Genomic DNA, 69079 nt, shown 5'->3' with positions numbered 1-69079 from the left:
CCCCATCAGCCTCCTGTGCTCCCTGCTCTCAGTTTTCCTCTCAAGCGTCCCTCCCCACGTTGGTACTTATCCTGTTTGTTTCAGCCAAATGCTTTCCATCTGCACGGTCAAAGGCCCACTTCGGATGGCTCGGAGGAGGTTCTCTTGGTTAACCTTGTCTGGTTCCAAGCCATCCAGTCCCCTGTGCCGCTCTGAAAGTAAACCTGTGGTTTATACTATTTGTGTTTGACTTGGTACTCAACTTTTGGATCACATGTCTGTTTGCTTTATATCTGTTCTGTCTCCACCATTGGGCTGGGAGCAACCTGAGGGTGGGGGCTGGGGCTCCTGCCAACCCCTTGGGACAAGAGCTACTCTCACCCTGCTGCTGGCATGTTTTGGGCACCGTCCATGGGTCAAGCACCAAGGTAGGTGCTAAGGATGCGCGGCAGACCCAGTCGCTGGCCTCGGTCAGCACTCTGCCTGATGCATCCGGATGGCCAACCGCTGTCTTGCTGGAGATGAGAAGGGGTTGGGGACTCAGCCCCCAGGGACGAGTCCCATCACTGTCTTCTGGACGTCAAGTTCACCCCACTCAGGCGGCTCCTGTGCAATGTCCCGGGCCTCCGCCAGGAACCAGGCGTCCAGTGTTACGGTTGGCTCTGCCCGCCTGCCCCACAGCCAGGGCCCAAAGGAGCTTTTATTCCAAATGAGGGCAGTCAGCTGAATTTCCAAATCAAAGGTTTTTCCACTTCAATTTTCCTTCTTCCCTCTTTTGCCCGAATAACATTCATTTTGCAGAAGAGAGATGGGGCTGTTCTTCTTCTAAGGGTTAAAGACTTTTTGAGGAATACTTGGGGGATGGGCAGGGCTCAGGCTAAGCCCCTCTCCCGTTGGAGGGAAGGGGTGGGGAGCAGCTGAGAGGCCCCGCCAGCTCCAGGGAGGCCGGGATGAGGTCAAACCAGGGGGCGGAGCCTTTTCCCCTCTGTACCCCAGACCCCGCACCTCTGCTTCCGTCTCTTCCCCTCCTTTAATCTCCTCCTCCTTCCCATTCTCTCTTCCCCTCTCTTCCTCTCCTCAGGCATCCATTCATGCATGCGTCCTCTCAGCAGGTAGTTCTAGCAGCTGCTAGGTGTCCCACACCATCCTGCAAGCTGCCAACTCAGAGATGAAAAGGCAGGGCTCAGGGCTCCTCCCGCCTAGGGCCTGCGGAGGCCGGGGCACGCAGGTGGCAGGCGGGGGCCAGCGGGGGACTGCCGGAGAGAGCCACCAGAGAGCCCCAGGTCCCTTCAGCGGCTCAGGCAGAGCATCTGAGTCGTGGGAAACTCTGGGATCAAGGAGACAAGACTCAGAGCCCCTCGAAGGGATGCGGGCCTGCCTGGCTCCCTGCTCCCTCCTTCCCAGCCCGCGGGGAGACTTCTGGGGGAGCGCACGGGTAATGCGAGCAGGCTGCCCCCTATCCAAATCCCAGGTCTACCACTTTCTATGTGATCATAACAAGCCACCGAATCTTTATTATTATTATTATTGGTTATTTATTTATAAAATGGACTTTATTCTTTTGAGCACTTTTAGGTTCATAGAAAATACAAAGAGTTCCACACATGCACCGCCTCCCCCATTCCCAGCACCCCCACCCGAGGGGCAGTTTTGTTGAGCCACGGAGCGTTCCCCGACAGGTCATTATCACCCAAGTCCATAGCTCACCTTCGGGTTTGCTCTTGATCTTGTGGGTTCTATGGGTTTTGATGGGTATGTAATGACGATCTGTACCTACCATCACGGTATCATACGGAATGACTTCACCACCCTAAAAACTCTCTATGCTCTGCTTTCATTTAATATTTTTACCCTCAGTTTTTCTTCTTTGAAAAGGGAGAGATAATAGTCTCACAGGTTGATAATGAGGACAAACAAAATAACATGAGTGCCTTGTTTAGGTGTACATTATTTATATGCACTATTTCCATGAGAAGCCCAGAGCCCTCAGCCAGTGGGCCTGGATCGTGGTGCCTGCTGTCGGAGGAGGGGGAGAGCCAGTGCGGAGGGGTGGACTTTCTCCAGAGCTGCAGGGCAGCAGGTGGCCTCACCTGGTTTGGGTGGTAGTCTACTTGGGGAGCAGTAGTGGGTGGGAGGAGGAGGCCCTTGGGGTTCCTAGGGGACCCTGCGCTTGTCCCTGCCCCTGAAGTAACCGGTCCGGCGTTCCCTGGGCAGTCCTCAGGCTGCTCTTGGCAGGGCTCGGAGAGCCTGCGTGAGTCACATCCACGTGGCTGATGTGGAGAGGGAGAGGGGAGGGCCGAACAGGAGGGTTCCTACCCAGGCTGGGCCACGCTGGCTTGGAGAAATCATTCCTGAAAGTCTGGCAGGAAGTGGGCTGCCGTGGGCTCCTAACCTGCCATGCAGGCAGACGAGTAAACAGTCTCCAATGAGAGTCCCAGATGCCCGGCTTATTCCAGAGATCCCGACGCTCACTCTGGTCTCCAGGGGGGGACCAGCCTGAGGGAGCCCTTTGCAAGCCGAAGCAGGACTGCTGATCTCTCTCGTCCCTCCAGCCTCCAGACAGGGATCTTGCCCAGGAGCCCTCAGGCTCTTCCTGCACCCAGACAGGCAGTGTCCACACAGGGAGAAGGAGAGCTGGCAGTAGAGACGGCACAAATGTATCACCTTGCACTCAGACAGAAAAGTAATTCTGAGGCTGTCTAGACAGAGCAAGTGAGCTGGGCCAGGGTGCTAGAGACATGGGTGGGCCATGCGGTAGGCGAGTGTGGTCACCCCCAGTATCCGCCTCTGTTGGGTCTGTCACCAGGCAGGCGCACAACTGGGTTTGGGTATGTGATGTGCTTGTTGTATATGTACTGAGAATTTATTGGCCTGTGGTGAGGATGGCAGGGAGGGAGAGGATGGAACGGAACACATCTGTGACCTGATTTTTTGTTTTCCTGTCTTTTGGTTAAGGGCCTTGGCTGTGCTTGGGGTTGGAGGAAGAAGTCAGGGAAATAGGGCAGGGCCAGGGGAAGGGAAGACGGGGCCTGGGAATGAATGCTACTTGGCTGGGCACAGAGACAGGGAACTGGTTTGATCCTGGGAAGGCCTCTGCTCCTCGTGGGGTGGGAGGTGGCTCAGTTTCCCTGTGTGAAAAGTCAGTGAGGAAGAAAAGTATGATCACATGAATATTTAGCAGCATCGCCGACGGATACAACATGCGACCACATCATACATGAAGGCAGGAGTATATGAACACACACCCCTTCAAGTAGTTGCAGACACAGCCATGCCGTCAACGGCGCAGTGAAAGCTCACCCTTTCTACTTGCACGTGCGCTGCCGCTGAAGCACACACACACTTGTTCACCAGTCACACTGACCCCAAAGAGCAGGGCAAATGTGCCTTGAACCATCATAACCCCTTGGACTTTGCAATCTAATGCCCATCTCAAGTTTTCTGCAGACTTCAAGAGGGCACTCCTGCTTTCGATGGATCATTCAGCCCAGGGCCCTCTGGCTATTCCTTGTGACTGTCCCTATTCCACACCACCTCTGTGCAGATGGAGATCAAGGCAGAAACACGAGGCTTCTGTGATGTGGCAAACTTGGGAAGATTTGAAGAAATGAATAGATTGACATTTTAGTATTGCAAACTGCTTAGTAAGCAATAGACATTTCTCTTCTTATTTTTAAAAATCCAGTGGTCATTTTCACAGCTCAGAATCCAGCCTCGCCATGTTATTCAGCACATCTCCTTCTCCCTCTTCTCCGTGGTCTTCTCAGGGGCCAAATCCCAGCTCCTCTTACTTTCTTACATGGAACAAGTCGGCTCTCTTCAAGATGTGTCCCCAGATTTGGCTCCTTCCCCCTTAGCATAGCCAAGAACTCACTGGAAACTCTGAAAATAGCCCCTGTGGCTTGCTGATTAAGCTCCTAAAACAGAGGCCATCTGCCTCCCCAATCTTCCCCTATCTGGGATAGTTTGTATTTTTCTAGTTAAAGATAATTATGCAAGTACACACTTAGACAGAAACACAGAACTCTTTATCCACTTCCTCAAATAGATTAACCAGAGAATGGATTCATCTGTGCCAGGCTCTGGCCAGTAAGCTAAATCTAAAATTGCTGCCTCTGCCCCAACCCTGCTTCCCACCCCGTACTTTTAAGGGTTCATGGGGCTCTTCTCACCATGGATTTATTAATTTAAAAAGTGAACATCATTGAGATGCCAAGCACTCTTCTTGGGGTGAATAAAACAAAGCCACAGAACTTAAGGAGCTCAAATTATAGATGGAATAGTGGGTAAGTAAACATGTAATCATGATATAATGAGATTAGGCCTGTGATAGGAAAGTGAAATATGTTACTGTAATTCAGAGGAAGGGTGATTTAACCAGTTTAGGGGTGGAGGTGCAAGGAAGGTGTGCAGGATGAGTGGACGTCATCACTTAAAGAAGAGGGTGTGTCCTTGGAGATCAAACCGAACCTCATTCATTCGTCCATTCATTCACTTACTCTTTTTTTAGTACTGTGCTAAGCGACGCACATCATGGACGGACTTTACTTGGTAATAGAAAAAGTAAGTTTTAACGAACATGTGAATGTTCTGGAAGGAGAAGCTGAGTCAGGTGAACCTGTCTACAGAGGTGATGTGTAGGCTGAGATCTAAAGGAAGAAGAGCTACATGGAAGAGACTGGGAACATGTTCGGGCAAAGGAAGGAACATGTTTAAGCCTGAAAGCGAGAAAAAGCTTGATGCTTATAAGAATCCCCAAGAAGTCTAGCATCCTTGATGCTAAGAAACCCAGAGGAGACTGGTATGAGATGGAGATGAGAATAGCCAGGGTTCAGACATATTATGAGAAACCCCCTAAACTCCCACACTTCCTCCAGATACAGTAAAAGTGCAGAGTTAGGGAAACTTTAAGAAAGCAGAGCCTGGAGTTCAACTCTATGAGTAGGATTCAGCCCTATGAGATTAAAGGGCTTTGGGGTGAAGGCTGATCTGACCAGCATGCAGCTGAGTCTGGTTGCCCAAGGGCATCTAGTCACCCCAGCTTGGGACATCTGGTCTGGTACAAGTGTAAGCCTGCAGAGCTGGAACCGTGAGTATACTGTAGCCAGTGCCACAGGAAGGCACGGGATTCTCCTCCCTTACAGACTTACCACTGTGGCGAGTGCAAGCGTGTGACTCCAAAAGGGTGTCACGCAGCATCAGGTAGGGGTGCGTCGGCCCAATGTGACCAGCCTGCACGTAAGGCACCATGTGACAGTCCGTGATGGCCAAAAGGAAAGGAACTGATGGTGGCCTGGCAGAGTCTCAAGTTCTCCTTCTCTTGGCATTTGAAAGCCAGATGGACTGTTTCAGACTGAGTGACCACTGTGGTCCTCAGGCCCCAGAGGGATGCAGATTGGAGCTCAAGCAGCTGTGAATAGTAAAAAGAGGCAGGTACTTACTTTTATTCCAAGCTGGTGATGTTGGTCATACAAGTTACACTAAGTTAAAGGATGGGAAGCCTTCAAAAGGATTTAGACAGGGAAATGTCCAGATCAGAATTATGTTTGTAAATAAGAGAATATCAACATAGTTTAAATCTGTAATGTTATTTATGGTTAACCAGCAGGAAATCCGGAAATGGGGCATGCTCAGGGTGGTTGGGCAGCTCAGTGATATCATTTAAGACCCAAGCTTTTTCTATCCTTCCACAACCCCGTCCTCCATGTGTGGGCTCTTTATTCTCTTGCTTGTGTCCTCATGGTTGCAAGATGGCTGCCTGAGCTCCAGACACAATAATATTATTCGAGGCAGGGAGGAGGGGGAAGGGACAGGGTTAGTCACCATTGATTCTTTCTCTCAGAGAAACAAAACACTCCCAGAAGCTGATCACAGGTTTCTCTTTACTTCTCGTTGGTCAGAACTGGATCACCTTGCTCCTCTGACCACAAACGAGGCTAGAACATTGAATATCCAGATTGCTCATTATGATTGAGTGCTTGGAGCCAGACACACTGCTGCCTGGAGCAAAGCTGGGGTTCTGACGGCCAGGTAAAAAGAGGAGTGACTGCTGGGTAGAGAATAAACAGTGATGGTCACAAAGGCGAGAGAAGATGGCTCCAGCTACGATGGTGGCATTGGCGATAGAGGGATCTAAGAGGTGGAAGTCACAGGCCTTGGTGATGGGATGTAGGGAATGAAGGAAGGGAAAGAAAACAGGATGATTTTCAGGCTTCTAGCTTGAGCAGCCAGTGGACTATGATGGTATCTACTAAGAGGATATGAAAAAGAAACACAGGTGTGGGAAGATGAAGGACCCACTTTTGGACATTCTGAGGGTAAGGTCTGCATGTATCCAAATATTAAAATCACGTATGCAGTGGAAATCTCTCTCTGGAGCTCAGAGAAAGGTTCTGAGAAAGGATAGGGATTTGAAAGTCATTGGAAGCCATGGGAGTGGATGAGTTTATTGGAGAGGGTGGGTTGCCCAGAAAGAAATACAACTTAAAAGAGGTTGAGGAGAAAAAAGAGAGCATTTTTAACTAACACAGCGGGAGATGCATGGGGAGGGGTTAGATTTGGCCACGAGGAGCAGAAACTGACTCCTGCGCTTTAACGCAGAGGGGTTTATTTTTCTCTGGTCACAAGAACTGCGGCGAGAGGCCAGTGCAGGTTTCAGGAATGTCTTCAAGGACCCAGGCCCCTTAGCTCTCCCAGGGCAGGCGCCCTGCACACGTGGCCTTTGAGGGCTGCAGACTGGCTGCTCTGCCTGCGAGCATCACGTCACAGACTCAGAGAGCGCGGAGAAAAGCTGGAGACACTTGCCAGACATGTGCCAGCTCTGCCTGCTCCTTTTTTGTTAAAAACGTTATATTCCATTAGCCAGAAGGGTGTCCCATCCTAGCCCCTGGCAACAAGGGGCCTGGAAAATCAGTCTTTTTAGGAAGGCAGGTTGATCTCCCTTCTCAAACAAAAGCCGTGTATTGTAAGAGAGGCAGAAGGGGAAATGGATAAAGGCTGGGCAGTGAGCAGTGCCTGCCAGAGCCCTACAGAATGCGCAGAATCTGCTTGGATGACGTGCAAAGGGCCTCCAGGCAAGGGACCAGCAGGAGCGAAGGCCTGGGGTGGGAAGGCGCCAGGAGTGTGGGGGGAATTGCAAAGGGTCCAGTTCAGCTGGAGCTTCCCATGTGCACAGCGGGAGGGGCAGGCGGAGGCAGTTTGTGTCGCCTGCGTCTGTGGAACTGGCCTCCTACCTGGACACACTCTGCAGAGCGAGTGGGTCAGGCATGGGGGGAGCAACGGTAGACAGGGAGCACATCTGGGAAAGTCACGTTCAGTTGCAACAGGCAGACAGCGATTGACGTGCAGAGACAAGCAAGTGATGACAAATCTCCTGACAGCCTGGCAGTGACAGCCATGGCAGAGGGCTGCTCAGCAGCACCCGTGGACACTCTCAGGCCAAAGCAGACCCCCAAGATGCCCTCTTTGCTCTGAATAAACCATTGAGGTAGATGCGTTCCCAGCCTCTTGCCTGAGGTCCATGAATTATTGTCCTTCTTCCTCCTACCTTCCTCCCAGGTCGCCCAGAGGTGACCTCACTAATCTGTGAGCTCCTTCCACCCAGTCCAACCTTTCAGGCTACAGTAAGAGCAGGACACCCGGTGGTGCTGGGGGCTGGCGTGGCAAATGCTGATTCCAGCTCTAGGGCATGGTTCGCCCATTCACTGGCCTCTTCCCAGCATCCACTGGTCCTGAGCCAGCATCTACACAGGTCGGGGGAGGACACAGCCTCCTTCGCCACGCCTGGGCCATAGGCTGCTGGCCTTCTGGACCAGGAGGCACTTCAGACTCTCGCCAGCCTCTTGTTACCAGCAAAGCTCTTTCTCCTTTGGCCTCTGAAGGGGCAGAGAGCAGGGGGCCAGCATCCCACTCAACACATGCCGCGTTCCCTCCGCCTCCCCTCCCCCAGGCAGAGTGCCCACCCTGTCGGCATGGGTGCTCTCCTGACCTCTGCATCCTTTGCATTACTGTTTTGAGGACCCTCTTCAGTTTGCTACGTTTTATGAAAAGCCAGAACCGAGGAAATGGGACAGGGTGAGGCAGGGGCATTATTTCAGGTGGGGGCCGTGAGGGTCTGCTACCACTTTTATCAGGTGTCTGGAGGAGTGCGATCCCTCTGATTCTGGGGGCTCTGGGCTACAGCACAGATGTCAGAACCCCCTCCAGAGAAATGCCGGAATGGAAGGACCAAGTAATGGACACATCACTAGCCTGCTCTCCCACCTGTTCCAGAAAGCCCTCTACAACATGCCTGCATGAGGTCGGGCAGAAAACTCCTTACAACTCACAGCTTCTCTGGTGCTCAGATCCACTGCTGGGCAGTCCTGCAGATCAAAAGGAAACAAACCCTCCTTGTGTTATAAATAACAAGCAGGACTGGCCACCTTCTCTCCCGCAGACACCCTACAATTGCTCTTCACCCCACAGAAGGCCTCACTGAAGGGCACTCTGCCCCCACACATTGGTCTGTCATCCCCATTTCATAGATGAGGACGCCGACAGCAGGAGAGCTGGAGTGCTGGCGCTTGGTCTAGAGGTGGGCCCCAACCCCTTGGCGCCACTGCTGTTTGGATTGGAACCCCACGTCTGTGTCCTCTCCCCTGCATTGGTCTGTTAGCATTTGGGGCTGGGGAGTCGTTACGGGGGCCGTGCTGAGCATTGTGGGATATGTGGCAGTGTCCCTGGCCTCTGCCCACTTGATGCCAGGAACACCCCTTCCTCCAGCTGTGACAACCCAAATCTTCCCCAGACGTGGCCAGAACGTTCTCTTGTGGTAGGCGGCATCACTCCTGGTTGTTTTGTCTGTACCCTATCACCCATTGTCTCTCTCCACTGAGCTCAGACAGTTCCCTTGCACCCACTAGCCCCCATTCTCCCCACTGGCGTCACAGCATCTGCTTGGTCTCTCCATCAGCCATCAGGCCAGATAATGACGAGGCCGCTCCTTGCCTCCAAGTCTCTTCTCCAGAGCAACCTTCAAAGTTCCTTCATCTTTTCCGATATGCCGTGGCTTCTGGGCCTCTCCTCATGCCAGCAGCTGTCAGCAGACCGGCACCAGTGTGAGAGTTGGGCTAGACGACATGAAGAACTTCCTCCCGCCCATCCCCTCCCTCACTCCTCTGTCGGGGGCAGCCAGGATCAGCTGTCACTTCCTCTGTGAAGCCCTCGATGCCTCCACCAGATGGGTGGCTGTTTGCCTCCTTTAGTACCCGTGACTCTCCTTTCCCGCCTTAAATCCTCAGCATTTGCCCACCCTGTCTCCCACGCCCGCTCTCCTCTCTTCCGCTTGCCCATCACCTCCCTGGCAGCATCAGCAGGAGCCTGCCACGTACGTAGCCTCTCGCTAAATCTGGCAGATGAGTGGATACACAATAGCAGCCAGGTTGGTAGGGGTGAAAATGCTTTCAAAAGACACGAAGCCTGACACAAATACAAAGGGTTTCTATTTTTTTTTCTCTCTGTCCTCTATCCCAGCCCTTCCCTCTATGGTCCTTTCTAAACCAGACCAGCAGATTGGCAGGGAAAATTAACCAAGGTTTATTTGAGAAATGGGGGACTTGGGGAAGAGGGTGCCCTCTAGAATGTTTTCTCATTCTCTAGCCGGGGTCGGTTGCTCCAGCGAGGGTTAATGTGTGGGCTGCCAGTCCCCTCTCTCCCTGCCCTCCTGGTGATTTGCAGGCCTCCTTGTTAGGGGAGTTCAAGTCTCCCTAGCACCTCCCACCTGGAAAAGTACCTCACAGCATGCATGGTGAACAAGGAGTGCATTCACAGGAGAGGGAGGCTGGGGGTGGGCGCTGGACCGAGGCACCCATCGGTTCTGGAATCTGGGTGAGTCTTCCAGTTGCACTAAAGGCATGTTGCTGTGCCTGGCCCAGAGGGCAGCCACACATGCCTGGCACCCCCCACATGTCCCTCCACTCCCCCTCTCCTGGAGCCTGAGAGGACCGTGGAATCAATGGGCCATTGCTCCACTGGGCTTCTAGGTTTCGCTCTCCTTGCAGGCCTTTGCCAAGTGGCAGGCTCACTTTCAAGTTCAGCGCCATCTGTGAACAGAGCCCGTAGGTGCTTGGAGGGCAGGAGAAGGAGAGGAACTCCCGAGGTGCACAGTCCTGCCCGGGGAGCTCTTGCCTGACAGGGGACCCATCTGCCCTCAGGAAGTCAGGGAGAGAGGCCCCACAGGATGAAGGCTCTCTAGTGCACGCAGTCACGCCCCGCCATCAAAGCCCCCACCTCCCCTCTGTGAGATCAGCTCCAAGGTGGGGACAGGGGCTTTGGAAAGGTTCAGAGGAGAGGTGAGAGGGAGGTGGAGCACAGATCCCCAGCCAGCATGGAGGAGGCTCTTCGGACCAGTCCAGGAACAGCAGGCGTGAGCAAGGCGGGGCTGTGGCTGACCCCAAGGCCCCTGTGCCCACCCCACTCTGTGGAAGCAGGAGAGGAACGTTGACTGTATGGAGCCAGCTGTTTCTATCCCTCAGGCCCACAGCCTTCTCTGGTCCAAGGTCAGGAATGTGACGGTGGTTTGGAAAGAGGAGTGACCATAAGGTGGTGGGCCTTTGGGGAGAGCGCTGAGCTAGGGCCTGAGCCTTAGGCCTGTGTCACTCACTGGCCAAGCCACCAAGTGACTTTGGACCAGTGCCTCTGGCCCTACATCTCAGAACTCAAAGCCAGTGCTTGACTTGGGAGACGGGGACCAGGACGGTCGGGCTGGATCGGCTTCCGGCCAAGGCAGACAGGCTGCAGCCTCAGCCCATCTCAGCCCCGGCCTGCCCAGCCTCCAGCCCCCAAAGTCAGGGTCGCTCTGCAACAGGCAAGAGGATGGCAAGAGCACCGGTTCTGGATGCCTCTGTAGCCACACAAATGGATTCAGCATGCACCACAGGACCTCCCCCCTCCCCAAGGCAGAGGAACCTGACAGGCCAGCTCCACAGGCTGCGACCAAGGAAATGAGATTTAACAGGGAGAAATGTCAGGCCCTGAGCTTAAGTTCAGAAACCCAAGTGTGTGAGCACAGAATGATGGAAGCAGGGCTTAGAAGCAGCATGTCTGGAAACGCTTGTAGGATTGTAGATGATAAACTTGGTGTGACTCAGCTGCTGGTGAAAACCAGCATTTGCTCTTTCAGTGTATGGATGGGAATGTTTACACTGTGCTCAGCAAATCTCACGCTCTCCTCAAAATAGCCTCTGGGGCGGGGACTGCTCTATAATCTCCCTTTGCAGAAAAGGAGATGGAGGCACAGGGAGATTTAAGCAATTTACCCGAGAACTCGTAGCTGCTAAGTGGTGAAGCAGGATTAGTCTGGATCCAGACCCTGAAAGCTCTGGATGGGAGCATGGGATTTTGGACAGTCACTCTCCGCTCTGTGCCAGAAAGAACCTGTTGTCAGGAGTCTTCTATTTTGTTTGAAGACCATTACTGCAGGTCTTCACTAGAGCAAAATGACAAAGAGCATGTTTAGTAATGTTGAAGAAAGGAATGTTTGGGATGTTACAATATCCATCTCCCCGAGGGCCCTGGGCAATGTGGGGATTAGCCTGGATGCCACGCTCACATCCTCTCCCCTAGACCCACCTTCACCGCCGCTGGAGTCACAACAAGCTTGACACCCCTAAACCCTGGAAGCTTCCCACCCATGCCCCGTCTGGGCCCAGCCTTCTGCCTCTGCAGTGCACCTCTACTTGAGCCAGTTCTCTCCACGCATGGTCATGTCTCCAGTCTAGGCACCCCTTGTGCACCGCAAGCCCCTCCTCGGGACTCCCGTCTTCCCTCGCCACCACCAAGCCGCCCCCCACCTGCAGCCAGCATGGGCTCCGCCAGCGAGATGCGGACTGGGCCGCTTAGAGCCCTTCCGTACTTGGTGCTACACGTGGGGTCTGACCCCAGCTCCTGCCCTGCCCTGACTCCCCCGCAGAAAAACCACACCGCTTTTCTTCCTTCTCTGCTCCATGTCACGCCCTTCTTGCCCTGAGTCCCTCACACACGCTGTTCCCTCTGCCCAGAGTGCTGTTCCCCACTCCCCAACTCCCGTATCGGCTCCTTCCCATCCTTCAGGTCTGGCTTCATGTAATTCTCCCCTCGAGGGGCTCGTGCACTCAAGCCCCCGAGGGGGTTGGCTCTGCTTATACTCGTACAGCATCCTAGTCTTTGCATCCTTGACAGCACACCACACAGCTTGAAATTACGTATCTGCAGTACGTTTACTGGACATGCCGGGGGCATGAGAAACTTTGTTGCTGTTCACGCAGCAAGCACAAGGCCACAGGGAGACTGTGGCGATTCAATAAATACTTGCTGAGCACATGAAGGGTCTGGAGAAGTGGTCTGGGGACCGTGACAGCTGTGCACGCCTGAGAGAAGGCCTGTATCTCAGAACTGTCACTGGCTTATTTAGCAAAAGCTAAGAGGACACTTGCTGGGTCCTGGGCACGGCTTTAAGCACTTTCTGACTGTCATCAAGCAATCCTCATGACAGTCCTGTGAGGTAGGTGCTGGTGTTACCGCTGTTTTACAGATAAAGAAAACAGACAGGGAGAGGCTAAAAAACGTGCCAAAGCTTTTGAAGCCATGAGGGGCAGAGACAGGTTTTGAACCAGAGTCCATGCTGTCAAGCACCTCAATATGAGGCCAGTGTATAGAAGCTTCCAGAAGTCTCCTCTCTATCAGCAGAAGACATGCTGTCCAAGGGGTGGTCCCAGATGCAGGGGCCCGACACCAGAGGCCTGGCCAGCTTGCTAGGAAGGAGTCAGGTGTGGGCACAGCTGATGTCTCTGGCCTCCGAGGCTGGCCTCACCCTATCCAGGGCAGCTGGGGGATAGAAGATTCATGGACAGGAAGGTGCTTCGGCGAAGCTGGAACGTGCTCCCTGGGTAGGAGGTCTTGCCGGTCCCCAGGCTGGCCAGGACTGGAATATCAACAAGGTCTTCAGGGCACACCGAAGGCAGGGGACACACCAGGCAGGGAAATGGTTCCTGCTAACTCAGCCCATTGCTTTCCTTCCTGCCCGGCCGCCTGCCCTCCTTCCTGACCTGCCCCCACTCTGGGAGGTGGGGGGAGAGTGAGGCAGAAGGAGGGGGAGGCAGCCAGCACAGAGGAGCCTGGCTGCCCTTAGCACGACCAAAAATCCCTCCTGATTTATGAGGTTTGGTCCCTGCTCATTGTTTTTGGATTAAACAGAACCCTCTGGCCCATTCTCAGTGCCTCGGCACAGGGTTTGTTTTCCAGGCGTGTTGCCTCGGCCTGCCCTGGAATTTCTGTGGCTAAGGGGGCAGTGCGGCCCAGGGTGGGTCTGGGGCAGGGGCAGCTATAGCACCCATCTGGTGGAATGGGCAGGGGTCCTGGGGGTCTCTGGCATTTCATCAGAGGAGCCGGGAGGGTGGCCTCAATCCCCGGTTCTCCCCAGCAGGTGCTGGGTGAGAGCTGTGGGCACAGCCTGCAGACCCATTTCAGTTGTACAGTTTCCGCTCTGTCCCGACTGCAGCGGGAGCTGCGGCGTGGTGGCAGAGAAAAGCTCCCAGCACAGGCAGGCGCCTGCAGAGATGCCTGGGCCTGGTGGGGCAGTGCAGCCTGGGCTGCGCTCAGGACACATTGGGAGCTGCCATCAAAGACAGAAGGTGGGGACGAGGAGGCTGGAGAGAGGGGCTGGAGGCAGCTCCTGAGACCTTCAGGAAGGAGACGGAAGATGAATCAGGGCACTGGAGAAAATAAACATGCAGAATAGAAAAAGGAAAAAGGATATGCAAGGAGCTGTTCATATCCTCCTGGAGGGCAAGAGAGGACGGCTTCATCTCTAAACTGCAGCCAGAAGTGTTGAGTTAGACCCCAGGAAGAGGGCCGTGCCCACCCTTATCTGATAGCATGGGTTACACCGCGAGGCACCCTCCTCAGAAGCTCAGGGGAGGATGGGGTGTTGGGGAGTGGGCCAAAGACCTCCCGTGGCCCTTCTACACACACTTTATGATTTCCTAAGGGCCAGGAAGGACAGAGAAGCAAGAAGAACAACCTTGAAGAGCCAGGAGTAAAGGGCAGGGCTGACATTCATGGGTGCCCTGGGTCAGGCACAGTGCCAGGGACTCTGCTGACATTATCTCGCTTAGGGCTCACGAGCTGATTTCTTTCACAAAGGGATAAATGGGCAGCTGATCACCGCCAAACAGCAATCATAGCAGAATCAGGATCTGAGCTCAGGTCTGACACAAATGCCCACGACCTTCCTGGGAAAGATAGCAGGAGGCCACGGGAGACAGCCTGGCACAGTGGAGAGGCTGCCTGAGGGCTGACCGTCGAGGGCCAAGATCACACATCTGGGTCTGACATGCAGAGCTGTCTTGTTGACCTTGGATAAATCATTTCCATATCTGAGTCCCAGTTTCCCATGTTACAAGGTGGGCCAGCTGCTCTCGTAGCCTTTCCACCTGCAAGCATGTCATGTTTAATGGGGAGCCTGCTTCCCATTCACTGCCTTAGCCTTCTCCTTCCCACCTCGGGGATTAGGTTCCATTCTGGGCATACCCTCTAGGTAGGCGTACCTCTGCCTGCTGCCAATTCAAGAGTTAGTGCGGAGACTGCAAGTTATCAGGACACCTTCTCTAAGTGGATGGGATTGCTTGATTAACCAAATAAAGAAACAGTTATTAAGCCTACCGTGTGCCTGGTGTGCCACTTAAATGGCATTACAAAGGACAGCAAGACTTGATCTCTCTAACCCCCAGGAACTTCCAGGCTAATGGGAAATCTGTATTAACAGAGGATGTTTGCCACGTGTGATCACGTTTAGAGATGTCTGTATAGAAAAGCTTTGTAAGCCACGACCACTCTAGCCAGCCTCTTCCACTCTGAGGCTAGAAGGCAAGATCCGTGAGAGCCGAGGTCAGGGGTGTTTGGGACCACACAGCCTCTGTTTTGACCCTTGGATGCTGGCCGCCTCTGACACTGGAGCCAACCCTGCTGAAATCCTCGTCAGTAAGTGTGATTAGTGTGAGCATGGGGCTAGCACGGACGGTGTGGCCACACTGAGAGGGCAGCCCCCCCACCGCCCGCCAACTGCAGGAGGGAGGACCCTGGGAGGAAGAGGCCCTCTGGCAGCCCCCTTCTGCCAGAGGGATGGGGATGTTTACAGGCCTGGAGGAGGGAGAGGAAGATGCTCGTTCCAATGATTGCAAATAAATACCTGGGTCAGCTGGAGAGCAGTGGACCAGGAAGGTGTGGGGAGAGACCGTACCAGAGGGTGGGCAAAGCCGGCTCCGAAGGGCCTTGCGGGTGATGTTAAGGGGCCTGAGCTTTTTCCTGAGAGCAGCAGAGAAGCTGTCCCTCCTGCCCTTCTGTGGACAGTCCCTCTTCTGCCCTCCTTTACAAGCCTCCCAGCTGCCTAGAATAAAGTCCCTCCTCCTTGGTGTAGTCAGCCTGTGCTCACCCTCTAAAGCACAATTCAGACACCCTTCCCTCCAGGCACCCTTCTTGAGCCACCTCGTTTCATTCACTGACTCACTCTGTCCCATTCAGATGTGCACTAAGCACCCCCAGAGGGCCAGGCACTGGGTGAGGGACTGAACAGGCAGGCGTGGCGCCTGCGCTCACACCGCCTGTGGGATGCAGTGGGCTGGAAGCCTCAGCGACAGCTCCTCTCTTGGTCTCCTTGGGGGCCCGAGCCAATGAGGCCATCAAGGACCCTTCTGTAAGCACACACCTCCCTCCGGGACAGACAGCTCCCCAGGGCCTTCTCATCTCTGTATTTTGGGGGTGGTTGGCATACTGCTGGGCCCTTGGGGGTGCTCAGCCCACATTTAGAGATGTCTGGCTTTTCAGCAATGTTAAACTAAGTGGGAAGTTCCCCTGGCTGACCCCCACCCTCTCCCTGTTCTCCCCAGTTCCAGCCCAGCTCCTCTGCAGAGAAGAGCAGCGGAAGCTCCCGCTGAACCTTTGGCCCCAGGATGCAGAAAGAGAACACAGACAGGAGGGGGTGGGAGCGGCGGAAACGCCCGGGCTGAATGCCTCCAGACAAGGAGGGCGGGGGGGTCTTGGTCCTCTGGGCTCTGGAATGTGACGAGGGCTGGCCAGGGCATCCTGGGACGGCTCCTCCCCAAGCCACTGGCTCCTCACCCTGGACAGAGCCACGCTGGCGGCCCCTCCTGGGCCTCGTGGTGCACTGGTGCCCCATGGTGGACAGAACACAGGTCCTCATCTCACTCCCTTGTGAGGGTGTGTGTCCCGCTGCGGAGAGGGCTCAGGAGCCTGGGTGCCACAGGGTGCTGTTCCCACCCCTGTGGGGCTGAGCCTTAACATGGCCTCTGCGCTTTTTCCACTGTGACCTCAGACCTGTCTCCTAGGCTCTCTGGGTGTTTGCCTGGCACACTCATTGTCAGGATGGGCTGACCCTGCCTGGCATCACCCTCCACCAAATCAGGCTGAGACTAACCCCTGCTGGTGGGCATGGCCCAGCACAACCTTGAAAACAGACACTGGCTCTTCTGAGGCTAGTGTGATACCCCCTGGGGCTTGGGCACCCTGTGTAGCCCCTCTGCCTTCAGGGTTTGGGGAGATGGGAGTGCCTGTGCCCGCACATCCAAGGTCTCTGCTGCCCTGCAGCTCCGCATGCCCAGAGACGGCCCTCTGCTCCTGTTGGGGGGGGCAGAGGGCAGAGACAGGAGGGATGGAGAAGCCGTGGAGGCTGGGGGTTCAGGGTGATGTGGAAGGTGTGGAGGACGGGGTTCTCCCAGGCTGAGACAGAGCCCTGGAATGCCATGGCAAGTGGGAGCATCCGCTTTTTAAATTTAAATTTTATTTTCCTCCCTAATAACAGGCTGTATGCAGCTGCAGGAAGGAGACGGGTGTTGACCTTGCAGAAGCCACTGAGTCCTGTCCCCCGGCTCCGCTCAGGGCTCTGTGCTGCCCCCTCGCCTCCCAGGGCCTCCTGATGGACATTGCCCTGGTCCCAGCAAGGAGGCTAAGCAGGGCTCGTGGGAGAAATGCTGCAGGGAGCCAGGCAGAGGCAGGGGGCGGCCACCACAGCTGGGAGATGCCAGGCGGGACAGGCAGAGATGAGGAGGGGAGCATGGGAAGGCCTAAGGGTAAGGAACGGTCAGACCGGCTGTGCGGAAAGGAGCAGGGCCTGGGTTTATGTGCCAGCGGGAAGGAAGAGCCGAGTGTGTCCTGAGCATGCCTGTGTGCTGGGCACTGGGTAAGGGGCATTTAGGTATTTATTTCACGTACTCTCCATGCCGCAAGCTTTTGACCTCTTTTACAGGAGGCTCGACTTCGGTAAGGAGTTTAAACAATTTGCTTGTGGTCCCATTGCTGAAGTGAAGAAGTGTGGATTTGAATCCGGGTCTACCCGATTCCCAGTGGGTTCCCAGCACTCTGTCGGCAGTTCACCTGAGGAAGGAGGCATGGCTAGATCAGAGAAGGCCAGAGGAGTGAACCCCAGAATTCTGGAAACTTAACTGAGCAGAACCGGCCAACCTGCCTCCTTTCCTTCCTCCCTACACACTCCCCACCAACATGACTTCCTGAGCAATTGCAACCTGTCAGACATGGTATTAGGTCTGATGTGAGTAAGAACCGGCCCTTGCCCTGGGGAAACTCACAATCCCTTGGGAAATTCTGGGAAACTGAGGCAGCTCTTTACACACACCCTATTTTTATCTCTTGTCTTTACTTCTGAGTTACTCGTAGGGACCAGCAAACTCCTGCCTCTCCCTCCAGCCCCAGCCCCCTGTGTTTTGAGAGTTAGCCTGTCCAGCTGCTGCCAGGGCCCTCCCCACTCCGGGCGCTGCCCCACAGGCTACAGCCAGCATGGTCAGGGACACCTCTGGTGTCCTGGGCAGCCCAGTGGGCCTGGGCAGCCCAGATTCTCCAGGTCATAAGTCATGCTGACTTCCAAGCCTGGAACAAATGAACACATCCTTGGCTTCCAGCGTCTTCCTTTCACAGCTCCTGCCCCAGCGTCTCCTATGCAGAGAATCACTCACCACACCCTATTCCTCTCCACTGTGAAAACACAGTGCACCGCCTGGCCACTCGCATAGCTGTTGCCATCAAATAAACTCAGTCTGGCAACCAAAAACTGTTCCAAAGTAGCTCAAGTTATTTGTACTCATGCCCAAATACTATAAAGAGAATGGGGCAGATCAGAACAATATTTCTCAGAAGCCTGTTTTTCCACTCCCATTTGTTTTTTGCAGATCAAATCTGATCCGGTAACTCTCCTTCCCCAAATTCCTACCTCCCAAACTTCTCTTAGCTCTAGGCCCCTTCTTCTTCTGTCCCTGTTCCTCCTGATTCTGCAGCACGAACCCCAAAATACAGTCTTGTAAGGCCTGCAAGCCCTCCCTGAAGCTGACCGGGTAGAGCCCCTCTTTCCTAGACAGAAGGGAGGGCAAAGGCTGACAGTTTTTGCCATCGCAGGGCTGTCACCATGGGTAGCCCTTCCGGATCATGCCGAGCCCCACCCGGGCAGAATGATTTCCCAGCAAAGTGACCATGCTAACCTAACTATTCTGGTTAGTCCTGATCTAAATATTTTGTCCCAATCCCAAACTGCAATGGGTGACAGTCCGTCGACTGTCCCAATTTTCAGTTGCGAAAATATGGTTACCATATCTCATATGCTTCCTCTTAGCAACCCTCGTATATCTTGATTCTGTTAGATTCATGTTATATTGCTATAGACTGAACATTTATGTCTCCCCCGCCCCAAATTCATATGTTGAAATCCTAATCCCAGTGTGATTATAATAGGATATGGGGCCTCTGGGAGGCCGTCATGAAGTTGGTGCCCTTATAAAAGCGACACCAGGGAACTGCCTGCCCCTTTAGCTATGTGAGGGCACAGGGCGAAGACAGCTGTCTGTGAGTCAGGAAATGGGGTTTACCCAGGCACCAAAACTGCCAGTGACTTGATGTTGGATTTCCCAGCTTCCAGAACCATAAGAAATAAATTTCTGTTGTTTATAAGCCACCCAGTCTCTCTGGTTTTCTGTTACAGCAGCGTGAATGGACTACATACACTGCTGTTGATCCATTCGTGTCACTCGGTCACCTAGAGACCGTCAGTCCCTTGAGGTCCCAGACTGTTTATTCTCTCTCTATGCTCAGCCTCATATTAGGTCTGTAGTAATTAGCTAATGCTGCATAACAAATTATCTCAGATATTAATGACTTATAAAAATAATAATCATTTATTATCTCTCATTTTTCCTAGGGATCAGGAATCTGGGAGTGGCTTGGCTGGGTAGTTCTGGCTCAGCTCTCATGAAATTATGGCCAAAACGTTAGGCAAGGCTGTGGCATCGGAGGCCAGATTCGGACCAGAGAATCCACTTGCAAGGCTGCCTGTTCACGTGGCTGGCAGGTGGGTGGTGGCAGTCGGGGGCAAGCCTTGGGTCCTCTTCAAGAGGACCTCTCCATGCGGCCCGTGCTTCCTCACAATGTGGTTGCTGGATTCCAAAGGCAAACATCTTGAGACAGAGAGAGCCAGGCAGAAGCGGAATCCTTTTTTATGACCTAAGCTTCAGAAGTCACGTGGTATCACCTCTGCTGTGCTGTAGGTCAGGACAACCCCAAGCCCCCTCTGACTCAGGGGGGAGGCATCGTAAACCCCACCTCTCAGCAAGAGGACTTCTGGCCACATTGTAAGAAGAGCTGCTGGGATGGGATAAATGTGTGCGTGTGGCCACCTTTGGAGAATAGAGTGCCACAACATCTCTGGCTCTTGGGAGCCTGTGGCCAGCACTCACGGGTGACCAAGTATTCTCTGACACCTGGAACTCAAACAGCCGTATCACTGAAGTCCTGAGATAAAGAGGAAAATAAATTCAGAGTCCTAATTCTTCACCATTCCCAATATCCACGCTGTTTGCACAGTCTTAGAGTGTCTTCCCTACCCTGAATATGGCCCCAACCAGATAACATGCCTTGACCAACAGGTTATGGTTTTAAGGCCCGAGTTTGGGGGTGGGCCATTTATGATACATTTTGAGGCAGTGAATAACTGACATAGCCCTCTCCTCATGCTGCCATGGAAGGATGTCACGCACTGGGAGCCTGTGTTCTAGTCGGGCTCAGTCCCTCTAATAGACAGAATAATGCCCCATGTCCGTGTCTTAATCCCCAGAACCTGTGAATATGTTACCCACCAAGGCAAAAGGGACCTTGCAGATGGGATTAAGTTAAGGATCTTGAGGTGGAAACAGTTTCCTGGATTATCCACGAGGGCCCAACCTCATTGCACAGGCCTTTATGAGGGGGAGGCAGGAAGGTCACAACCAGAGGGGAGGTGTGAGAGTGGGGCAGGGTGTCGGGTGCATGTTCCGCTGACGATGGAGGACGGGGCCACGGCCAGCGCATGCGGAAAGTCTCTAGAAGCTGCTAAAGGCAAGGAAACACGTTTTCCCCTGGAGCCTCCAGGAGAAACACAGTTCTGCTGAAACCTTGATTTTCACCTGTCAGACACATTTCAGACTTCAGACTTCCAGAATTAATTTTTTGTGTGAAGCCATTAAGTTTGTGCTAATTTGTTACAGCAGCAATAGGAAACTAAGGGAGTAACTAACAACTCTCTGACCTAGAAGCAATCAGGTACCACTGTGGGCCGCACTTATTCCTTCTGGCAAATGGGGATGTGGTAGATTAAAGACACCACGGATTTTCACTTCTCCCTTTGATCTGGGTTGACCTTAGTGGTTTGCTTGACCAATAGAATGTGGCACAAGCGATGTTCTGGAATATTCAAGGCTTGTAATAAGAAAGCTTGCAGCTTCCCTTCAGGTCTCTCAAAACACTTTTGGGGGCCCCAGCAGCCAGCCCCTCATTTAAACCAGGGCTGTCTCCTAGGCAGCCAGTTACCCTTTCTCAATCTTTCACCAAAATTTCTACCCACTACAGAGTTGCTGACCCCTCCCCTCTCAGTCCCTTCAACTCTTCAGAAGTCCCAAGACCAAAAGTTTGGACAGGTGCTCACAGACTGGACGAGAGAGTCCAGCTTCCCATCCGGGTAATGGCTGGGCTCTCCTCTCCTCCCTATCACGTGGTCCGCTGGTTTCTGGAGACAGGGCAGCCTCGGCAGCCTCCCTAGAGGCTGTCATCCCGGGCTCTGTCGTCCTCTGCATTTCCCTGGAAGCCAGTGGGCGAGGCCTGGAGTTCAGTGGGGTTGCACAGGGCAGGGAGTGAGGTTCAACAGAAGGCTTGGAACTGGAGATCCTGGAACTGGAGCTGTGCTGGGAGAAGAGAGAGGGGAACAAGCACCACCCCATTCCAGAGATCCCCTGCTTTTTGATAGTTTGTGATACACTATTGCACTTTAACAGAAGATCTGCATTAGTGCCTGTTTTCGCTAACTGAAAGAAATCTGAGGAGGACTTTCACTTTTACAAAGAAAGGCAAAGAGAAGAATAGTGGTCAGGGTCTGTTTGGCAGTGACCCCTCCTAGAGGATGTGCACCCCCAAAGCAGTGACAGTGGCCCCACCAAGCTCCTTCCCTGGAAACCCCTCTCAGCATCTCAGCACCAGGCCCCAGAGCTCCGAGCAGTGTCTGCGAGCATCTGTACTTTATCTCGATGTATTTTGTGCATCTGTTAACAAGGTGTGTCCTAAGGTCTCAGAAAGCCTGAGGGAGGTGATTTTTTGGGTCTGGGAATGCCCCCCAATCTTTCCATATAATTAATAGTAACTGCTTCACTTTATGCCATTTCAGCTCATGAGAGGTTTCAAGGGAATGCCCCGCTTTTAGATGGCGGGGGAAACCTGTATTTAAAGGAAGTTGCTGGTGATCCAAGCCTTCCCACTCATTCACTCCAGCTCCTTCTCCACAGGCTCTTTGCAGCCATGACCTCCATGTCTGTATTCGCCAGACAAAGGAACAGCATCAACATTTTCAGCAATGGAATTTTTAACCTTTCCCCAAAGTACCACCTATAGTTTAAAATAGATTTCTCACCTCCCTTCTTTTCATACACTGGTCAGCTTGTCTTCCAGCTATATATATATACACTTACGCATCTCTCTGCATCCCTCCAGGAATCGGTGTTGCCTAGGAGTCACTGCTCTGGGCTCTGGAGTCTGGTGGCCCTCCCAGCCTGCCTCTTAGCTGCTCTACAGCTGAGTCGCTTAGCCTCTGTAAGGCTTGGCTTTCTCTTTGGAAGAATGGAGCTCATATTTGTCCTTACCTCACAAGGCTGTTGGAGGAATTGAATAAGACAGACCACATCAAGGGCCTGGCATGCAGTGAGTGCTAAAGAAATGTTTGCTGTCATTATTTAGACTCATTACTTGGTGAACTCTGAGTAAGTCATTGCGCAGCTGACCTCCTGCCTGGTTCTTTATCTAGAAGACAGGAAGCTGGGGTGAATGTCCTTGACTCAGGGCATGTCTGTTCTCCCTTCCCACCAGGGGCAAGGTCACAGGGGATGGGTTAATAGTTCAGAAATATTTTTAATTTGATAAGAGACCCTGGGACTGGGGTTAAGCTGTTGTCCTCTCTGTTCTGTCCATTTCTCTGCTCTTGCGACAGACCCGCCACTCTCAGCCTCCTGTTTCACAAGGTTGGAGAAAATTCTTCAAGGCAAGGCTTAGAGAGAAAAGCGAACTTTGGAGGACCGAAGCACCATATAGAGAACCGGGAGAGTAAAAATATACGCCCATGTGTATGTCTGTTCTGCGGGTGTAGTGGACGTGGAAGGCACTTTAAAAGTGCAAACCCAGTTGATGGCATTAACTGAGCAATTCACCCCCTGCTTCCAACCTACCCTGAGCCTCACCCCCCCAATTTCCCTTGGGGACATGAATCAGTGCTTTTGATCCAGATGATCTGGAAAGACCCCCTGATACCTAACATAAGTCCCTCCCCCTGCCTTTCCTCCCTTGAAATGTCAGGACAGTGAGCAGGTAATCTGGGGTCCCCCCCTTTCTCAGCAAGAGTATTTCTTAAGTCCATGTCTGCAGCCCATCCTAGTGGGAAACCACTGAAGGCAGAAGGTTCCATGGCTCCACCTACCAAGTCGGCAGGGGAGGCGGGGAGCTCTGGACTTGCCAGGAGCCCCCTTCAGAGGAGTGGGTGAGGTGACTGTTCCAGACGTCAAGGCGACAGGGATATTAAATGCATAAAGGGCAACGGAGCCCATGTCTGGAGTCTCGGCTGGGCTCCCCTTACCAGCAGGCACCAAACATACTGTGCTCGTGACCCATTACACCAACCGAGGTGGCGACAGCTATGAAATTGCAAAACATTTTCCATCCCCAGCCCCTGTGCTGGTGACTTCCTTCTTCATTCCTAATTCTTCCAGTTTTTCCATATTTGCCTGAGATGAATGAATGACTAGATTCAAGAGATTTTTTTTTCTGTGAAATGTTTGGAAAATGACTGCTAGCACTACAATGACCCTCTTTCTCCTGGTTTTTTTTTTTTTGAGGGGGGTTGGAATAATTTTTTCTTCTTCTTTCAAAAGACACCTAAAGGTTCAGATTTATAGTACAGTGACCACCTGTTTAATATCTTCTCAGAAAGTCCCAGTTCTTTTAATGCCAACTTGTTAAATCTCTACATAAATATGCTTGAAGTTTTATGAATCATTGTTCCCAAACTCATGTGTACAAGGAGCGTGACTCTCTCATTTTATTTAACTTCTATTTTGACTTTTTATTCATTTGGGCTGGCAGAATCTTCCAGAACCCACTCCCTTCCCCTGTGGGGTGTCTGATGTATGGGGTAGAATGAGCCTGCATCTGATGCCCAGCATTGCCTGTTTGCAGAAGCTGAGAACTTCAACACCCCACCTGGTCTTGGGTGGGGGACTCTCAGGTTGTGGGTAATGCTCTTTGTTTCCACCCTGTAGTGCCTTCAGACCAATGCCTCTCTCTCTTTGCCATTCAGCAGTGACTCTGGAGCGCCTCCAGGTGTGGGACCACACAGGAGACCCCTTAAGGCCTTTCCTAGGCGTCCCACGCACCATTTCTTCTGCATGAGTTCATTGGCGCCGGAAACTGTCTGTGTAGATGAGACCCAGACCCCTGGTCTTGGACCCCTCCTTATCTCCCTGGCAAGTTACCCTTCTCTGGGGCTCAGGCTGGGCACTGAGTGAAGAAATGGGTGTAGAGCCAGCTTCTCCAAAACTCAATGTCTGTGTTCCCTTGGTCCCCTCCCCCAATGCTGTACTTATGAATTTTATGAACTATCCCTGTGGACAGCAGATGGGGAACCTTATCTTTCTCTCCCAAATCTTCTATCTAAGGAGACGAAGCTGGGCAGAGAGTGAGGTTTGCTCTGCTGGCACAATCCTGCCCCGAGGCAATGAACAGAGACAGGCCTAGCTTTGAAGAGTGTGGGGAAGTTGGGGTTCCTCTGGCCAGGATCCTCACTGAGCTTAAACCACCAGATGATGTAACCGGCCTGTTGCTGGCCTGCTGCTTCCACACCCGTAGGCAATCAGCTATCACTGCGCTATATAGAGAGCCCCGCCCGGTGCTCTGGGCAGAGGCAGAGACGCTAGTGCTCCATCTAGCCCCCGAGAACAAGCCGGGTAAAAAGCCCTTTCACCCCAAAGAAACGTTCTCCTGTCATTTCTTTGGTCGCACTGAATCCATAGCCAACTTGCCGGGGGCTGAAACCCATTGGCAGGACAAAGAGGAAGGGCAAGAGATGAGAAGGTGACAATGGGGACAGAAGTTCCTATGTCCAAGTTTTCCTGCTCAGCCTAAATGCTTGCAGCCTTTGAGTATGGTGGCCAGATGTCTGGGATTTCCTGTAACAGTTCCCAGTTCAAGTACTTTTTCTTTAAAGGGAGACCATTTGTTCAATCTGCAGCTAAATGTGTTTTAAGTTGCACATTTCTATTCGGTGGGCTTGTCCTATAGATGCATTAAGGCACATGCTCCGGGGGGTTGGGGGGTGGAAGGACTCAGCTCGCCTCAGCTCGCGTGCGTGTGGGAGGCTTCGTGGCAGTGGAGTGCCAGCCAGCCACTCATGCCCCTGGACTGGAATGAGGCGCTTCTCAGAAACACTGCCGGAGAAGGGGGGTTGTCCCTGAGCACTTCCAGCCCTTGAGGCACAGTGAATGTGCCCCCTGAGTCCCCACACTTGCCAGGGCAGTGAGCCCCTCGTCCTACCTGCCTCAAGGACTCTCCAAAGTGGCCTCACAGGCCAGTCAGCCTGAGCCTGGAGCAGCGGCACCTCCGTCCGCACCCGCCCCCATTGTCCCCTTGCCCTTCGCCCTCAGCCCCAGGGGAGTAGCGTCCCTGGCTTTCCTTCTAAGTTAATAGTTTGTAATCAGGGTTTGCTCTATCTGGTGAGGGGTCTTAAAGCAGTAAAGGTCCGTCTCCAAGCCCCACCCAAGTCTGACTCCTCTCTGCTTTTCCCAGCCCTGCTCATGGCCTCTAGGTCACCCCAGTTAGTCCCTGAATTCAGCAACAACTCAAATCTGTCTCCAGCCTACATTTCTCACTTACACCCCACACCTGTGCACCCACCTGCCTGCTAGGCATTTCTACTGAAACACCTCGAATTCAGCTGGTGCCAAAGCGAGCTCATCAGCTGCCCCCACAAGCCTGCCCCTCCTCTGTGTGCCCGACCTCGTGTGGTTCTCGGTTCGCAGCTGGGCTGGGCTGGGGGAGAGGGTCTATGAACCTTCTGAAATTGCAGGCAAGAGTTTGAACGTCTGCATGTTTTCTTCCTGTAGAAAGGGACGGTCGCTTTTTCAGATTCTGGCTGAAGAATAAAATGACTGTTGAGCTACAGTCCAGCCCATCTGTGTCTCTGGCTTCATCTCTTGGTGGTCTCTTCTCGATCCTCAACCCCCACACCTCCTAAAACTATGTCTGTGGGCACTGACTGGGCCTTGCAGTTGCTGAAAAATGCCGTCTGTTTAATGTACGCACTGGTCCTTCTACCTAAGGGGCGTTGCCCACTGTCTTTGTCTGCAACCTTCTGGCGGCACCTCTTCTGGGAAGCCTCCCCTGCCTGGCTCAGGCATTGACCAGCCCTTCCCAGTGCTTCCCCACCTCCGTATGACAGCCAGCATACCACAGGGCTGCCCCTAGCACCTGGGTTCCTCAGAATCCTCTGCACCTGTAATAAAGTGCAGATGCTCCAGCCTGCCTCGTCCCCAGTGACTCAAAATCATGGGAGAAGGAGGCCCCCAGGGGATTCGGAGGCCCATCCAGCATGAAGAACCGCAGCTTGGGGCCTTTCTTCATGTCCACATTGCTTGGGTGCACCAGACTATGAACTTGAGAGCAGGCCTCGGGTCTCAGTCCACTCTGGAATCCACGGGCGTTTAGAGCAATGCCATGAGCAAGCCCGGACACGGTGTCTCCTGTGTGCCAGGCACGGTCATGTCCTAAGGGCTCTGCGTGTACTAGCCCTTCCAGTACCTCACAATTTCCCCATGAGATACATCATTAATCCCATTTGTAGATGAAAAAATACTCAGTGAATGAAGGAGTGAGTAATACCTTCTAGAGAGCTAATTGGTTTGGAGACATCCGAATATGATTCATAAACATGACTTTTACAGGGGCGAGAGGAGCCGCCCTCTGCTCTGATCATGTCTCGGGAAGGGAGGACGAGAGAAGCCAGGAACAGCTGTTAGAATTTTCTGGAAAAGAGAACTACTCGTGCAGTGCAGAACCAGACCAGGGCTGCTGGAAGCCCACTCAGGAAGCCCCAGGACAGTTGAGCCTGAGCCAGCTGCTTCCCAAAGCTGAGGGGCTCGGCAGGGGACTGGCCAGAGGGCCTCCACGGGCCGGGAGGGTGGTGTTCTGCCTTCCTGCCTCCTTCCCACCCTGGGCGCCCGAGACCCAGCCCCTGGCTGCCATCTGCTCTCTGGGGAGGAAGTAATCAGGAGGGTAGTTTAAATCATAAAGTTATATAAAGTCCCTGCCTGCATAGGAGGCTGGCCACCGAGCCTAGTCACAGTCACCGGGGAGCTGGACGAGGCCTCTGAGGCCACAGGGTCCCACCGCCACCGCAGAATCCTCGTGGGACCACGCCCTGCCAGGAGTTGGTTTGGGAGGGCAGGAAGGCTTCAGAAAACAATGCAGAAGTGTCGGCAGGTGGGGGCCCAGTGACACCATGACCGTGGTACCTGGGTGGCTTCTGTCCTTGCTGTCCTCCCATTTGGGGGGCCCTATTCTTTGTGCTCTGGCTTCCTCTCTCGTGCATTCACACAGCTCGGCACCAGGGCTCCCCCTCCTGCTTACCCCTCTCTTCCCAACCTGCTGGGCCCCCAGGAGCCATGAACCTTGTCTTCCCAGCATCCCTAGAGAAACTGGTGCCCTCCAGAGAGTTAGGGCAGCCTGACCGATGAGTCTTAAAAAAATACCTCCTCCCAGTAAAACACCCTCCAGCTGTCTGAGAGAACAATTTGCACACATGTTTTTATGTAGGTTCTAGGGATGCCCCACTGCTGTTTTCTAGAGAGGGAATACAGCAAGAGCTTCAAAGGGTCTTGCACGCTACACCTAGAGGTTTGGGGTTCAAATCCCACTCTGCCCCTAAATTCATAGGCAAGCTCCTTAGCCTCCCTGTGCCTCCAGTGCCTCATACGTAAAATGGGGATAATAATACACAACCCCCCACACGGCCGGTGTGCAGAGCACCTGAGCTTGTATGAGTAGAGGCCTTAGAAGGGTGCCTGCCCCACTGAGCAGACACTCACTGTGGTCCTCTCACTAACTAAACTGATGTGATTTTCACGTGATCTCATAACCTTGGAAAGTAGGTAAAGAGATCTTGCCTTCACTGAAGAGGAAACCAGGCTCAGAGACCGTCAGTGACTTGCCTCAGGCAACACAGCTCATAAGTGAGCATGTACAGTTCCTCAAAGCCTGGATTCTGAGCCCTGCAGACGTGGTATGGGCAAGCCTGTGCTCTGGCATCCTTGCCATCGCTTCGTGCTCCCCCTAGCCCCCCGCCCGCCTGCCCCACTGCATTCCTGTGGCTTCCCTACACATTCTTGAAGCTTCCCAGTAGCAGTTGGCATCCCGCCCCAAACCCACCATGGGCCCAGGGGTGGGGTCCCCCTTGCCACACTCCAGCCGGTTGGGCCCGGGCAGGGAGCCCTGCAGGAGCCACTCTGGGCTCCAGTGGCAGTTCTGGTGGGCACCGGCCACAGTCCTCATCCTGCTCCCCCAGGGCCTGGCCGCTCAGGACCCTATAGACTATCTCCTGGCATCAACCTGCCAGGCTGCGTTGGCCCAGCTGCCCAGGGTCCAGAGCCATGGAGCCTTGTTAAAGAGGACACTGCCGAGCCCAGATGCTGCCACTGAGACAGTCCGCAGGCCCAATGTACCAGGATGGGCTGGTAGGGATCCTTGTACAGGCCGGGGACAGAGAGCTGGTTGAGGACAGCAAGGTTGCAGAGAGCATTTGGGTGGGCTCCTCAGACAGGGCCAGCCTGGACAGAGACCCCCAGCAGCCCCCTGTGAAATGTTTGTGTGGGTTTGGTTCTAACATGAATGCTGATCCCTTTAGGGGGTCCCTTCACGCACATCACCTCACCGGGTCTTACAGTTCCTGAGATACCCGTTATTCTCTCCATTTACAGGGGAGGAGCTGAAACTCCGAGCTCCCGCCTCCCATTCAGAGCTACCGTTGGGCAGACACAGACCTCAGCGGGAGACGCCCCGGCAGGTCCTGGCCCCGGGGGTGAGCGGGGCCACTGGGCAGGGGGCCGAGCCAGCGCTGCTGTGCGCCTGCTGATTGTTGCCAGGTAGGAATGCAGCCTCAGGACTGTGAGATCTTTGGATTTTTCCAGAGAAGCTGGAAATCTGGATTTTTGAAATGCGAAGTTTCCCATTTTCAAATGTTGGCAACTAATTTAATTTAGTTTTACATGTCTAGTGGGCTAAACAAAACACATTCTTGGGCTGGACTTGACTCCAGCCTGCCAGTTGGCGGCTTGGGCCCCCACATTGCCTCCAAGATGCCAGTAAGGCTGGGGTCACCCCCACCCTCCTCAAATGAATTAAAACATTCAAATGTCCCTGGGGTGGGTCATGCACAAATAAGTCAACATGAAGGATTGAGTGAGGAATTATTTACTGAGGGCCTTTATGTCAGAATTAGTTTGGGAGTCAGACTGAGGAGAAGCAAGGAATGCAGCAGCCCGTAAGAGGCAATTGCAATAATCCAGTGAGGAAATCATGGTGGCTGAGCCCAGGGTGGTGTCTGTGAAGGGAGTGAGAAATGATCAAGTTCTGGACATATTTTGTAGGTAAATCCAGGGGTGTGCAGAAAAAGTTTAAGAACTAGGACTTGGAGGGTGGTAGCTGGTTTCTATGGTGTAAGTATTCCTGACATGGCTGATTTCAAGCTACCAACAAGATGTTAACTTGACTTGCAATATTCCTAAAAATTTTATAGTTAACTCTTGCAAGCCAATACAGGCCAACTTCAGCACTAACTGTAGAACTTTCAGGACTTGGGTGTGAGAGTAAGAAAAAGACCAAAGAGAACTCTGAGATGTGGGCAATTGATAAAATGGAGTTGCCATTTATTCACTGCAGGAAGAACATGAGATTAGGTTTGGGGGAAATATCAGAGATCTCAGTTTGAGAAGCAGAGATTATAAATTTGAGAAATCCATTCTATCTTTTATTTTTAAACCACATCAGACATTATTAGTATTTTATATAGTAAATGTTCATTCAAATTTACGCACATATCTTCCACTTAATTTGCTCTTAACATTCTTTCCTGCCTCAGACCTTCTATCTGGCCTAAAGAGCAGGGTTTCCTTTAGTGAGAATCAGCTGGTAGAAAACTCCTTATTTTGTTTGCTTTTTACTTTATTTTTATCATCTGAGAGCATCACTGTCATTCCTGAAATGTATTTTTACTAAGAAAAGAATTTTAGGTGAGCAGTCATTTTCTTTCAGCATATTGAAAAAAAAGTTTTTAAGATAATCTGTCTTTAATATTTTTCTTTGTGTTTGGATTTACCAAATTTTCATGATGATATATCTGGTTGTGGGTTTCTGCTTATTCTACGTGAGATTAATTTGTCTTGAATTTGTGATTTGTTGTTTTTCATCAATTCCAGGTCATTTTCAGCTGTTACCTATTTATATAGTACCTCTGACACGACTCATCTCACCTGTGTTTCTGGGACTCCAGCTGAACATATGTTGGTTCTTCTCTGTCCTCTGTGACTCTTTAATAATTTCCATCTTTTCCTCTGTGCTAAATTTTGGATCATTTCTTTTATCTTCTAGTTTACTAATTCTCTCCAGTTGAATCTCCTGGGCTTTTATTTTTATGAATCACATTTTTTATTTCCAGAAGTTTGATTTATCTTTCTTCAAATGTAAATCAGTTGTTAAAATTTATTGGCTATAAATATTTTTAAGCATGCTTTTTATTTATCTACACCCAGTAATCATAATTGTTCTACAATCTGTGTTGGAGGAATGTGTAATTTCATGTTTTTGACCTTTAGTTTCTCTTCTCTGTTGCATCTGTAGCTTCTTACTCATGGTGCCTGTGCCCTGGTATATTTGGTTATTTTTTTGTTCGCTGCTTATCATACTTGAAAGATACTTTGGTGAAACAATGTGATACATGGGGATGAGAGTGCCTTCCTCCAGAGATGTCTTATTGTTTATTGGTTTCGTCTGGCTTTTTGCTTTTGCAAAAAATTGCACCCAAGGCTGTAGATGTGGAATTGCCTTAAATACAATTCATGTTATTGAGGGTTTCCTGAACCAGACAGTGATGAAAACTCTATGAAATTGTTTCCTAGCTGGTTTAATTTCAGTTCACCTTTACTGCCAGAGTGTAATATTTGGGGATCCTTGCTTATACAGTTGACCTTTGAACAACATGGGGTTTGGGGCCCAATCCCCCCAAGCAGTTGAAAATCCATGTATAACATTTGATTCCCCCAAAACTTAACTACTAACAGCCTACTGTTGAACAAAACCTTTACCAATAATATAAACAGTTGACACATAGTTTGTACGTTATATGTATTATATACTGTACTCTTACAGTAAAGTAAGCTAGAGAAAATAAAATGGTTTTTCAAATTGTCATAGATCTCTAAAAATTTTTCCAATATATTTATTCAAAAAAATCCATACTTAAGTGACCCGTGCAGTTCAAATCCATGTTTTTCAAGGGTCAACTATAGAAAAGAATATCTCCCTATCTTCTGCAAGTCCCAACTTTGATTTGCATCCTCTTTTCCCTTGCAGGCTCCAAAATAGAAGTTCAAATTTACTGGGGTCATTAAATACCCTCAGGGCAAACCTTCAGTTTCTGTCTTTAAGGATTTCCATATTTTCCCTTCAATTTGGTCTGGTTGTTTCATTTTCTCTTATTAACTCTCTTTTAAGATTTTGTTTCTTAGAAAAAATATTTTTAATATCTATCAGTTTTACTTGCTTTCAATGGTGGAATTGGTCCAAATAGCCTAGTCCACCATTACTGGAGACTGGAAACCCCACTGAATAGTTCAGGGGCTAGTGGTGACAGGACATGGAATTTTTTGGGGTGATGGAAATACTTTACATCTAATTGGGGTGTGTTCACATGAGTATGCACATTTGTCAAAGTTCCTCAGACTGTAGACTTCAAATGGGTACATTTCTTCCTATGCAAATAATGACTTTTTTAAAAAGTTGACTTAAAAAGTAAGAAAATACATCTCTTGCTCTTGGTGAAGAATGGATTAGAGTGGCAAGAAGTCCCGCACGGGACCATTACTAGAGTAAAGGCCAGGCACTATTCACCGTCCAGCCGTCTGTGAGCCTAGAGTCTGATTGCAGGTGGGGAGTAAAATCCCCTTGGTTATGCAATGTGTAATTGTTAAGGTTAGTGCATGGGTGGGTTGGGTTGTTTGTTAGAATAAATTCATAGCTAAATGGAATAGTTTTGGAGGAAATGAGCAGCCAGAGGTGGAAGGGATAGACCTAGAGATGCCCCTTAACAAAGGCAGGCTTGTCTTACAAGAGGACCCAGAATGCCTTGTCCCTGTCGCGGTCATGGGCAGACCCTGATGGAGGGAGGTAGAGAGGCAGACATAGCAGTGAAGATGCTGGCAGGGTTCTGGGACGCGGGTGGCCCCGCCTGGAGGGCAGTGTGAGTCTGCTCATTCTTCTGACAGCACTTTGTATGTTTCAAGTGTGTGAAGGAACCGGCAGGAGCCCTCCAAGCAGTGGGAAAGTGCCAGCCCATCCTGCTGGGTCCAGCCGGGGCCTGGGGCAGAGCTCTCCTTGCAGGTCTGTCCTTCCCCCCCAGCTCCTTCTGTGGGATCCTGGGGACCCCTGCCCACGGGCTGGTGAAGAAGTGTAAGACACGGATCTATCTATGCTAGCTGTGTGGCTTTTAACAAGTTCTTTAATCTAAGTCTCCATTTCCTTACATTTAAAGAGGGGGTAAAAATTAAAATGAGGCAATATATTAAGGTTCTTTACATATGGGCCAGCACATAGTAGCCATTTAATGCATGGCAATAATAATAGTTATTGTTTATTGATAAGTTATCAATAAATCAATGAATGTTTAATTAATTATTGAAATTAATATTTATTATTATTGAGACAAAACTAATACCAGGAGAATCTATGAGAGACTAATTTAGGACAGGATACAATTAGGATATTTTTAGGTTGTATAGACTAAACCAACTCGAAGGTGTGGAAGCAAGCAGGAGCAAGAAAAAGAAAAAAACAATTGGGGTTAATTCATCACTCATGCATTCCAAAAATATATTTTAGGGACCCCCATGTCTCCTTCCCCCCTTCATAGCACTACCATCATTTGCGATAAAGATTTATTTATGTGTTGATTTTTTTCCCAGCTACATTGAGGTATGAGTGACAAATAAAAAGTGCATGTATTTAGGTTGTACACCACGATTGTTTGCAGGTTATTTTCTGTATCTCCTACTAGACTGAGCTCTCCAGGGCGGCAGGGGCGTGATTGCTTTGTCCGGCTGTATCCTCAGAGCCTTGCACCGCGCCAGCCACCCAGTACGCCATCAATAAACATTTGTCCGTTGAACGCTAGGCCTGTGCAGGTGCTGGGATGCAGAGGAAGCCTCCCAGAGCGTTCAGTCTCAAGGGGAGGCTGGAGTTGCGCCAACGATCCCTCTGCGGGCAGCCTCCGTCTCTTGAGCAGGCAGAGGTTAATCGGGCAAGCCGCCTGCGTGAGCAGAGGGGCGAGGCAGTGGGGGCAGATGACAGGGCTGCACAGGAGCCCTGATAGGAGGCCAGCAGAGGCACCGTTAGGTGGGCTTAGGGGCCAGAGGGGCAAGTGAGAGGACAGCCCCCATGCTGGGCTTGGGAGCCGGCCGGAGGGTGGGGGTGAAGCTCTCCAGAGGGAGGCTGAAAAGCGGGCAGCACCTCAGGCCCCCCCTGACCCCCACCCGCCTAGGCCTGGGACGGAAAGGGCCCAGCTCTGGGTCCCTGGGACTGGGTGGGGTCGAGGCAGTCCAGGGCGCCGGCATGAAGGGTCGGGAAGTCCTGGCGGGCCTGCAGGGGGCGGAGGCGCCTGAGGCTCTGTAGGGGCCTGAGGGAGAGGAGATCCCCGGAGAGGCCTCCGGGATGACTCAATCCCCCGTCAACGCGGCTGCTAATGAGTTTCACGTCCCCTCCCTGAGCTCCGCTGCGAGAGGGGCTGAGGCTGGAGGACGGCGGAAGAGCCCAAAATGAGCGGCCCGCCCGCGGAGGTGGAGGAAGGGGGGAGAAGGGGGGTAGGAGGTGGGGGGAGGAAAGGGTCCCCTGACCACAAGCGGCAGAGCCACAACCTCACGGCCCAAGTCACCCAGAGCGCCCCGCCTGGGCGGGAGGGCGGGCGGCCTCTCCGCTGCCCCCCTGCCCCTTCCTCCTGCTGCCCGCGCCTCCCCAGCTGCAGAACAAACAGGCGGGAGGGGGGCTGCCGCCCAGAGAGCTGCTGCCCTCAGAAGGGGGGTACAGGGGGGCCCCGCCGACGACCACTCGCCTTCACCAGCACCTGCCCCCAAGGAGCCCAAGCGCTCTTCAAAGCCCGCTGCGCTCATGGCGGGAGGGGCGGGGCTCCCGCCTCCAACAAGGACCTGAATATAAGAAAGGGGCCCGAATTCCAGCATGAGAGAGGCAGGGCAGAGCCAAGGAAGCACTTCCCGGCAAGGTCATTTCCGCCTGAAGCGCTGTGCTGGGGGAGTCCGGGGAAGGGGGTGGGTGGGTCGAGTGCCTTCGCTTCTGGGGGTCGCTAGTGAAGGCGGGGCCCCCACTGTCCGGGCTGCCTTCCCCGAGCCCCACACCACTGTGCTAACCCCCCAGCCTCTCAGTTAGCGCTGGCCCGCGGAGCAGACAGTCGGGGCCGCCAGCCACCTTCCAAAACATATTTTGCCTTTTTGCCTTCATTCTGCGGCTTGGCTCAGCCGGGCCTGAAAGTCCCCCAAGCCTGAGGTGGGCGGGGCCGGCCGCTCCATTGCTCGCGCCCCCGTTTCCAGCCTGAAAGGCCTGCTCTGCCCTCGGAGTGGCCAAAGGGGATGGGACAGCAGGCCCCGAGGCCCCCAGGTCAGCAAGGGGCAGCCCCAGGGCCACGTGCAGGAAGGGGCACCCGGAGGCCATGGCTTGGAGCCTCCAGGGTCTTGTTGCACACAGACTCCCGCCTCCAGGATGGGCTGCGACCTGGCTGGGGTGGCCACATTAGCTCACGGCAGAGAGGTGACTGGACTGAACGGGCAGCGTTTGTGCCCAGCAAGTTACTTCCCAGCTCGCGGCCAGAGCTCCCTTGGCTAAGTGCTCTGTTGATGGACGCCAAGGCCAGCATAAACACTATGAAGGAAACACAGTGTCTCTTGGCAAGGACAGTTCATAACAATGTTCTGGAACCTTCCACGGTGCTGTTTTATGAGCCACCACCATGAAAAGTGTTTATCTTTCACTGTGTGTGTTTGGGGCCAGACAGGCACGGTCCTGGTGCCCTGGCTGTCCTATCTATGCGTGTGTTGCTCAGTTTTTACTGTGAGTCGGTCATAGTGTAGAAGAAAGCAAGTCTCTTGACTTGCTCCATGGAGCACTTCAGATAAGCTCCCCGGCCCCCCGCCACCCTCCCTGGGCACTGACTGTGGGCAGGGGCATGGCGAGCTAGGACGAAGCCAGGAATGTCTCTTCTTTCCCACACCATCCACTGGAGAATCCCTTCTCACGCTGCCCTTAAGAGGTGCCAGTCTGATGAGGAGACAGCCTCTGTCTGGAAGAACATTTAACCTAATAGTCTAAGAGCCATGCCTTTTAAAGAGTGGACATGGGACATGCAGAAAAGAATCACAGCAAGTGCATGTGAGCAGAGGGCAGGGCAGAGGGGCTCCGAGGGTCTGCTTGGGGGCCGCCTTCCCTGGAGCAGGGGGTCTCTGACACACTTTCCAGAGCTGGATGGTGGCTCCACTCTTCTGGGGAAGCAGCCTGGGTGGGGCGGGCAAGCCAGCTGCAGAAGCGTGCTCCCTCCCCTCTCCTGCTGCATCCAGCCCGCTGCCCTGTGTCCCGAACCCCAGAGGTGGAGGAAGCCCCAGGCAGTGGGCAGGGGACTCATGCACACACATTGTTGTGACGTCCTACCCTGCGCTTCTGGTAGTACCGGTGGCCCTGTTCTTTGCCTCTGGCTGGGTCTCTTCCTTTTGGAGGGGTTGGAACCAGGAGGCTCAGACTCCGTAGGAGCCTGGGGAGGGCAACCATGTGGCTCAACCCCTGACCCCATGATTTGGCTCTAAGGCCAGGGCTGTGTACGGAATGTAGAAGCAGGGCACCGGGAGGCCAAGAGGGACATGGGGCACCTCTCCCCCAGCTGCAGGCCAACCAGGCATTTTTCCAGACTGGGCAAGTGAAGCAGAATAAAGGAGAAATTAAAAGAAAGGAGGTTGAGCCTTGGGGGGATAGTGAGAGGAGTGGGTGGGCACCCGTGTCTCCTGCAGGAAAGAGATGACAGCTCTTGTTTCAGTGAAAGCCACAGACCAAGCCTCAGGAGACCAGGGTTCCAACCCAGCCTGACACCAGGAGCAGCGTGGGCGGGAACCGAGTCACATGATGTTTTTAAACTAGCACCTCCCTCCCCGCAACACATACTCACTGCGGACTCCCGTCATTCTGTAAATACCATCAGTATAGTGTAGACAGCATGGATGTTGGAGCCAGGCTGCCTGGATTCAAATCCTGACTTCAACACTTAGTGACTTTACAATACTCTGTAAACTGCGGCTGATAATAATAGTACCTACCCCTGGGTTGTTACGAGGATTCGGTGAACTAGTACACTGTGACGTACATGCATGGCACACAGGAAGCTCTTGGAGTTAGCTGTTTGGAGCATTATTACTCATTGGCCAAGTCCAGAGTCTGCCAGGGTTTCCAACTTTGAGACCCTCTATCACATGGCGAAGGGAGGCAGGGAAAAAGGCAGTAATTGCACTGTGCACAGAGCTGTGGCCCAGGGGAGCATAGGCGAGAGCAAGCTCATTGTCTGTGGGACTCAGGCAGAGCGTCCTACAGGAGGGAACATTTGATTTGGGCCTTGCAGGGTGAATAGGAGTTCCTCAAATGGAGACTGAGGGAGGAAGGACATCTGATCCTGAACTGGGCAAAAGCCTAGAGATAGGAAAACATGATCTCATGAATCTGGCTCTGCTCTGCAGGAACTTTGGAAGGAAATGAGAATTGCAAAAAAGCTGGGCCAAACTGCAGCAGCCTTGAATGTCATACTAAGGCATTTAAATTTTCTTCTGTAAACAACCAAGAGACACTACAGAATTTTAGGAAAGGGAATTACATGACTGGGTTTTGGGTTTTGGGAAATAACACACTTGGTGGGTTATGGAAAATAGATTAGAAAGCGAGAAGCCTGCAGAAATGCACTCACATACACACAGTTGAGGATTCTGTGATTTGAGAAAACACAAAAGAGGAGGAGCTATTCTAGGGCTTCTGGCCTGCTGCTGGATCGTACTGGGGCTGGGGTACAGGATTCTGAACACCTGCTGTGTATCGGAACTGGGCCGGGTGCCAGTAGGACTCAGATCTGGCCCAGGCCCCCGGAGCGCTGGCAGACCCAGCAGACAGGAGAACAGAGGAGGCAGGGAAAGGGGCACAGCTCCCGGGTCAGACACACCCTGGGGACGGCTAGATCACACGAAGTGCTCCTCCCCACCCAGGGGTGGGAGGAGAAAGCATTGTCAGGACAGCACCCTCGCAGATCTGACACCTGGGAAGAGGGCTTTGTAGACAGAAGGAGCAGTGAGCCAGCGTGGGGAAGTGTGCACCAGCTCGGGGTGCTCTGGTTGCTGTGAGACAGTCACGTGCTTGGGGCTTAGAGTTGGAGAAACGGGGCTGGAGAAGTAAGCAGGGGTCAGAGCACGGAGTGTGGGCTGCGTTCTGTAGGCCTTAATTCTCAGCCAAAGGGGTGAATCCCGATCACTCATGGTGACAGCCTTTAAAAATACACACCTGTCTGAATCAGCATCTCTAAGGGTGGGGCCTCAGGCATCTTTAAGAGCTCTCAAGTGAATCTGACCTGCAATGTGGGGTCCTGGGGACAGGGAGCCCCTGAACAGTGGCCTGGTCAGATCCCTGCCTTAGGAAGAGCCAGGTGGAGGGTGAAGCAGGGGCAGGAGGCTGGGGGAGGCAGGGAGGCCCATAAGGAGAGGTGCCCCAGTGGGGCTGATGGGCTAGCCGCGAGAGCCATTAAGGAAACAGAACTGAGAGAACTTGGGGAGTCCATATGGGGGTAAGAAAGACAGGAACTGAGAGTAACGATTTTAGGAATGAGAAAGTGAGGCCTAGATCAGTGATTCTCAGCAGTTTCAAGTGTGAGGATTTTCTTTCAGCATCAGAGGAAAAATGGAATGACAGTTAAACTTCCATGAATAGAAACACCTAATGACTTCAAACTACCTGGATTTAGAGATGATTTTAAACATTTAAACATGCATTTAGCAGAGATATACACAAACAAGAGCATTGGGGGCAGAATGACCTGGGGTGCAGTCCGACCTCGGCCTTACTGGGTGTGCGACCTTGGGCACCTTAGTGGGGCGGGTCTCCATCTCACCTACAGAAGGGGCGTCGTGGCAGAGCCCACCTCGTGGAGTCGCATGGGAATGAAGGGGTTGTGCATGTAGAGAGTTTAGCAGAATGCTTGGCACACAGTGGCCCTTTCGTCTCTCACCATCACTATTATGCTGTTACTATTATTCGGTTTAAAGATGGTGCTTGTGGGGCCCCGAGGTCCCGTGAGGCTGCCTTACTCCTGCTCTCCTAGACCTTGTGACATAGGGCGTGACTAAGGGCACATGGCCATAGACCGGCCTTGTCACACGGCGGCAGGGAGTCTGTGCATGAGTGAGGCAGTGTCATCCCCCAGGAGACTGCCACGTGGGGCAGGTGGCTTTGGTGGCCGGTCAGAGTTATACCTGGAACCTGAGTATTATCCCCAGGTGCTGTGCTGCCAAAAGGCAGAATGAGGTCAGACTGGAGTTCCGGGACGATGCGGTTTGGGGGCAGAAGAGGCATCCCAGAGCCTAGGAGGACCTCACCTCAGAGGGCAGAATGCCATCCACCACTCACCTGGGCCGGCTTCTTCAGCCCCTGAGGAACTCCAGAAGCAAAGCTCACTGAGGACCCCCTGGCTTAGCTGTTCCAGTCATACCAGCAGATGGTACAGCAGGGCTGGTCAGCCTGCCCAGCAGTTCATGACCCTTAGACAGGATCGTAGAAATGAGTGAAAAGGGACTTTGGGGTCCTCCAGCCCCACTGTGCCCACCATGTGGCTGACCTCTGGTTGAAACAGCAGTCCCATCTGTGCTCCCTGCCGTAGGGGGCGCAGGACACGGGGGCAGCCTGCAAGAGACTTTGGTCTCATTTCCCACAAGCCTGAGCCTTTGGGGGTGTCTGGGCATAGACACAGTGTCTTGGCCAGAAAGGGTGACAAGGAAGCTTCCTCCCCTGGAGAAGAAATGGTGCCGGTTGGGGCTGGGTCACGGGAGAATGTGGGGCTCTGAGGGGCCTGAGCACCTGGCAGAGGGCCCGGCAGCCAACACGTCTCCTCCAGAAAGGAAACGACAGCTCTGCAGAAGGTCTCTGTCCTCTGCACACAGGCTTGGAATAGGTCAGAGAGCTGGTAGGCCGGAGGGACCTCACAGGGTGAAGGGCATGTCCTACAGCACCCTAGGTGGGGCGTAAGTGGGGGCCCTGTGCACACCCTCCCCCAGGCCCTGCACCACATAAGTCCATCTCAGCTGCTGCACAGTCCTGGGGGCAGGGCAGTGGCAGGAGGCTGGGGATACCAAGGAGGGCAGAGAAGGGGTTCTCCAACCTCCTGGGAAATGAGTGCTCAAACTATAGAAGAAAGTTATAGAATAGTTACCGAGTTGATGGACTGCAGTTGATACCTGCCACATACAGATGAGAAAAGAGGGGCTCAGAGGGAGCAAATAGTAGCCCGAGGCCACCTAGTTAGCACAGAGAGGAGGCAGGGCTGGAGCTGGAGCCGAGCCGTGACCCTCCAAGCCCAGGGCTGTCCCCCTTAAAGATGGGCTGGGCTGCGGGCAAATGCCTGGCCAGAGGGGACCAGTCAAGTGAACGCGGGGCAGAGCGGGAGCCTGGTGTGCCGATGTGGGGTGACTGGCAAGATGCACTATGGCACAGAAAGAAACATGCACAGTTGCCTGTACGTGTGTTAAATAAGGCAGGACATGAGAAACTGGCACGCTGATGTTTTCTAGAGGAAGCTGGGCCATGGAGACAGGCAGCGGACGAAGACTTCCCTGTACAACCCTTTGTACCCTTTGGGCTTCGAATCAAGAGAATGTATTATCTATTCATATTCAAAAAATAACATTTTTAAAAAGGAGTGACAGAGAACCTCCTTGTTCAACAAGCAATGAGCACCGAGGCTGTGCCAAGCCCCTGCTGGGTGCTGTGGGTTACAGCCTGGTGAGGAGGGCGCTGCCTCCACCCACCAGGAGCCCGCTGGCCCCAGGTCCCCCAGGCTGGGCCGCAGGGTAAGCGGCCACAGGACTCCCACAGCTTCTGGCTGTTCAAGCATTTGCCCAGACCCCCAGCCACCCTAAGCACGAGCCTCCGTTGGTGAGGGGTGAGGGTCCATCCCAGGGCCAGGCTCTGTGGGCCGGGTGACCGCAGGGCAGTGTGAACCCAGACTCCTGGGGCCACAGAGCTTCTTCCTGGCGGAGTGGGGGGAGTCTGAGCTGCCTCCCTTCCCGATTTCCAAGGAAGGGATCACACAATCGCGCCCTTTCTTCTGCTCTAAACACTCACTGCTTATAACCAAGGTGGCCGTTACTGTGCTGGTCGAATAAGCACTGAGCCCCTGAGATGGGGTGGCAGCCTCGGGGGGACGTGTGAGCAGACCCAGACGGTCCGGAAATGTAGCCGCAGTCTGCCCCCCTGGGGGCCCCGCCATCCCTCCTCGCCCTCCCTGCACGGTCTGCCCGGGTCCCCATCCCAGAAGCTGGTAACAGCCACAGCCTCCTGGACACATTGGCTTCTCCTGACTTTCCCTAGTGTCCCCCCCATGTTATCCCTGTCACACCAGGAAGGAGTAAATACCTCCCATGGGGCAGCTGCATCAGCTGGTGTCCCTGAGCCCCTAGGAGGGGACGTTCTCCAGGGAGGACGCTCAGGGTTTGGCTGTAGGAAGCCCACGAATCACAAAATGGTCTCCCAGCTAAAGCTTCCGATGGTCCTGGCATTGTCCCAGGTGTGCCCTGGGCAGGGGATGGAGCAGGTTATTACCCTGGACGCAGCTATGTCTGATGTCCACTCAGCAGGTAGCTGGAGAACAGTAGAGCTGAAATTGTAACCCAGGTGTCCTGAGCCCCTCTCCAGGCTCTGTGCACATTGCTGCTGGAGGAGAACATCGAGGTCACTTTGCACAAGATCCTATTGTCACGTGACGAAGTGAGGCCAGAGAGGGGGAAGGACACCTCCAAGGTCATACAGCAGGTAAGAGGCAAAGCCAGTCTCCAGAACCCAGCCCCCTGTCCCCCACTCTAGAGGCCATTTGGTCCTCTGTCACAGGGATGAGAGGCAGGTTAGCTGATGGGACCTGACACCTCCTCCTTTACGGTGTCCCCTGTTTGTTCCAACTCACTCCATTTCTCAGTTGTTGCCGCTACACCAGTGGTTGTGGCCTCAGACGTCCTCGAGGACAGGCAGGCAAGTGAGGGAGGCTGTCTAGGCCCCCGACGCTAGGACAGGGTGCCAACAGTGTTGAACTGGGAAGTGCATTCCCCGCCGAACAGCTTCAAATCCAGTTTCTGAAGATATTGCTTCAAAATATACCAGTGGGGTTCGTAAAAGTGGGGGTCATGGATGGAACAGGATGGGCTATGAGTTGGTAATTGTTGAAGCCAGGTATCGCGTGCATGTGTTATTAATATTATTGTGTGTAAACATGTATATGTTTTACATTTTGCATAATGAACAGTTTTTTTAAATTAATGTGCTATCAAAAAGCATATTGCGTCCTCAGGCCATATGAGATCCACAGGGCACCAGTTAGCAAACTCTACGCTAGACATCCCTGAATATCCGGCTCACATCCGTAGCCTTCATTCCAATTCTCTCTGGTTGCCCCGGGCAGGGGGAGACAGGGAGGGAGAAGGAAGTCACGCTGGGGTGGGCACAGCTCGGAGATGGTCATCGTCGGGGCCCACAGACATAGACTCTGGGGATTTGGATGGATTCCACAAAATGGGTGCAAGTCACACTTCCAAACCCTGCCTAATCCCTCCCACCTGCCCCCTGCACATCCTCCCTGTACTTCATTGTATCTTGTTCATCTTTTTTGAACTCTGCTTAGCACCCATCACACCAAGGGAAAAACAGCAAATCTAGGATCTGAGGTTCTCAGTCTGCAGAAGGGACCATATATCAACTGGATGAAAAATAAGGTGCCTGAGTGGCCTGGCACGCCCGGGGTTAATGTGGATCTACAGAGCAGCTGGGCTCTCCTCCAGCGAGACCTCAACAGGGTGTGGACGGCTCACTTTTGGGACTAGAAAGGGTGTGGGGAAAAAAGGTATGGATTTTTTTTACCTTCTCGGTTTCTTAGGCTGACTACCTTTCACCATGACCTCTCTCCTAAACCCTAACATCATCCCAGTTTATAAAGTGCTGTCACACTTATATCATTTCATCTTCCCAGCCCTATGAGGTACATATTATCTCCATTTCACAGATGAGGAGACTGAGGCTCCACATGATCAAGAGACTTGCCAAGATCCCATAGCTTGTAGGTGGCAGAGCCCAGGCCTGCTGACCCTAGCTTTACTGTTCTTCTCTTAGGGTGGAGGGGGTTCTCTGTCACCTCATAAGCTCTGCCGCTCTTCATTGACCTGATGATAGAAAAAGTAAATATTATTGAGTTTTCTAAGTAGCCAACTGGGATGGCAGGAAGATTTGATGAGCTGCTTGCTACTTGGTGTTATTTTGACTTATTTAGCAAGTGTGTTGGATTTCTTAATTAAGGAGAACTGCTAGACGTAATGGGCTTACCTGAATGGGTCTTCTGGGCTGACCAGGCCAGGGGACGTTTGAATTTCCCCATGTGTGTACTTTGGGTCATGACCATAGAGCCTCCAAACCTCTCCTGAGTGGGATGGACATGGAGAGGCTGGGAAATGCATGGCTGTTGCACACTGAGCTGGGGACAGTGACCTCAGGCCTTACATCAGATCTTAATTCCGCCTTAGCTTTGCTGTGTGACCTCCCACCACCCTCCCCTCTCTGGTCCTCAGAGCATCCCTCTGGCAGCCAGACCAAGGCTGTCTCCCATAGCAGCTCACTGAGCAGCAGGACACCCTCCCTCAGTGACCCCTAGAGAAGGAGACTTGGGGCAGGACTGGCCCTGTTTGGAGGAAGCGTCGCACAGCCCCCAGTGGTTTGGGAATTTCACAGGGCGAGATGTGCATCAGCAGCAGGGCGACGCACTGTTAGGGTGGGACCGGCACCCGGCCATCCAGCTCAGGCCAGCACAGAGGTTGCTTTCCATGCCTTTCTCTTCTGTTAATTTGGCTTGTTTTCCAAACCTGGGTCAAACAATCTCCCCCCAGAAGGAGCAGCAGCAGAAGGAAATGTTATTCCAGCGAGTCCGTCAGTGGGCATGGTGTGTGGACGGAGTCTTTGGAAGTTTTGGCTGCCAAATAAAGACTTTATTGTTGTCATTCCTCCTTTCCCGAGCTCCCTCCCTTCTCCCCCTTCCTTTCCTCCCTCTTTCCCTCCCTCCTCCCCTCCCTCCTCCCCTCCCTCCCTACAATCTGCCCGTCCCTCCCCCTAACCTAACCTCCCCACCCCAATAGGCTCTGGTAGAAGGACAGCCAGGCAAACGCCAGCCAGCCAGCACCACTGGCCGATCAGAGCTTCTAGGGCTCTGGGCTTCACAGCTCGCCGGAGGGTGGGGAGGAAGAGGGGGGAGCCTTGCTGGGGACCAAGCCCAGAGCTGAGAGGAGAGGCAGGCGCGCAGGTAAGCCCTGGGCAGAAAGGCTCCCTCGCCAGCCGGTTTGCTCCTGCTCTGCCCACCGAGGTCAGCCACCCGGCCCGCATCCCCTGCTGCCTCCTGTCCTTCCTCCCACCTTTCGCTCCTGTCAGGGAAGCTCAGGTGGGCCCTCCGCATTTCTTTACACCTCTTCCTCCGCCTTCTCTCCATCATTCTACACCCGTGTGTTTGCTGCGGGAGTGGAACTGCCTTGCTGCGGATGTTTGAGGCAGCGGACTCTGTTATACGACTCACAGTACGGCTACAGATCAGGTGTTTCCATAGAAACCGGACTCTAGAATCCGTTCTCTGCGCCTTTCACATACCATCCCACGCTGTCCCAGGCGTACCCACAAGTCACACAGAGGCTGCACTTCCACTCCACACACACACACACACACACACACTCTCTCTCTCTCTCTCTCTCTCTCTCTCTCTCTCTGCATCTTGTCTCTCACCCTCATGCATGCTTTCCCCGCCGTAAGAGCAAAGAGAAAGTGCATCTTTCCCACTGAGATGGCAGAGCCAAAAGAAAATCCTGTGTCCTTCCTGAGTGTAGACTGAGCGGGGAGGAGATGGACAAGAACAGGGGCTGGAACGCAGTCTTCCTGCTTCAGAGCTTAATTGGGTAGGTGGGAGGAAAAGTGGCTTTCCGACCGATACCGTGTCTTCCCAGTAGCTGTGCATTTCTGTCTCACTGGTCCAAACCGCTTAGCTTTTGGAAAGAGAAAAGAAAACGGCCCAGCTTCTAAGCCTGGGAGGTCCTCCTTCTCAGCTCAGGGCGCAGTGTATTTATTTATTGTCTCTGCAGGCAGCCTGAAAAGATTTCTCCTTAAAGACGTTTCAAAATTATCCCGGGTTAACAAGGGGTCTTTGTGGTAGAGATTAAAAGACCACAATCAGTCAGGGTGGGGAAAGCTGAAGCAGGTAACTGAATGCGCGGTTTCCAGATTGTTGGGGGGGCCTCCATCTGCCGAGCACCCTCCTCTCCAACCGCAGAGTACCACCCCAAGGCAGGCGGGTGTGGGCTGGATCAGGGCCCCCAAATACTGTTGCTCTTCAAAAATCACCTGGTGGGGTGGGGGGTGCTTACTGAAAGTGTAGATGTCTGGACGCCTCCCTCCAGCCCTACTGGGTGGAGCCCAGGAATCTGTTGTTTTAATACTTGAGGGGTTCCTGACAGTCAGCCAGGGCTTGAGAACCTGCATCAGGGTCCTGAGGGGGGCGGAGACTGAGAAGCACAGGACTTCCAGCCGCGTTTGCAGGGCGGAAGGGCTGTGTGCTTTCCTGGACAAGGACCGCCTGGTGGAGGAGCTTCGGTGTTCCAGAGGAGCCACCCTCTCTGGGCCCTGGGAGAGAGCGCCTGAGAACTGGGGCCATCTCCTGTGGTTCCTCCCACCTGCTCATCTGCCTGCTCTGGGCCCCCGGGGGCACTGTGCTGGGTCCCGGTCCATCCCTCCTAGGTCCCCTCCCAGCCCAATAGCTGTGCCTGCTGAAGGGCTCATGGAGAGGGGTTCCCCAAGCTTCACACGGCCCGGTCACCTCCCCAGCAGGCAGCCCCGTTTATTGGGCATGCGAGGGAAGCATTTCAAAGCTGGAAAGGGCAGAAAAGCCAGGTATACAAGGTTGGGAGGGGAAGCCTGAATCACAGAGGGAACCCCAGCCGACTGAGGCGGGGTGACTCTGCCTTCCCAGGCCGGCTTCCCCCACTTCCGTGCACCGTGGGGCCAATAGGTGACCGGGAGGAGCACAGGAAGCACCCCCAGGTGGCGGGTGGGGGGCTTCTATGGTCTCTCCAGTTCATTTGTTCTGAGACCCAAGTGTGGTCTCACTGGCCCCAAAGTGGAGGAAGCTGCTCTGTGTGCAGGAGCTGGGGAGGAATCTGTGAGCGCGGCTGGACCCCTGTCTTTAGGTGGAGGGTGGGGCTGCCCTCTGGCCTAGCAGAAGGAAATGAGACCCCATTTCTTGGAAATAATGTCAACAACAGCTTAATATTCCCTGAACATTTACTTCACCCACATTTTCTCATTTAACCCTCAAAACAAGCTGATAAGAAGGTGCTCATGGGCACATTTTACAGAGGAGGAAACTGAAACTTAGTAGAGGTAAGAGATTTGCCCACGAGCACCCAGCTAAGTGGCTGAAGAGTTGCAGGCTGGGTCCCAGATTTATGGGCACCCAAAGCATCAGACACATCCTTCCTGGCCTTCTTCAGGGGCAGAGGTGCGAGGAGATGAAGGCAGAGAGAAGGGTCCGGTGAGGCGACGGGCCATCAGAGCAGGAGGCCCACCGCACCCTCTTCGCCCACTCGGGTCCCCCGGATTGGAAATTGCTCCTCTGGAGAAGTGGCCCGAGGCCAGAAAACCTTCATTCTGTTTACACTTTGCCTGGTGGTAGACGGTGGGGAGACAGATGGTCTCTCTATGATAGTGTTATATTTATTTTTAGCACTTTTCGATCTGCAGAACATTTTAAAGTCACTTATCACACTTGCTTCTGACCGCAACTGGGAGAGGACTATGGGGACAGGGAAGATTTTGTTATCTCTGTTTCATAGATAAGGACACTGAGGCTGGGAACCCTGATTCCCCATCTAGTGTGAACCGTGATGCTCGCCTTATACTAATTTCATCCCCTAGGAAAGAAGCAGCTGCGCCCATGTGTCGTAGTCATCGTGCTCCCAAAATCAGCCCTTCCGTTTCCCCAGGACCACACAGCTCTGTCAGAGGCCTCAGGCAGTCTGGGGGGCCTGCCTGGCTCCTCTGCTAACAAATGGGCAGAGACCACCTGATTCTCCTGGCCTCCAAGAAGAGACAAAGGGATTAGGATGGCTTTCAGAGTCTCAGTTTAGAACAGAAAGAGGGGAAAAAAAAGAAAAGAGGGTCACGCCCACATCCATGGGTGTGGCTCTGAGGCAGGGCAGCCCCATTCTCCACAGCAGGGCCACTGGCTGGGTTAAGCCACAGAAGCTGAGGGGTGACCAATGGGACAGGAAAGCTGACAAGAAGAATGCCAGTAGTGTGCGGAGTGATCCTTCTTTAACCCAGGGAGACACCTGAGCTCGCTCCCTGCCCAGCACCAATCCCAGACACTTAGTACAAAGCCAATGGCCTTAAACTTGCTCCTAATGACCTGCCAAACCCACGTGGACCTCAACCAAGCCCTGCCCTGGGCCTAAACATTGCACCAGGCCTGGGTGTTCAAACCTTAAATGAATGAATTCATGAGCTAAACAGGAATGAGGGCTCTCTCACTTTAAAAATCAGAGTTGTTTTAAAGTATCTGCTCTTTTACAAACAAATAAATTAATGAAGGAAAACCCTGCCCTTTGCAGGGAGTTAGCGCTTTACCACATGCCTTTGTGTGCGTGATCTCATTTGATCCTCACACAGAGGAGGCGTCCGGGGCTTGGGGCGGAGGGTCAGAGCCAAGATTCAAGCCCAGAGATCCCAAACTTGAAACTGAAATTTGAACATAACATTCTCTTAGGAAATGTTCTTAAATGGAGAGAGTGAATTTTGAGTTGGGCAAAACAATTGTTCTTCCCCCCCTGAAACAGCAGCTGTTTGAGAGCCACAACTGGCAAGCAGGGCTGCATGAGGCTGCGGTTGTAAGTGGCCCCAAGTATTCATTAACTGGGCAATCAGCATGCCCTGCAGGAGGGTGGTGGGTGGGGAAGTGTGCTTGCAAAGGCATAAGAAATTCAAAAATCATGCACACTTATGACCCACCCCAAGGGAGCTTATGATTGGACAGAAGGTTCTGGAAGGCAGAAGTATAAGACAGTATGTCTTTGGTCTTGGGGTGGCATGGGGTCTGGGGAGGACTATGACTTCCCTTGGAGTGCAAGGACCTCCAGTCTGTCACACAGATTGTGATATCAGAGACCAAGACATCCCATGTGCTGCCAGAGCAATGGCTGTGCAGAAATGACAGCCCCTCTGGACAGCCAAGCTCCAGCAGGAAGGGGGGTTGCCCGGTGAGAGAAAGCCTTAAACATGAACCTCATTTCCTCAAGGTAGAAGGATGGGCATGTGCACACACACAGGCCAGCTCAGCCGTGGGGCTGAGAGGCGGAGTGGAGCAGATCCGGTCTCTCCCTAGGTCCAGGGAGCTGGAAGCCTGCAGCTGTGAGACGGGCTTGTCCAGCCCCAGAGGTCTCGATGCAAAAGGGACAGAAGGCTGGTGGGGAGGATGAGGGATGTGCCCTACGGGTCTGGCGCAGGAGCCGGGGATGAGGAAGGCCTATGTTTGCTGTGGAGGGAAGGGGCAGGAGGCTGGCCTTCCGGGTGGAGCAGTGACTGACTGTGATTCTGTCACTCCTGACAGTGGGGACCAGGGCTGCCCATGCCCAGGGCTGCTGAGAAATGCCAGCTGCCCGAGGCCCTGTGCCTCGCAGTGCATGCTTCTGCGGGAAGCTGTGGACAAGCTCTACTGGCTTAACTCAGGGCCCGGTGCCTGGTAGATGCCTCTGGTGACAGGCAATGAAGGGAAATAGTGCTGGGACACCTCCCCGGGGAGGGCTTCTCACGTCATGAGACATTTCTTATTTTCAGGCTCTGGGTGATCAGAAAATACAGAAATGGCCAAAACAAAACAAAAGATTCAGAATCACCGAAGTTGGGGCCTTTATAATGGTTTGGTTTTAGCATATTAATGCTTTAACCACCTCCCTACAATTTAGATGCACTATGACTGAACTGTTATCAAGAAAATTACAGGACTTACATTAATTCATGGTTCACCAATTACAAGTGGTGTGGGGTCCGGCGACAAAACTCAGGTTGAGTTTTACGATGAATGTCTCCTCTTTCCAGCCCTGTCAGTGAACCCCAGAACCATTATATCCTCAAGTGGAGGTAGAGCCAAGACTCTAACTGCAAGGCCCTTTGTGATGGGAGGCCCAGGGACAATAGCCCTCCTGGGGCCCTTAGAGAGGCCTGCCTGGGAAGAGGCCGCCTTCAGGGGAGGTGGGGAAGCCACAGAGGCTGCGGGCCACCGCGTCCCTCCCTCCTCCTCGCCTGTCTTCCTTTCTCCCCTCTCCCCGCGTCCCTGTCCTCGGTGTGCTGGGTGAGGGCTCGCACACACTCTGAGGACGTGGGGCCAGGGTTTGTGTGCAGGGCAGGGGAAGAGCACAGGTGTGTGCGAGGGCGGGCAGCAGGTGCTTAGGGCGCGCAGGGAAGGTGTGGGAGACGCTCCTCCCGGGCTGAGCTCCGCCCTCTCCTGTTTCTTGTTATGTGCGGCTCCTCCTGAACATCTGGCCAGGACTACGCAGCTGGTGAGGGCCTTCTCCCATCTTCCTTTGAGCAAAGCCAGCAAGAAGCCTGCACTGGGTCACACGAGGGACGAGTCTAAGCTGATACGGGCTCAAAGCCACGAGAGCAGGGGCCTGGAACAGGGGCAGTGATCACAGGGTCCAGCTGCAGCCAAGCACACACTCCTGCCCGCACTTGTCTCAGAGAACCCCAGGAAGCCTGCATCCCCTACGTGCCCCAGACCCCAGTGCGAGGGGTGGGTCACCATAATTGTGAAACCACAGTGAGGAGGGCCAGTGGAAGCCATGTGGGGACCAGAGGGCATGTCGCCAGATGGCCCTGGGGAGGGGAAACACAGGGACCCTCTCTCTCGACCCTTTCCAGGCAGTCCAGGAATGCCTGGGGGAGCTGCCACTTTCTGTTTGCAGCCCTGGGTCTCTTGATATTCCCCAGCTTAATTCAGCTCAAACCACAGGGCCCTATCTGAGGGTCATCAGGGCCAACAGGAAGGACAGCCCCCAAGTATCCTGAGCAGCCTAGTCTGTGTGTGACAGAGGCCGGCAGGAAGTCCTCGGTATCCTCCCAACACCCATGTCAGTGCACACGGGGGCTAGCAGTACCAGATCAGAGGAAATGGAAGTGGTCTCCCCACAGTTTTCGATCCCTTCCCTGTTTATTTTCCCAGGAGCCTCCACATCTGGGGAGAAATTCTTGGCATGTCTCCTGTTGGCAAAGACCAGCATTCTGTGAGCGGAGGGCAGAGGCATGGGGCAAGCAGGGGCGGACACGGGGTCTGCAGCTCTGTCCCTCCTTCGCAGTATGTCTACGAGCCCTGCTCTGGGAGGCAAGGAGACCTGGGTTTTTGTCCTGGGTCTACTGTTAAACAGTTTCCTGGAGCCACTTCTTCCCTCCAGCACTCAATTTTTATAAACAGTAGAGTCTGGACTTGATCAGTGGATTTCAAAACATTTTTAGCAATGTAACTTTTTTCCCCAGTGAATGTTTTGGCTAAACCTCAACAGATAAAACCGATTTTAAAAACACAGAGCTGCTCAGGTTGGCCTAGGGGTGGGTTGAGGGGGTCTCAGGGCCACCCACTCAGTCTCTCTTCCTTGGGGGAGCTCCACAAGTGGGGGTACAGTTTGAAAACCAAGTTATGGGATCTCTAAGGGCCCTTCCAGATGCAATACCTCAGGCTCTATGGTTCATATATCCTAACATTCCTCCCATAAAAATGGTGGTGGTCGGTGAGGGGGCTGGTGTTGTGGGAGGTGGGGTGGGGTGCGGGGGTTCCCATGACGCCGGGGAGGGTGAGGGCTGGAGAGGTAAGGGCTTCTCCAGCAGCCCAGGGCTCCTGGTTCAGATCCCACCGTGCCCTCTGCCAGGATGGCCCACCCCCTCTGCAGCGGCTGCCACACCGAGTGGCCAAGCCTCTGGGTAGGGGATCCGGCCCCTCCAGCCTTTGTTGCTTTCTTGTTGGCTGGATACAGGTAAACAGGGAGCTGCTTCCACAGATCCTCCCACGGCTCGGTGGGGCCAGTCCTACCTACTCCAGCTGCAAAGACATGGCCTCTAATTCTGAGTCCTGGAAGCTAACGGTGCCTGTGTCTCCTCCCTGCAGGTGGTCACCTGGACCATGAGGTCATCCCTCTGCTGGCTCCTCCCACTTCTCCTGATCTTGGCCTCAGAGGCCCAAGGCCAGCCAACAAGACGACCCCGACCAAGGCCCAGGCCCAGGCCCAGGCCCAGGCCTAGGCCCACACCCAGCTTTCCTCTGCCCCCTGAGCCGGCAGAGCCTACAGACCTGCCTCCTCCCCTCCCACCAGGCCCACCGTCTATCTTTCCCGACTGCCCCCGGGAATGCTACTGCCCCTATGATTTCCCGTCTGCCCTCTACTGTGACAGCCGCAACCTCCGGAAGGTGCCCGTCATCCCGTCCCGCATCCATTATCTCTATCTCCAGAACAACTTCATAACCGAGCTCCCGCTCGAGTCCTTCAGGAATGCCTCGGGCCTGAGGTGGATCAACCTGGACAACAACCGAATCCGCAAGATAGACCAGAAGGTGCTGGAGAAACTCCCGAGGCTGGCGTTCCTGTACGTGGAGAAGAACCAGCTCCAAGAGGTGCCCTCGGCCCTGCCCCGGAACCTGGAGCAGCTGCGGCTGAGCCAGAACCAGATCTCCAGGATCCCGCCCGGCGTGTTCAGCAAGCTGGAGAACCTGCTGCTCTTGGACCTGCAGCACAACAAGCTGAGCGACGGCGTCTTCAAGCCTGACACCTTCCAGGGCCTCAAGAGCCTCATGCAGCTGAACCTGGCCCACAACACCCTGCGGAGGATGCCGCCCAAGGTCCCCACCGCCATTCACCAGCTCTACCTGGACAGCAACGAGATCGAGGCCATCCCGAGTGGGTACTTCAAGGGCTTCCCCAACCTGGCCTTCATCCGCCTCAACTACAACAAGCTGTCCGACAGGGGCGTCCCCAAGAACTCCTTCAACATCTCCAACCTGCTGGTGCTCCACCTGTCCCACAACAAGATCAGCAATGTGCCTGCCATCAGCAACAGGCTGGAGCACCTGTATCTCAACAACAACAGCATTGAGAGTGAGTGGGGGTTAAATGTGGGTAAAGTGCCCAGATTGCTATGCTTGCAGCATTTCGTCTTTTGCTGCTTGTCCTCCATCCCTTCTTGCCAGCCTAGCTTCCTGGTCCTCCAGATCTATCGCTAGGGTAGGCAAGGACATTCTCCTGAAAGTGCAACAGTGACATCTAAATGCCCATCTGAAATGTCCTGGGCCCATCCACTGCAGAAGCCGGCAGCTGTGACAGGAGGCGTCTTCCCAAGTCTGAGCCTAGGTTTGGAAGACTCCACACAAAGTGCACACCAAGAGGCAGCTATATCCTCGGCATGCTCACCTGGTCAGAACGTGACAGCCAGAAAAACATGTCTGTATGCAGGTGCTTTCTGAATCTCTCTGGAAGGCTGGAGCATTTAGTCATAAAAGACAGTGTGTTTAAGGCAGAACTTGCCTAAGCTACATTTGACAGGTTCCTGGGTTCAGAGTAAAAACTGCAACCTGAAAGAGGCTGGAAGTAGCAGTTTAGCTTCAATCCAAAATGTCAGCTCTGCACAGGGTATTAACAGAAAGGTTTAAAAACAAAAGAGAGAATATTATCTGGTCCCTCATAAAAACCAGGCTACATCCACACAAAGAATGCAGTAGCTGTAGCAATGAAGGGGGTTCAGGGGAAGGAGAAACACCCCTAAAATAATAGGAATCCATAACTACTTCCAAGCCACAAAATGAGGGGGAAATTGTTGAATTTCTTACTCTTGAAACAAATGATGAGAGAATAGGCTTCTTTGCTCGTCTGAGATACGTATTCAAAGTGGAGAAGGGCTTTTTAAAATGTTACAAGAAACAAATTCAGGAAAAGGGGAAAGTGTCTAATTTTACCCTGCAGTTGTGAACTGATAGAACAGTTACCCCCAGGAAGCTGTATAGACTGGAAATATAAACAGAAAGAACACCTTAGTAAGTGGCTGGTAGGTGTCTATTACACTGGGGAAGAACTGGCTCTTAGAGAATATCCAGCCCTCTGAGGCTGAAGTCAGAAAAATCACACCCCTTCCATACATGCCCACCTACAACCAGCCTGTACCCAGTGTCTGACAGACAGGGCAGGCTGAGTGGGCTCCCAGTCGGTGGGGGGTCGGTGGGGGGATCGTGTTCTCAGCAATGACCTCCTGCTGCCACGTAGCGAGGCCAGTCCTTTACAGTTTGCAAAATACCTTCAAGAAAGAAAGACAAAGACAAAGGAGAACAACACAGTGATGCCAACCCCGCAGGTGACAAAGAGGCCAGGCCTAGGGAAAATTAAAATATTCATTTAGAAGATAACATAGTGACATCATCTAAGAAGGGGTGAAGGAGAAATGTAACCTCATGGTCCACTTGAAAGCTCACCACAATTTGGCTGCAACCTACCTCTCCGCCTTCCTCTCCCTAGAGGCAGTCATCACTTCTAAATCTATAGGCTTATCACGCACCCCCGCCTTCCCGGGCCTCCTTCCTTCTTCCTGCCCTGTTTCGGTTAGGGTGACCATCCTCTGTCTACCCTCATGCTCGGGGCCAGAGCACAGGAAACCTCCCAACTCATTCTGCCGTCCACCTGCTGGCTTCAGACCTTGTCTCCCCCATTGTTTCTCCACACCGTAGTGAGATTTGTCTTTTTACAGTGTAAACCTGGTCATAGGACCCTTCTGGATTTAAAATGCAGGATGCTGTGGCTCATATATCCCGTCATCCCTCATAATGACAGTCCTGCTCAATGCCACTCCTCAGACTGGAGATCAAAACCCCCATCCTCACTAAAATATTTGAAAGCCTACCATAATTTGTGGCCACAACTTACCTCTCCAGCTTCCCCTCCCTAGTATCACATTATTCTATTTACCACCCCCAGATTCTGTCACGAGCTTTTCGGCCTCCCTAATTTCATTCAGATGGGTCACCCTACCAGAACCCAGGTCTCCCCTATGAACTCCTACTATCTTTGAAGGTCCAGCTCAAAGTTTACTTCGTCCGTGAACTTCCAGTAACAGTCGTTGACCTTTTCCAACTTAATTAATCTTATTAACATGTGAACCACGCCTGGAGGTCAGGGTCAGCTCATCCCGGGTTCGCCTTCCCAAAAAGTCAGCCAGCTCCAGAGAGAACTCCAGAGCCCCTGGTCCTGTTGTCTGCCCCTTCTCCTTCCGCCTCTCTGCGTGCACCCTGTCTGTCCTGACCCCTGCCTGCCTCTCCGGCTCACTTCTCCCCTTCTTTCCCCATAGAAATCAACGGCACCCAGATTTGCCCCAACAACCTGGTGGCCTTCCACGACTTCTCCTCGGATCTGGAGAACGTGCCGCACCTCCGTTACCTGCGGCTGGACGGGAACTACCTGCAGCCGCCCATCCCACTGGACCTCATGATGTGCTTCCGCCTGCTGCAGTCCGTGGTCATTTAGGCTGTGGGGGCCCTGGGTCTCCTCTGACCGCACTTGAATGCTGGTGGGCAGGTGCCTATGCCCACCGGGCATTTCCTCTCTTTCTTTCCTGCTCCCAGCTTTGCCCTTCTCATCCCACCTTCCTGAGGCAGGGACACGCCACAAACCCTGCTGCACCACAGCTTCTGGAGTGAGAGCTCTGAGGGCCTGCTGGCCCCATGCAGTCCAGAGACTCCCAGGCTTCTGGCCCCAGAGACACAGATGTGTGTCTAAAGACGTGACAGCCCCTTCTCTCTTCTCCTCCCCCAACACTCCTGGGTAAGTTTCGGCCAGGGACTGACGTCTGGATCCCGGTCTTGGCCGAAGCCAGCAGAAGATGGCCAGTCAGGAGCAGCCCAGAGGTGAGGTGTTGGAACACCAGCTGGAGACTCTCCCATTGTGGGCAGCTCTGGCCCGGGTCCCCTTAGCCAAGGATCCCATCATCCAAAACTATGGCTCCACCGCCCTGTTCACTGGCACCGGACATGGTGCAGGCTGTCTGCTGACTGTTCTCCAGACCGGAAGTGAGGGAATGGCTGAGGGTAGGTGGAGGATCGGGGTTCCTGCAGTCGCCTGCGTCTGGCTGTCTCTTCACAGGGATGAGCTGAGTCCTCAGCCCGCACCCACCTCCCTGAGATTTCCTCTCCTAAGAGTCAGAACAGGGGGCAACAAGGAGAAAAATGGCTCAAGGAGCTAGGAATCAGCCTGTGGAGAGTGCTGGGGGTCAGAGCCCCTGGACAGGCCCCTGTGGGTACAGATGGGTCCCACAGCCCTCTGGGCTGCTCTGGACCAGGAGCCTGATGCCCTGGGGAACATAGTGTCCACAGTGGAGGGTACAGAGCCAGCAGCCCCACCCTTCCATCTGTTCTCTATCAGTGTGGGTGGCCCAACCCTTCCCAACCCCTGGGAAGAGGCTGGAGAAGAGGCAGAGCACCTGGAAATCTCCCAGAAGCCTCTTGTCTGTGTGCAAATTGACCTCACCCCTCTTAAGACAGACACATCAGTGACACCTGGTGGCTGGTGCAGGTCACAGCCAGCCCAGTCTTCTCACGTCTCGGGGTGATTTTCCAAGGTCAAGTTGCTGGCCTCCAGCTCCAACTTGCAAAGCCATGGGCCATGAGCATCTCCGATTTCTCCTCTGGGGTCTAAAGGGCACAAAGGTACAGAGACCCTAAGGCAAGGGACTGATTCCTATCATGAGTGAGCATAAGTAGGAACCTCCGGAAACCCAGGAGACAGATTGTCCTGTTTGCTGTCTGAGCTTGTAGGTCCCTTCTTCCCCCAGCTCCCAAGTCTGTAAACCCAGGGGTGATAAGATGTCCCTCTGAGGTCCCTCCAGCACTCATGTTCCCGTCTGTGGCTCCAGCCTTTAGGCCCTGCTCTAATTCAGGACAAGTCCTAAATACTGTCCCCTTCCCCTGCAGTAATTTATTCCCCGTGTGGACTGTCCCCCCTCCGAAGTCCCCCACCTCCCTGCCTGGGCCAGGTGAGTGACTTGGCAGGCCTCCAAGCACAGCCTGGGACTCCAGGGCTGACCCGCCTCCCCCTTGCCCTTCACTTCCTCTTCCCCTAAGGCGTGCTGCCCCCGACAGCCCCCTGAGTATGTATGTTGGTGGTGGGTTGGGGGGGATGTTCTAGAATTTAGGAGGACACAGTGCCCACCCTCAAGTTAGGTTGAGAAAAATTCAGAGATTTTTAAGAAGTTGCGTTAAGCTAGGTCTCTAACTTCAAGAGATCCTGTTGTACTTTCTCATCTGTCTCTTTCGCTAATTGACAGAAAACGGGGCCCGCTTCCTCGTAGCCTCCTCCTCCGTGCGCCCATACAACTGCTCCTTTCTTCCTAGCTGTGGCTTTTTTCTCTGAGGCTCCTGCTTAAAGTCAGTGTGTTACTGTGGCTCTAAGCAACCTGGTGCTGTGGCCTGGATAAGCTGCCCTCCCACACCCTGCTCACACCCTGCAACCTTAGCCCCTCCGATGAGGCCATCCTGGGGGCAGAGCTGGGGCTCCCGGTGGGGAGGGCTCACTCCCTGCTCCCGCAAACCGGGGGTGTTCTGTTTCAGCAGCAACCCGATCACCACCATTCGGCTGCCCCGTCTAGAATATGTCTGCTCCCCACATTGCTCCCTGGTGGCTATAAGCCAGAGGGGATTCAAGTTCAATTGGCTTTATAGCAACACCACCCCCACACACAACATGCTGGTTCCCCTGGGTTTCAGGAAGCCCACTCCTCCACACAAGTTCATTCTGTCCGTGCTGTCAGCATCTACATATACATGTGTGTATGTAGGTATGTGTTCTCTGTACATACATCTATTCTTTCTCGAAGGCCATGTTAACTGCGTGAAACAACTTTCACATTCCAACATGCTTCACAGCAGAGGAAATAAAGTAATATGAAAGATATCCTGCTTGAACTTGACAATGAACAGGTCAAGAATGTCTTGAAGTCATCTCCAACAGCATCACCACCCACCCACCCGCCCCACCCTCCATCTCCCATCTCTTACCTGCCCTGAGAAGATGGGTGGAGAAAGGATCCTATGCTTAAGAATCTCAAAGAACACGATTCCAAATCCTCTTCTTGGCAAATTTCCCCCAAATTCACAATCCTCATGAAAACTTATTACTAAAGTTGGACCAGAAGCTGACAGCTGCATTTGAAGCCCAGAGCCCCTGGGATTCTCTCAACCTACAGATGCCGAATTGTTCAGGGCTTCCCACATGCTCTGTACTGAGTCAGATACAGAAAGACGAAACAGTTACCATTCCTGACCAAGTAAAGCTTACAGACGAGCTGAGGAGATGCAGTTTAAGAACCATGACACGGGGCAGAGCTGTTTCAGAGGCAGAGAACAAAGGGCCACATTATCTGAAATGGTCTACAAGCCAACCACATGCTCGCAGAGGGGCGAGAATGGGATGCAAGAATCTCCAGATGGGAGTTTGATTCCAGAACTGGGCTTGTTGATCCCTCAGCTCGCACCCCTTTCTGTAAGATGAGAACTGCCTTACGCTGCACCCACCCCCACCCCCTCCCTCCTAAATGCCTGCTTCAATTCAATTCAGAAAGTTGTCAACGGACATCACCTATGTGTAGGGCCCCCAGCTAAGAATTCAAGGATAGATGATAGACACTCCATGCCCTTGAGGCATTCATAGCTTGGTAAAGGGAAAAATCCATGAATTAATAATTCTGTGTCTCAAGTCTTTGTAAAATGCTGTACAAAGGGCATGGCAGAGAGGGCCTCTACCTCTGAGGGGGACCCAGAGAGGCGCCCATCATTTGAGGAGGATACTAAGGGATGAATCAGATTGTGCTTGGTGGCAGAATGATGGAAAAGCACATGCGGAGAGGAGAGAGCGCGAGCCGGAAGGTAGGAGGGCGCGGAGTGTGCCCGCAGGGTGCGTGTGTCCAGCCTTTCTGGCTGGTGAGCGCGGAGCCTCTGCCTTTGTAAATGGGACTCTGTGAACATGCAGAGAGGCCGAGGGGAGGCGCTCTGACCAGTGCCACCGCCCACAGCCTGCAGCTCCGAGGAAGCACGTCAACACCGGAGGGAGGGGCTGAAGGCGGCCATCCAAAGAGGTGAATGGGGGATGGGGCTGCACCTGAAAGCCGGAGGTTCTCCAGGGATGACGATGATGATGGTGGCGAGGAGGATGTAGGAAATTCTCAGAATCTGCTGAGGTTAGGCCCTAGAAAATTCTTCCTGATCACAGACATCAGAAGGCATGGTGTGGGGCCCACAGGGGGCTGGGCAGAATCCTCTTCCCCACCCTCACCCCCCCACCAAAGCCATATTCATCAGGACAGACTTGCTTGGCGCCTGAGGCTCTGCAGGGCAAGTCCTGGCTGAGGGCAGGGCTGCGCAGACTAAGATGTGGTCCCCCGACTCCCCTGGCCCACGTGTTTGCCCGGGTTCTGCAGCGAGTTTCCTCCAGGGGCCAGATCCTGCGTCCTGGCCACAGAGCTCCCTGAAGACGGGAGTCCAAGCCCCTGTTGTGCAGATGGGAAACCGGGGCCCAGGGAGGGGAGGGGCTTGCCCAGGATCGCACAGAGCCGGAGCCGGGGCCTAGGTTTCCCGTCAGGCCGGCGTTGCCCTTTTGTTCATGTGATCGACTCCCTCTGCACCTTGGTCTCCCCTGCCCCAGCCCCGCGACAGTGTGCCTCAGTGCCCTCAGAACAGATGGCCTTGGCAGGCCTCTCTGCCCCGGGGCACCAGGTGAAGGGGCGGATCTAACAGCCTGGCCCAAGGGGCAGTGTTGGCCTGCAGTGTTCCCCGCACCAGCTGGCTTGGAGGAGGCTTCTCCGTGCGCCAGAACCTGGTCACCGAAGGAGCGTGTGCATCTGTTCCCCTGGCCGCCAGTGTCTAGGGAGAAGCAGGACAGCGGCTCTGTGGCGGGGAGGAGGGGCAGCCCTGCAGCCAGGAGGATGCCCAGGAAGCAGATGGCTTATTTGGAGCAATGTCCTTCTGACCTCCCACAGCCAGATCCCACCCCGCGCCCCCGTCCCCGGCACATCTCCCCCTGCCCTCCTCTTCCCACGCTGTTTATTCCCTGCAACTGTTCATTCATTCCCCCTGCCACCTGCTCCCACTCTCCCTTCCCACTTCCTCCGCGTCACACAGCGGCCCCGCCACACGCTCTTCCAGCTTTGCGGTCACACACACAGCCAGTCTCATACCCCACGGGCACCAGCTTCCCTCCTCCCCAACAAAGAGCCTTTTCTGACCCAGGCCTCAAGTCCTAGACCCTCTCCCAGCTTCTGCTCCTGCTTTCACAAGCTGGCCGGGCACGCAGTCCAGTTCCCGTGGGTCTCAGGGAGTGTCCGGAGGGGGGTGGGTGTGACCTGTGTGGGAACCGACTCAGCAGCACGCTGTGCAGGCCTTCAGCTCCCTGGGAGCCTGCGAAAGGGGGTGGGCGGTGCGGGCCGCCTTCTCATCTAATCCGAGACTCTCATTAGGAGAAGCACAAGGCGTGCTGATGGAACGGAGGTGGCAGGGGCTGCGGACAGAAGCCTGGCCAGTTGACCCTGTGGCCACCCTGCTCATGGGCAGGGAGAGGGGCTGGGTGGAAACATCAGGAACCCACCTGCTTTTTGGACAGCAGGGATATACTCCCTGCTGAGGGCTAATAGGCACATACCTCCCCGACCAGAACACAACCCTCTCCTTTTCTCAGACACACATACACACACACACACACACATACACACACACTCCGTCCTCCTACCTTCGGCTGTGCTCTTTCCTCTCCTGGTTATGTGCTCTCCCCCCACTTCTGCCACCTAGCAAAATCTGATTCATCCCTTAGTACCCACCTCAAATGGTGGGAGCCCCATCCCTGCATGTGCCCCCACCCCTTCTCTGAGAGTACAGAATCTGAGGCGGGGGCTGTCCCTTAGGGGGTGTGAACTGCCTGCCCCTCAAAGTGGCTGGGCCAGAAAGGTAGCAGGCAGACAAAGAGGGGAGAAGAGGGTAGGGGCAGGAGTGGAGTGGGGAGAGGAAGAAAGAATTCCCTCTGAATAAGCAAAAGACCTGGCAGGGCCCCTGAGGAAGGTGGAGGGAACGCAGCGGGATGCCAAGAAGAAGGGAAGTCTGATTGGCCACCTGCTGGCCTTGGCCGGCTCCCCTCCGGCCCCACTGTCTCCTCAGGCCCCACTGCAGAGGCCCGGCTGTCAGAGTGCCTGCTTCCCTGGAAGCTCCGAGGCTCCGATCAGAACCACAGGAGTGTAGCTGGTAATGTTCGAAGTTGAGGCCCGTTGGTGTGCAGATGAGAGGGAGTGCAGAGGGCTGGGGCAGGGACTGGGCTGGGGCAGTGGGGAGAGTTGAGGCCTTGGGCAGAGAATCCGGAGGAGGTTTCAGTGGGGTGGGAGGTGGGCAGTAAGCTCTGTCTTAGGACTTTTTAAAAAGATTTTTGAAAGATGGAATAATTTGGTCTGGAGCAAAGTATCGTAGGTAAGTTGAAGAGAGACCTCTTGCTTATGTTCTTCCCCAGCTGAAATGAAGAAAGTAAGTGGGAGAGTCTACTAGAAACTCATGCCGCTGGCTTTGGAGAGGGCTGCGTTAGCAGAGATACGCTGGGTGGCTCACACCACACCACATACATTCCTTGACCTGTCTGTGCATGTGTGCGTGTGCTTATGCAACCATTTATGCCCATACGCACATCACATACGTGTATAATCACCTGAGCGCACAAATGTACACAGATAGCTAAGGAACTTTCTAGATATATGAATACCCCCACAACCACACACAAAGAATGCTTTTGCGTCTGTAATCACTGATTTCTAAAAAGCCATAGTTATATTTTATCAATTGAACTTTCTTTTTTACGTTGTATGTCACTTTTTAAGCTCACGTACTCTAAATGGGCTAGGTGTTCCTAGAACGAGGCATGCCTTATTCATTTCTGTGCCCCTAAAGATAAGCCCAGTGCTGGGAACACAATGAATACCCTGTAAATATTTGTTGAGCAAATGCATGAATGAATGAATAATTTTTTTAAAAACTACAAGACTCCCTGATGTTGAAGTTTCTTTAACTCTGGCGGCTGATGATCATCCTCAGGGTGCGCTTGTATAGGAGCAAACATGTGGACCTGGTTGGCGTGTCTCTGTTGGGATGAGTAAATGAGCCCTTGCGAGGTGTCTGCACAGGCTGTGTGAGTGAATATCAGCCTGTGCATCAGCACGCAGACCGAGGTGGGGTGGTGGCGAGGGGGCTGGCGGGAGACACCCCCTGGACACAGCCCAGCCTTCGGGGAGCTCGCACACAGCTTGCGTGATGACTGACATGAGTCTGCAAGTGCAGGGGTGGGAAGTGGGGTGAGCTGTGAGCTGTACACACAAAGCTCGAGAGAGCCCTGCCCCTCAGATGCTGCCTGCTCCCCAGGACTGGACGCTGAGGGGGTTCAGCCTGTTCTCATCCCCACTCCCACCTCCCAGGACCCCATGAAGCTCCTGGCTTTCCTGAGCTTGCTGGCCCTGGTGTTGCAGGAAGCGTGCACAGCTTCCCTCCCAAAGCAGGAGCCGGAGAGGAGAGAAGAGGGCCTGCGAGGGGAGGGTGACTTGTCCACAGTTCTGCCTCTGGGGAACTATGGCCTGAGCCTGGACAGCTACGATGAGGTCATTGACCTGAGCAGCTATGAGCAGCTCCCAGACTATGGGGACCAGCTCCCTGAGGTGAGAAGCACACATTCCCTGCAAGAGACTGGGAGTCAAGGGTCTGGCCCCTCTCTGCCTGCCCACCATGCCCGCGTCCCAACCACCAGCTCTTTCTCTAGGAGGTGGAAATTCTCGTCCCTCCAGAGGAACTTAGACGATACTAAAACAGAGGATGACAGACCCTCAATTTCTTTGTTCATTTGTAGTAAATTTGATGCGACTTCCCTTAGAAGTCACTCCTCCCTGCCCCTGCCTTCAGGTACTACCTCAAGTCGTAGCTCTCTGGCCTGGGAGTTGGCGCTGTCCTCAGATTCTCCCTAGAAACGGAAATGGTGCCAGAGCCCCCGTCTTCTCTCTGGCTGTCTTCCGGTCCAAAGCCTTTGAGCTGCTCCTGGCTTTCCCAGGGGCTGGCCTGAAGCCCGTGTTTGCCCTGTGCACTTGGTCAGCGCAGGGCAAGGGAGAGAGCAGCAGGCTGGGGGATCTGGAGATGTGGGTTCTAGCTCTGCCACAGCTTGGCCGCCAGCTGGCCGGTGGAGCCCAGCCCCTCCCATGCCCGGCCTCAGTGTCCCCCATGTGCTGACGATGTTGGACGGTGTGCTCTCTGAGAAGGTCCCTTCCTCCTTCCCTCCTTCTCCATGGTTGCCTCTTTGCAAGCTTGAAATCCATCACTGAGGTTGTCAGAGTTCAAAGGTAGGTCCCTCTCAAGCAAAAGCTGGCCTATAATGTGGACTATGTGCTCTGTCTCCAGGTTCAAGTAACCAGCCTGGCGCCTCCAACTGGGATCAGTTCCACTCAGAACACTATGAGTCCCAGGGCACCCTCTTCAAACCCCACCGTGACCAGGCCTACGATGCCAGGCCTGCTGGGCTCCCCAACCAGCCAGGGTGAGTCACAGGTCTCCATCTGCATAGGTCACAGGCTGCACAGCCACGACCCGGCTCCCAGGGCACCAAAGTGAAGTGTGGTCAGGGCTGGGAAGCGGAGGGTCAGGGCTGGCCCTTACCAGCAGGCAGAGGAGGGGAAACAGCCAGAGTAAGAACAGAAATAAAAAAAGGAATCAAAGGGAGAGGCTGGCTGTCCCTGGTGCCTTTGCCTGAATGCACAGATTAGATGGGAGGCAAAGAAATGCGGGAACTCACTATGCCTAGCAAAGCCACCCCACCTCAATTAACAGTGTCACTGGGGGAGCAGGTTGAGTGGTAATTAGATTAGAGACAATTAAAAGCCTGTAGTGAAGAATAAATAACTTTGTGGCTGTCACTTGGCATGGGGGCAGATGGAGCATTCACATGGCCTTTCAGCTTTACATTCCCTCAGCAGCTCTCCCCTCCCTGACGCCCCCTGGAGACTGGGATGCTGGTGGATCTGGCAGGAAGGGGGTGGCACTCTGCTGGGGATCAGAACTGAGGCAGAGGAAGGGTGCAATTAACCCCTCTGTTCCTAGTCTCCTCTTGGGATGTTTGCCTTGGGCAGACCCAGGACACGGGGGTGTTGGCAGGAGTCCAGGACCCCCAGAGCTGAGGATCCCAGGCTTAAAGAGGCCATAAAGGGCCTCAGCTGGATAAGAAGGGTGCTGTGTCCCTTTCTGCTCTGCCTGCACCGGTCTGGTCCCTGCTGGCAAAAAAGAGCCGCCTCTTAATCTTGGAGCCGTGTCACTGCTGTTGGAGTTGCCCTTGAGTCGGACTCACAGTGATGTCCTGACATCTCTGTCCCTTGTCCAGCAAGTGACAGAAACCACCTGCACTATTCAGTTGTGTGGGCCTGTAAGGTCTCCCCAATTTTTCAAAGCCCGTCTGAGGTGATAGCCTGGCCTAAGCATCATGACCGCTGGTTGTGGGCTGAGAACTGGGACGCCAACACCTTAAGAGGGAGACTGAATTCTGGGCCGGCCCTGTCCACTCCACCTGGGCTCTATCGTGCTTCTCAGAGCTGCACAGAACACATCTAACTCCCTGCCCACCAGGCAGCTGACAGAACAACCATGCGCCATTCCACTCAATTCTGCTTTTATTTCACCTTTACCTTTACCATACCTTTTGGCACCAGAGGGGAGCCCCGTGGAAAAGATGTCCTAGAAACCCCCACCCACACAGGCCTGGCAACACCTACACAGGACCAGGGACTGAAGAGGGCACTGATGGGCTTGGATGGGTAAGACCCAAGAGCCGGTCTGCCTCTTCCGGGCCAACGGCTGAGCACCAGGCTGGGGGCAGCCCGCAGCCCTGCCCGGGCGCACGGTGACAGTCCTGGCCACGGCTCAGGCACTCCGAGGCCCGCTGGTCCCAGGGACCGAGGGAGTCTGACCAGGGGTCTCGTTTTGCTCTGTCTCCCTGGCCAGCCCTGCCCACCTGTCTGGTCTGCGTGTGCCTCGGTTCCTCCGTGTACTGTGACGATGCCAACCTGCACATCATCCCTCCCCTTCCCCAGACAACCACCTACCTGTATGCCCGCTTCAACCACATCAGCCACATCCGGGCAGGAGACTTCAGAGGGCTGAGTATGTAATGCCCTAGAAAAAGAGGAGGGTGAGCCTGGCAGGGAGAGCTCCTCTCCCTTGCCACCCAGCGACGTAAAGGTCGCCAGTCAGTGTCTGCTGGTGTCAGCCTTTCTCTGCCAGCTTCCAGCCTCTCCAGCTGTCAGACGGGAATGGCCCCAAGTCTCTCTAATTCCTTCCCTTGAAGATTTTCCATGGCAGAAGTGACCTGTTCTCATTTGTTGTCCCACATGCTCTGGTTGGGATGGGGAGGACAGGCCCAAGCGTCTGTTTTCGGGATGCGCCAGCAGCTGCAGCTCTGGGCCCTGCTAGCCCCTGGACCAGCCCGTGCTGAGTCTGCTCTCCATGGCACCAACGCCGTTTGCGCGGTCTTTGGTGCGCGTGCCTGTTTCGCCTCTTACGCCGTGCACCCTGGGGCCTCATCCAGATTCTCCCACAGCCTCTGGCCTCAGCATCCTTTTGTGTAGACGGACAGTAAGGGAGGAATGGATCTGGGGACTCCTGGCTGGGTCTTGCCCTCAAAAGGTTTCTTCCAAACTGACCCAAGGTGGGCCCTCCTGGTTTGGGCCTGGTGCGGGTGGACAACTGGCTGGCATGCCCTGTCCTGAGGGGGACAGAGCAGGCCACGGGCGGCTCCTACAGGGGCAAGGGAAGACGGCGTGTCCCGTGTCTCTGTGCTCACCCCGTGCCCTTAGCAAAATTGAAGAGGATTGATCTCTCTAGCAACTGCATCTCCTCCATCGATGCCGATGCCCTCTCCCTGCTGCCCGAGCTGCAGGAGCTGATCCTCCCGGAGAACCAGCTGGCGGCTCTGCCTAAGTTGCCCCCTGGCATTGAGGTCCTGGACGCCCGCCTGAATCGGCTCCAGAGCTCGGGGATCCAGCCTGAGGTGCTCAGGGTGAGCCAGGGCCCTCGGTCCACCATCCGCCACCCACCGCTCATGCCCACGACATGCATACCCACCTTGCCCTCCTGGGATGTCCTTGTCCCCCCGCCCGTTCTGGGGAATGAACAGCAAACCCCATGGTTTTCACCTGCTCTCATTTGTTTTACTAAAGGTTCTTTATGATATAAGAAACCGATTCTGATTCATGAAAAGGGTGTTTTTACAACATGCCATCCCAGGAACCTCCATGAAAAGAGAACGCAGGCCTCAGGAGCAAGTTACTGGGCAGAGGGTGTGGGCAAAGTCCGAGACCAAGGCCAGCACTCTCCCTCTTTGGGGCACACGGTGTCTTGGCTTCCTGCTGTGCAGCTGCCCTGTTCTCCCTGCACACCAGCGTCCTCTGCACACTCGGCTTCTGCCCCTGCAGAACCCTGGCTTTCACGCGACTTGCAGCAGTGCTGGCTCCAGGCCTAACTGTACAGAAACTTGTATTTCCAAAATTCACTGCTAAGTGACTAATCGTTGTCTTTCTATGATCATTGACTTATATGACTCTCAAAAGAGGCAGTCTGGTCACTGTCGCTTTTGGTGGGAGGCACATGGCACCATGATCCCCTGCAGCTGCCCATTCAGCAGGGCTGGGAAGAGCCCCAGGGGCAGCTGCAGTGAGGACCTGAAGAAGGGTAGGAACAGGACTGGCACTCCCAGCTCTGTCACACTTGCCTCACGTGTGCCCGGGGCTCTCATTCCACGGATTTGGGTATTTCCTGAACGTGCTCTCCAGAGCCACTCCGGGCTTAGCATTCGGAGACTCTTCATTTGGGAAAACCCCTCTGACAGCGAGAAGTCATGGCGGAGCTGCTATGTCCCTTGTCCTGCCCTTGCTGCTCCTCATTAATGGCTGACCTTGCCCCGGCTGCCTGCCCTGCAATGGCAGCGCTTTCCTGCTGCTCTGAGGGAGCTCCTGGGGGGCTGGGACCCACCACCCCTGCAGAGCCCGGCATGGGGCCTGCGCACGGCTGTGGCTCAGGACACCCCAAGTGGACCGAGGGGGTCATGGCAGGTGCACCTCGCGGCCAGGGCCTCCAGGGTCCGCCAGCTTCTCCCCTCCTTTGCTTCTCCGCAGACGCTGGAGAAGCTGCAGTCCCTGTACCTGGCCAACAACCTGCTGGACTCCGTCCCCGGGCCCCTGCCCCTGAGCCTGCGCTCACTACACCTGCAGGTGAGCGGCCCCCCAACAGCAAGAGCATGAACGTAGCAGAGAGCAGGGCTCAGGTGACGCGGCAGCCGTGGGGTCTCTGGCCCCAAGTCATGACTCTCATCAGAGCTGTGATCAGGGGGTCTGGGCCGGGCCCTTGTTCACAGCCTCGGTTTTGTCTCCTCCCTTTCCTTCCCTGCCCGTCGGCGTCATTCGCTCGGCTCACCAGCTGCTGGTTCCTCCCCTCCCTTCCCCTCTGTCTCCTCTTCCCTTCCTCCGTTTTCTCTCTCGGCTCTCCCTCCATCCACCCTCCACGGGTGCCCCCTCCTCGGCCCTTGCCGTGTGGCCTTGGCTTCATGAGTCGGGTTCCTCCAGCTCCAGAAGGGGAGCAGAGCAGGCGGGGACACCGAGTGAGACATGCCCTCAGTGCCGCCCAGGGCTCACTCCAGGCGGGAGCTTGGCAGCACCAGTGCGCTCCTTCCAGAATAACATGATAGAGCGCGTGCAGAGAGATGCCTTCTGTGACCCCGAGGCGCACAGGCACACCCGGAGGTGGCTGGAGGACGTCCGCCTGGATGGCAACCCCGTCAACCTGGGCCTCTTCCCCAGTGCCTACTTCTGCCTGCCCCGGCTCCCCACAGGCCGCTTCTCCTAGCTCAGCCCTGTTCCTCCCGGGCAGGAGCCCTCGGAGGACGCCCCTCGCGGGCCACAGGGCCCAGTGCCCTGACTCTGAATGCCTTTCATCTTAATCAGCCTCACGTCCAGTTGTGGAGATCACCCCCACCCGCCAGCACACGTTCGGAAATGTCCTTCAGCAGCTAAACCTGCATTTCTTCATCCTATTTCCTTAATGTCTTATGTTTCCTGGTTCAGAGAGCAGGGTCTGTAGGAAGGTTTTTTCCCATGATCCCCATCCCACCTACCCGCACAGATGCCGGGATAGTCGTGTAAGAAGAGGACAGGGAAGGAGGGAGAGGGGGACCCAGCGATGTGTTTTTCTTCCTACTGGGCTTGCAAGGATGCATTTATTAATTACATTTTCCAGCATTTTGCAAGCCAGTTGTTAAACACAGTCATATTAAAAATTATATTATAAAAACTTGCAATCAAGTATATTATGTTGAAACAAAAGTAAGAAATACTCAAACACATCACTTCCCAAGAATTTTATTCTATTTTATAACTGACCATGTTCTTGAATTTATCTCCGCCCTGGTATCTGTAGGCAGAACTACTGTGTGCTGACGTGCAATGCTGCTCGCAGGGATGTCACATTGGAAGTTTGAAATTGGCCACAGTAGGGTATTTATGCCGTGGAAATCAGTGACTAGTAGGACTGTTTTTTTCTGAGAGCTGGTTGTTCAGCTTTTGCCAGCGCACCACTGAGGAGAAGGAATAGCCGTTTGAACTAGCCTTCCCCCTTCCCAGGGCACCCCACTGCGGGTAGCATAGGCTTTCTTTAATTTCTTCCTGTTCCTAGGCCTTCCTGTTGTATTTGGAGGGAGCCATCCGTAAGGACGGAGGGCTGGCGTGACTCTTCACCTAGCCTCCCTCCTTGTAGTGCCTCCCTCCTTGCAGTGCCTCTCCAGTCCGGGCCCACCCACCGCCTCGGAGCGGGACTCGGCCGGCTGGTTCCTGGCCACGCGGTTTTCCATCCCTCCTGTGCTCTCTTCCAAATTGGACCACCAGAGGGCAGCCTTCTGCAAAGATAAATAAATAAATACAGCAATTACTTCCGACCTTCTGGAGCCTGGGCAGGGTCTGCCGTGCCCAGAAAAGGGGAAGGGAAGCTGTGATCCGGCTGACTTGTGTCTTGAATTATAAAGGGAGGGGAGATGTCACCTTCTACTTCTTAAAAGGAGATGTTGGACAAGTGGGATGTAATAGATGGGTGCTTGGTATCAAGTGTTGACTGAGGCATGAAAAGGGTGAGGCAGGCAATTCTTTTCTCTCTCAGCAAGGACTTTTTGAGCACCTGTCTGTCACGTGCCTTTTCTGCATGAGCTTAGAATCGGGTGCAGAAGACACCTGTTAATAATCACACAAATAACCACACTATCAACTCACGGTAAATTCTGTAAGAAGACTATACAGAATGCTATGCAAGCTTATAGGAGAGGGCCTAAAGGTCCAGGAGAGCTTGAAGAATTGATGTCTAAGCTGAAACGTGAAGGAGTAGGAGTTAGCCAGGCACTCGGTTGCCAAGGCAACCACTCAAGGTCCCAGGTGTCCCCTGAGGCCCCATGGGCAGGTGTGTGCTCTGGCCCCCATGCAGGGAGCCACTGTCTGCCCTGCCGCCTCTGCCCAGCCCCTCTCTAAGCACTGGGATGCTCCGGCTGGTCTGCAAACAGACAAGTCCGGGATTATCAGTCTCATTCCTCGGAGGAAGAAATCGAGAACTGGAGAAGATACAGCACTTAGCCCACCCAGCTCTCACGGGTCGCTGAGGCCCCACCGAGACCCAGTCAGAGGCTGCAGACCGGCAGTGGAAGGTCTCGAAGATGCGCTCATGTGGTTCCCCTGGTGTTGGTGTCTCGCCTAGAGGCCCAGGGACGACGGGGAAGGCAGGGGGCCGGTAGCTCCTTGCCTTTCAGAACAGTAAGGTCTGGCCTTTCCTCGTCCTGTCTTCAGGGAGCTTGTTACAGCCTGAACTCTCTCTCTCTCCTCTCTCTCTCTCTCTCTCTCTCTCTCTCTCTCTCTCTCTCTCTCTCATCCACCATCCAGCAGTCCTAGCCTCTTCCACGCCATCCTCTTCCATAGCCTAATCTCCCGCATCATGACAAGGCTTAGGCATGCAAAGCTGTAAGTCCCAAGATGCCCAGTTGGAAGAAACCCTGGACTGAAAGCATCAATGAAAAAAACCAGAAAGGTGCCCCTGAGTGCTGGAAGCCATAGCACCCCTACATGCCCCAAGCTTAATCTGCACTGAGCACAGAAAGTCGCTGCCCCTGCTGCAGTGGGAGAAAGGGCTGACAATTCCTGGACTCCTGGAGTTTGCCAGATGCCATAAAAGAAGGTGTTCCACACATCAACTCATTTAATCTCACCAACAGCTCTAGGAAGTAGGAATCCATGCTGCCGGATGAAGGAGCAGGCTGATGAAAGGGAAGTGGCTCAAATTCACACAGCTGATAAGTGGGGAGTCAGGATTCAAACTCAGTCGGTGGTGAGCACAGGGTCTGAGCTGCTGCTCCCGAGCGCTTTCGAGGGCAGCCTCGGAGGCAGGCCCCTGGCAGTTTCCTCCCTGAGGCCAGGGCTGCTGCGCCGGGTAGGATTCCCCAGGGGCCTTCGGTCTCTGCAGCTGTCTCCCAGCTAATCCCCCCGTTTTTGGTTTTTGGCTGGGGAAGCCCGAGGAATAGAAGCAATGCCCTCGTTGGCCACCTCCCTGAAGAAATTCTAAGCAGTGCGTCTGTCCCTGGGCCCCTCTGAGATGCAGGGAGAGGAGCAGGGGGAGAAATCCAAGGCTGCTCCCAGCAGCGGTCACGTCTGCATGTGAAGGAGCCACTCAGGCTTCCCTGGGACCTGAAGGAGCTGAGTCAGGCCCCTGGGAGGGAGGCAGGGAACACCTCAT

The 69079-nt window shown here is 53.9% G+C and overlaps 2 protein-coding genes and 1 long non-coding RNA gene across 8 annotated transcripts in view; all 3 read left to right on the top strand.

Moving 5' to 3' along the window:
* Nucleotides 1-19848, top strand: part of LOC108409946 (uncharacterized) — a 117091-nt gene extending 97243 nt beyond the window's left edge. The window contains exon 3 of the long non-coding RNA XR_001856369.3: nt 19214-19848. This is a non-coding gene — a long non-coding RNA (uncharacterized lncRNA). The remainder of the gene's footprint in view (nt 1-19213) is intronic.
* An 8731-nt stretch (nt 19849-28579) lies between these two features.
* On the top strand, nt 28580-56168 carry PRELP (proline and arginine rich end leucine rich repeat protein). Of its 2 annotated transcripts, none has more exons than XM_017680735.3 (3): nt 28580-28712; nt 50354-51338; nt 53572-56168. In XM_017680735.3, the coding sequence occupies exons 2-3, from the start codon at nt 50369-50371 to the stop codon at nt 53745-53747; spliced, it is 1146 nt and encodes a 381-aa protein (XP_017536224.1). In that variant the 5' UTR covers nt 28580-28712; nt 50354-50368; the 3' UTR covers nt 53748-56168. The 2 variants fall into 2 exon arrangements, with proteins under 2 accessions (XP_017536224.1, XP_017536217.1); XM_017680728.3 differs by lacking the exon at nt 28580-28712 and adding an exon at nt 43309-43465.
* Nucleotides 56169-59409: 3241 nt separating this feature from the next.
* Nucleotides 59410-67598, top strand: OPTC (opticin). 5 transcript variants are annotated; one of them, XM_017680776.3, is made up of 8 exons: nt 59418-59500; nt 60335-60428; nt 60712-60948; nt 61679-61814; nt 63269-63427; nt 64120-64322; nt 65437-65532; nt 65993-67207. In XM_017680776.3, the coding sequence occupies exons 3-8, from the start codon at nt 60718-60720 to the stop codon at nt 66161-66163; spliced, it is 996 nt and encodes a 331-aa protein (XP_017536265.3). In that variant the 5' UTR covers nt 59418-59500; nt 60335-60428; nt 60712-60717; the 3' UTR covers nt 66164-67207. The 5 variants fall into 5 exon arrangements, with proteins under 5 accessions (XP_073073223.1, XP_036871124.2, XP_017536257.3 ...); XM_073217122.1 differs by lacking the exon at nt 60335-60428 and having other exon boundaries at nt 59410-59500; nt 67087-67598; XM_037015229.2 differs by lacking the exon at nt 60335-60428 and having other exon boundaries at nt 59410-59500; nt 64120-64313.
* The last annotated feature ends 1481 nt before the right edge of the window (nt 67599-69079 follow it).

The sequence above is a fragment of the Manis javanica genome, chromosome 11, assembly GCF_040802235.1.
Source record: "Manis javanica isolate MJ-LG chromosome 11, MJ_LKY, whole genome shotgun sequence".
NCBI classification, from domain to species: domain Eukaryota; kingdom Metazoa; phylum Chordata; class Mammalia; order Pholidota; family Manidae; genus Manis; species Manis javanica.
This window is presented reverse-complemented; position numbering and strand designations above follow the sequence as displayed.

Coding starts and splice junctions, on each gene's coding strand:
- PRELP (XM_017680735.3), top strand. CDS start 50,369: ATGAGGTCATCCCTCTGCTGGCTCCTCCCACTTCTCCTGATCTTGGCC. Junction 51,339..53,571: donor CAACAACAACAGCATTGAGA/GTGAGTGGGGGT, acceptor CTTTCCCCATAG/AAATCAACGGCACCCAGATT.
- OPTC (XM_017680768.3), top strand. CDS start 60,718: ATGAAGCTCCTGGCTTTCCTGAGCTTGCTGGCCCTGGTGTTGCAGGAA. Junction 60,949..61,678: donor ATGGGGACCAGCTCCCTGAG/GTGAGAAGCACA, acceptor CTCTGTCTCCAG/GTTCAAGTAACCAGCCTGGC. Junction 64,323..65,436: donor TCCAGCCTGAGGTGCTCAGG/GTGAGCCAGGGC, acceptor GCTTCTCCGCAG/ACGCTGGAGAAGCTGCAGTC.